The 63,843-nt window shown below is 52.9% G+C and overlaps 1 protein-coding gene and 1 pseudogene across 1 annotated transcript; one reads left to right on the top strand and one right to left on the bottom strand.

The window, feature by feature from the left end:
- The first annotated feature begins 10,973 nt into the window (after positions 1 to 10,973).
- LOC145524912 (U6 spliceosomal RNA) lies at positions 10,974 to 11,074 on the top strand (annotated as a pseudogene).
- A 46,823-nt stretch (positions 11,075 to 57,897) lies between these two features.
- On the bottom strand, positions 57,898 to 59,834 carry FGF4 (fibroblast growth factor 4). Its single transcript, XM_081531729.1, has 3 exons — positions 59,495 to 59,834; positions 58,812 to 58,915; positions 57,898 to 58,074 (listed from the first exon to the last, which is right to left on the bottom strand). Exons 1-3 carry the CDS (start codon positions 59,832 to 59,834, stop codon positions 57,898 to 57,900), a joined length of 621 nt encoding a protein of 206 aa, XP_081387855.1.
- Positions 59,835 to 63,843: the final 4,009 nt, after the last annotated feature.

Below are 63,843 nucleotides of genomic sequence, written 5' to 3'. Positions count from 1 at the left end.
AGAAAGAAAATCTTCATCAATAAAAAAATAAGAACTTAGGGGACAGAAAAACGGTGAAGTCTTGGATAGGGGTGGAGGAGGACAAGCCACACCGTGAGGTCCGGACCTCCCTGAGCCTGGAACTCTGAGTGGGGTAGGGGGCATCTGAGTCTTAGCCTGATATTTTTGCTAGAATCTACCCAGGTGGCGCTAGTGGTAAAGAATCCCCCTGCCAATGCAGGAGATGTAAGAGACTTAGGTTCAGTCCCTGGGTTGGGAAGATTCCCTGGAGGAGGGCGTGGCAACCCACTCCAGTATTCTTGCCCTAGAAAATCCCCATGGACAGAGGAGCCTGGTGGGCTACAGTTCATAGGGTTGCAGAGTCAGACACGACTGACTGAGCGACTTAGCAGGCACGCACTGGGACATACATCCTTTCCCCCGAAGTGTTGTGTTTCACTAAAGCCCATTTTTCCCGTTAGGATCATTATTCTAAAAAGAGGGCTCCCCGCTAGGCCAGAAAAGGGAGGTCTTCTGTGAGCCTCAGTTTCCTTATCTGTGAAACAGAAAAAGAAATGCTCCATATTTACAGAGCATCCGCCTAGCAAATGAAGGTGTATAACAGACGGGTTATCTTTGCCACGCTTATTATTTATTTTAAAATGTGACGATAACACTAAAAAGACCAATCTAACCTACAGCGACAAACCTGGCTGTGGTTGCCCGAGGCAGGAGAGGAGGTAGATCTGCTCGAAAGGCCTAGAGGATGCCTTCTGGAACGACGGGACAGGCAATGACGTTTGTCCAAACTAGGTGACATCTTGTTTTAAATTAAGCCTCAATATAGTTGATATTTAACATTTTCATTGCAAAAATAGGCCTTGTTCCTGGTAGAAAATTTGGAAAACACAGGAAAGCACAAAGGAAACTTTTGAAACCTGGAATATCATGACCGCGTCCTGAGTCAGCACGTCTAATTGGGCGAATTTCTTTCTCAGACTTTTGAAAGTGTATACATATCTTTTTCTTTTTCCCTTAAAGTATTTGAATTGTATCCTCCTGTTACCAACTTGTGATCCAACTGTGTGGATCACAACAAACTGTGGAAAATTCTTCAAGCAATGGGAATACCAGACCACCTTACCTGCCTCCTGAGAAATCTGTATATAGGTCAAGAAGCAACAGTTAAAACTGGACATGGAACAACAGACTGGTTCCAAATCAGAAAGGAGTACGTCAAGGCTGTTTATTGTCACCCTGCTTGTTGAACTTATATGCAGAGTACATCATGTGAAATACTGGGCTGGATGAAGCACAAGCTGGAATCAAGATTGCCGGGAGAAATATCAGTGACCTCAGATGTGCAGATGACACCACCCTTATGGCAGAAAGCTAAGAGGAACTGAAGAGTTTCTTGTTGCAAGTGAAAGAGAAAAGTGAAAAAGCTGGCTTAAAACTCAACATTCTAAAAGCTAAGATCATGGCATCTGGTCCCATCACTTCACTGCAAATAGATGGGGAAACAATGGAAAAAGTGAGTGTCTTAATTTTGTTGGCTCCAAAATCACCACAGATGGTGACTGCAGCCATGAAATTAAAAAACGCTTGCTCCTTGGAAGAAAAGTTATGACCAACCTAGACAGCATATTAAAAAGCAGAGACATTACTTTGCCAACAAAATTCCGTCTAGTCAAAGCTATGGTTTTTCCAGTAGTCATGTATAGATGTGAGAGTTGGACTATAAAGAAAGCTGAGCACTGAAGAATTGATGCTTTTGAAATGTGGTGTTGGAGAAGACTCTTGAGAGACCCTTGGACAGCAAGGAGATCCAACCAGTCCATCCTAAAGGAGATCAGTCCTGAATATTTGTTGGAAGGACTGATGCTGAAGCTGAAATTCCAATACTTTGGCTACCTGATGCGAAGAACTGACTCATTGGAAAAGACCCTGATGCTGGGAAAGATTGAAGGCAGGAGGAGAAGGGGACGACAGAGAACGAGATGGTTGGATGATATCACCAACTCGATGGACATGAGTTTGAGCAAGCTCTGGGAGTTGGTGATGGACAGGGAGGCCTGGCGTGCGGCAGTCCACGGGGTTGCAGAGTCGGACACGACTGAGCAAGTGAACTGAAACTGAACTGTTACCAACTTGGGCTTCTAGGTGGCGCTAGTGGTAAAGAATCCCCCTGCCAATGCAGGGGACCCAAGAGACTTGGGTTTGATCCCTGGATCAGGAAAGTCCGCCTGGAGGAGGGCGCAGCAACGCACTCCCTGTTCTTGCCTGGAGAATCCCATGGACAGAAGGCCTGGTGGGCTACAGTCCACAGGGTGGAAAAGAGTCGGACAGGACTGAAGCAACTTAGCGTGCACACACGCACATTACCGGCTTACTGTAAACATTTCCCATGGTGTTAGATGGCCTTCTGCATGCAGCATCTCTCGGTGCCAGTAAACCTGACTGGGATACCCTGGGGTGTGTGGTCCGTCCCTCGTTGCTGTCTATTTAGCTTGTTTCCAATTTCCCCACCCACATCACCCAGAGGAGGACGTCCGTGGAGGCATATCTCACACCCGTCCACTCTCTTAAGGGGAATTACTGGACTCTGTTCCCAGTGGGTCCCATCAGCATGAGGCCACTAGGTCAGCACAGGCTGTGGGGACTTTCTCCTGGAATTAGGGAACTACCCTGCTCTGTCCACGCTGAGGGAGGTTCACCTTCCTCCAGACATCATCAGGGCCAATCTGTTCTTTGCTTTTTTAATTTATTTATATATTTTTATTCTATTTTATATATATATATTTTGTTGTTGTTATTGTTGGGGTATAGTTGACTTACAATGTTTCAGGTACACACCAAGGTGATTCAGTTGTACATATATACATATATTATTTTAAAAATCATTTTCCATAATAGGTTATTATAAGATATTGACTATCGTTCCTTGTGCTATACAGTAAAGCATTGCTGCTCATCGCATATCTATTTTTTGCATTAGAAATCTAGCATTCTATTCATACTGAGTCAAACAAGTGGAATCAAAATGTCATAATTTTTTTAGTTAGGCAAAAATTCATCGGTTCAGTTCAGTCGCTCAGTCGTGTGTGACTCTTTGCACCCCCATGGACTGCAGCACACCAGGCCTCCCTGTCCATCACCGGCTCCCAGAGTTTACTCAAACTTATGTCCATTAAGTCGGTGATGCCATCCAACCATCTCATCCTCTGTCGTCCCCTTCTCCTCCTGCCTTCAGTCTTTCCCAGCACCAGAGTCTTTTCCAGTGAGTCAGTTCTTCACATCAAGTGGCCAAAGTATTGGAGCTTCAGCTGAAAATTTGTTAGTTTTCTATTTTTGCCCACACCACACAGCATTTGGGTTCTTAGTTCCCCAACCAGGGATCGAACCTGTGCCCGCTGTACTAGGCGCACAGAGTCTTAACCACTGAACGGCCAGGGGGTTCCCCATTGGGTGAGTCTGACGCTGTGTTTAAGTCACGGTCAGCACCAGTGGTCACCGAGGAGGCAGAGTTGCTGGGATTGGCAGCCTCTCTTGCTTTTGATTCAGATGCTCACTCTCTTATCCTCACCCCCAGGGCTTGAGACCCCCCAGCCGACCAGCTGCACTCCCCACCCCATGTCGAGTGGGGCCTGGGTGTGGTTGCGCCTTACTTTTGTCGTTTGCAATAACAGGAGGGGGCAAGTTTTTCCTGGGATGGATGAATTCCTGCCTGTTTGGCCGTAGAGGTGATTTCTGCCTGAGAATTCTATTTTCTCATTGCCTCTATCATCAAAACAGAAATGTGTTCCAATGGAAAAGATTTTGACCCATCAGCGTAGTGATGTAAAAATGCAGCAATGCCATAAATGTGATCCAGTGAAAGAAAAAGTAGCTTGATGAGAAAACTGACCATCCTAGTCCTGATGTCCTTAAGATAAAATTGAAAGACTGAAATTGGAAAGTACCAGGACCCCAGGCTGCCAACCCAGCATCCACCAACTGACTGTTCTTCAGACTTGATACACAAAATGTGGTGGGTTGTTTTTTGGTTTGGTTTTTTTTGCCTTTTCCCAAAACAGCAACAACAAATGCATTTTCCCTTCCTGCTTTCAAAGGTTGTGGGAAATCCTGAGATGCACAGCCAGCCCAGTTTGCTGATTGCCTGTCATATACCAGGCGCTCTGCTGGTTTTAGTGATGCTGGTGATGGGATGAGGACGGGATTGGGGGTGGCAGGCACTGTAAGCGCTTAGTACGTGCCAGCAAATGTGCTGGGCACTTCATGTTACCACCTTCAATTTTCACAGCGCCCATTATATTTTTATTGGAGTCTAGTAGCTTTACAATGTGTTCACTTCAAATATACAGCAAAGTGATTCAGTTGTACACAACATGTATCTATTCTCTTTCAGATTCTTCTCCCGTATAGGTTATTACAGAGTACTGGGTGCCCTGTGTTACACTGTAGGCCCTTGCTGATTATTTCATGTCAGTGGTATGAATATGTTAATCCTAAACTCCTAATGTATCCTCCTCCACCTTCCCCTTTGGTAACCATGCCTTTGTTTTCTGTGGCTGTAAATCTGTTTCTGATTTGTAAACAAGTTCATTTGTATCATTTTTTTTTAGATTCCACATATAAGAGATATCATATGATACTTGTCTTCCTCCGTCTGACTCCCTTCACTTAATGTGTTAATTTCTAGGTCCATGCATGTTGCTGCAAATGACATTGTTTCATTATTCTTTATGGCTAAGTAATATTCTTTTCTATACACACATACACGCACATATATATCACATCTTTTTTATTCATTCATTTGCCACTGGACACTTAGGTTGCTTCCACGTTTTGGCATTTGTGAATACAAAGGACCCATTTGAAAGATGTGGACAGTGGGGCTTAGAAAGTACTTTGCCCAGAGACACAAATAATAAACAGCAGAATTTGGATTTGAATCCAGTGCTGTCTGAACTCAAGTTATAAAACTTTTAATTGTTCCACTATATTTTTGAAGAACAGAAAGAAGGGAAAACCAGAAGCAGACTCTCAGAAAGTTGAGAGGCACACCCAAATTCAGAGGCTGGGCCAGGGCCAGGACCCTGCCTGGTGATTCTTCAGCCCGTCACTTGTCTGGCTATTTTCTGAGAGTGGTCATCTGAGCCCCTGGGTTGATTCCAGGCAGGAGAGCAAGAGAGACCCCCCCTCCCTTTCAGAGTGGCCCCAGCTCAGTCACACCTGGGACTTGGTGTCATTACAGCTCTGTCTCTGCCCCTCCCGGATACAGCTCCTCGGACCTTGTGCAGATTCCAACCTGAAGTCAGTGGTCAAGAAATATTGCTTGAATCATTTAAAGGAGCCATGAGGTGTTCACGTGGCTGTGAATTCATCTGATTGGACTGTTTGTCTATCCTTTCACTGTTCATTCCGTCCATCGTTCCTTCCACCCTTCCCTGCTTTCATCACCATGCTGGTTTTTCATTGATCCGCCAGCCCTGCTGAGCATTTCTGATGGGTCAGACCTCCTGAGTCAGACCCTCTTCCTGCCCTACGGTCCCTGGAGTCATAGCTTCCCCCACAACTGGGGGGTGTGCTTGGGGCATCCAGAGATGCAGGCAGGGAGGCCCTGCATAGGTGTGGTTGGGATTTCAGTCACAGGGTGGTTTGGGCCCACTGGGTAGCATAAACGAGAACTTTCTCAGAAGTCTGAAGCAGGATAGCCCCCTGTACCGTAATTACTGCTGGACTCTGAGATGTCCACTGTCATGGTCATCATGACCCGAGGAATGCTGGAATTCCTCTTGGTGACAAATTGATAAGGAGAGAAATCCACCAGTGTTGCAGGGAGGAGGAAAGGCGGCTTTACCTGCCATCATTCCTGTGCCTCGGAGACCTCATCTCTGGGGGACGGTCTGCAGTTTCCGACTTTGTTGCACAGAATTCCTGCAGCAGTGCTGACAGCTGGCTGTTGACCCATCTGACAGGTGAGAGACGGAGCCTCAAAGCCAGGCTGGCGGGAAAGACCCACTGATGGGTGAGGGAACCACGAACAGGTTCTGGGAAAGGAACTGGATGAGGTCCCCTGGGGGGGCTCAGGGTTGGTCTCCTCCTACCTGGCCCAACTGCCCCCCAGGCCTGGCTGGAGACCTTGAGTCAGGACGGATACTCCCTGACGCTAAACTTATGTGTGCTAAGTCGCTTCAGTCCTGTCCGACTCTTTGCGATACTATGGACCATAGATTGCCTGGCTCCTCTGTCCCTGGGGATTCTCCAAGCGAGAATACTGGAGTGGGTGGCCGTTTCCTCCTCCAGGGGATCCTCCCAGCACAAGGATTGAACCCAAGTCTCTTGCATCCCCTGCATTGGCAGGTGCGTTCTTTACCACTGAGCCACCTGGGAAGCACCCAGGGCATTGAATGTGCTACCCTAGCTCATTTGAAATGGATGAGCTCAGAATTCTGAGGCTGGACAGGGCCTGTAAGACGGTTTCCTAGAAACTCCTCATCCCTAAATGAACAAAATAAAAGCCAGGGAGGGGAATGGATGGGCCCAGAGATCTCCAGCCTGTGGACAGAAGAGAGGGGACAGGAACATATTCCATGCTTTTATTTTTAAATTAAAAAGTTTGTTTATTTCTTTGGCTGCATTGGGTCTTAGGTGCATCATGCGGGATCTTTAGTTTCAGCATGTGGGATCTATTTCCAGGGGTCAGATTGGAGCCCCCTGCATTGGGAGTGCAAGTCTCAGCCCCTGGACAGCCAAGGAAGTCTCCAGGAATATACTCTATTGCAGTGACATTCCTTCTGCCCTCCCCCCAAAAAAGCATACACAGTCTAATGTGACATTGGATTTGTAATCAAGTCTTTAAAAAAAGAACCCTCCCCCCACACACACACACACACTCTGAACATCCCTGCCCAGGGACCTCCCCTGGTGGTCCAACGGTTAAGATCCTGAGCGTCCAGTGCAGAGGCGTTGGGTTTGATACTTGATTGGAGAACTAAGATCCTGCATGTCATCAACAAATTAAAATTTTTTAAAAAATTAAAGAGGAAAGAGTACTGCCCAAAGAAAAGAATTAAACAAACAAAAAACACCTGCTCAGTCGTGTATCAAGAGAACACCATACTTGGAAAAGATCCCTGCACCTCAGTGTTCATAGCAGCGCTATTTACAACAGCCAGGACACAGAAGCAACCAAAATGTCTGTCGATAGAGGAATAAATACAATAATATACATATATACAATGGAATACTACTCAGCCATAAAAAAGAATGAAATAAAGCCATTTGTGGCATCCTGGATAGACATAAAGATGATTGTACTAAGTAAATCAAAAAGAAAACGGCAAACATCACATGATATTATTTATATATGGAATCTAAAAAATGGTGCAAATGAAGGAATTCCCTGGCAGTCCAAGGGTTAGGACTCAGCGTTTTCACTTCTGGGGCCTGGGTTCAGTCCTTCTTCAGGGAACTAAGTTCTTGAAAGCTGGGCAGCAAAGCCAAAAAAAAAAAAAAAAATACAAATGAACTTATTTACAAAAGAGAAACAGACTCGCAGACTTAGAAAACAAATTTATGCTTACCAAAGAGGAAAGGATAAATCACGAGTTTGGGATTAACATACACTCACCACTATACATAACATAGCTAATCATCAAGGACCCACTGTATCGCATAGGAGACTCTATTCAATGACCAGCATAGGAAAAGAATCTGTGACAGAATAGATATATGCGTGCGTGTGTGCTAAGTCACTTCAGTCGTGTCTGACTCTGCGGACCCGTGGACTGCAGCCCACAAAGCTCCTCTATCCATGGGATTCTCCAGGCAAGGATACTGGAGTGAGTTGCTGTGCCCTCCTCTAGGGGACCTTCCCGACCCAGGGATCGAACCCGCATCTCTTAGATCTCCTGCCTTGGCAGGCAGGTTCTTTACCACGAGCGCCACCTGAGAAGCCCAGATATCTGCGTCCGTGTAACTGAATCACTTTGCTGTACCAGAAACTAACCCAACATGGTGACTCAGCTGTACTTCAAAATCAAATAAATTTTTTCATTAAAAAGTCTGAAACCCAGCAAAAGAAAGTGCACTGCTGTAAAGGACATTCCTGAGACCCATGGGGAACGTGGATGTGGACCGTCGGTTGGTTAACAGTCTGTGACGGTTAAATTTCCCGAGTTTGCTCCTTGTCTGGTGGTTCTGTAGAAAATGTCTTTGCCTGCAAAGTATTTAGAAATAAAAGTGTCACATCCACAGCTAACTTTCAAACGGTTCAGAAAACCGTGTGTAGGAGAGTAAGGAGGTGCTGCCCAGGTGGCTCAGTGCTAAAGAATCGGCCTGCAAGGCAGGAGATGTGGGTTCGATCCCTGGGTGGGAAGATCCCCTGGAGAAGACATGGCAGCCCACTCCAGTCTTCTTGCCTGGGAAAGCCTATAGACAGAGGAGCCTGGCGGGCTACAGTCCCCAGGGTTGCAGGGTTGGACACGACTGAGCACGCACACGTAGAAGAGTAAGGACGTGAACACAGCAGACGTCAGTAATTGTGGAGGAAGTGGGGAGTGGGGGTTTCTGATGCTGTTCGGGAAACTTCTCTGGAGGTTTGGAATTTTTCAAAATTAAACATAGAGGGGGAAGCCCCACCCACCGGCCTGGCACCCACTCATGGCTTCTTGTCCAGCCCGCTGGGGAGGGGTTCCCAGCCCCCAACCAGGTCCCCAGACTCCCTCCCTTTGAAGTGCAGCCAGAGTGCTGTGATCCCCCCGACTGCTGTCATCACACCGTTTTCCAGAGCAGGAAGCTGAGGTCCGGGAGGCCACGTGGCCGACCTCTGTCGCCACGGCGCAGCACCAAGAGTGGCTGGAGAAGTCGGGCTATTTTGGGTCCTCCAGGGGCGTGTCTCCTGGATGAACGGGAGTCACGTTGCCTCCCTGATGTCACAGGACATATTTTCCGAGGCAGCCGTCCCCTGGGCACCGACCCCAAAGGCTCTCCAGTCCTCAGAGGCTCTTCCCCGCCCCTCCCTGCCAGCAGACAGTGGCTCAGTCTGGCTTCCATCGAGAGCTTCGGCTCGCTCATAAGCAATGTTGGTTTCTTTGTTTGCTGGTCTGTTTGGCTGCACTGGGTCTTAGCTGCTACACTCAGGATCTTGGATCTTCATTTCGGCATGTGGGATCTAGCTCCCTGACCAGAGATCGAGCCCCGGCCTCCTGCATTGGGAATGTGGAGTCTTAGCCGCTTAGACCACCAGGGAAGTCCCTGCAATGCTGTTTTTAAAAATGCCAAGCCATGTTTACAGACTTGGGGGCTGGGTCTCATTCCATAGTGAGGAGTCAGCCCCCTCTTTGAAGGGGTTACCTAAGAGGCAATCCCAAGCCTAGAAAACAGAGAACAGCCGTTTTGGGAATTGGAAGGTGGTGAGAAGTCCAGCTTCGACCCAACCTTCCAGAGCATTCTGCACCGTTTATTACTGGCGGTCATCACCGTGGAGCTGAGTCCAGGCTCTGGGCCAGACCCTGTGTGCATGTGTGTGCATGAAGGCGTGTACTCGAGTGTGCTTGCGCGTGTACCTACATATGTGTGTGTGTGCTTGTATGCACATGCCCTGGGACCTGTGGCTCTGGCCGTGGCCCTCCGAGGGTACCGTCCCCATTTCACAGCTGACGAAATGGAGCTCAGAAAGGACCCTCGCCTCCTTTGCAGAACTTTACTGTACTTCTCATCAAAGGATGGTTTTGGCCGTTGGTCCTGCAGTGCCTGGGAGCTCCTTGGTGGGGGCACGGGAGGTGTTGGCAGGTACTGAAGCCCCGGGGCCCCACCTGGCCCTGGAGTGTATCTGACATGATAAATGTCCACTGAGGGAAAGGGGAGAGGCTGATGAGAGCGGTGTCCTGAGCCGCCCAAGCCTCCGGCCCTGCCTTTCTGGAAGGTCAGTGGAGACCAGAGGTATTTCTGTTTTGAGGCGTTTAAACAGATGCTCCGACCTCAGCTCCAGCTAGGGTTTCTGGCTGCGCATACCACAGACCAAGGGGTTGGAGATTCCTTCCAGAGGCTCCCGGGGCAGGCCGGGGACCAGCCCTGGACCCAGCTTCCCCATCTAGGAAATGGGACGAGACTCGCCTGCAGAAGGTGGGCCCCTGGGTGGGACCCAGGTCCAAGGCCTGTCTAGAGGGTTGGTCCCCACCCCCAGCACTGTTGCCGGGTGGCTGCCAGGCCGGCCGGCCCGCACCTCGCCGCTCGGTCCACAGGAGGTGGTTGCAGCCTGCCCTCCCTCCCAAGAGGGCCCGTCGGCTCCCAGATGACCTGACCCCTTGTGTCTGGTCTGAGTCTCGTTTCCCCACTGTCTACAGGACGCAGCCCCTTTCTGCAGACGGGGAGACTGAGGCAGGGAGCTGCCGGCCAGCTGACCTTCACCAGTGGAGGTAGAAGGGTGCTCCCAAGCCCTTCGCCTCTTTCCCATACACTGCCCAGCCCCGAGTCCCGGTTCAGGTGTGCCTGCAGAACAGCATCGGCTCATTCTTGGTCCCTGGATCCAGACCTATGGGCCCCCGAATCTCTGTCCTGTTTTCCAGGAAGGGGTCAACAGCTTCAGCACCTTCTGCAAGCTGGTCATGATCCCAGGAGGTCAGGCCTCCCGGGGAGGCCATGTCCTCCCCGCCCGAGGCTGGCATTGGAGGAGGCCTGACCGGGGCCCGCCATGCACAGGCCACTCTTCCCTGCCAACCCCTCCCCACCCCAAGTGGTCATTTGAACTGGATTCGAAGGCCTGAGTCTGGCAGCGGCCCTGTGGTCACTCCAGAAGTCTGTGTAAGCACCCCTGAGGGCGTGTGGTTGTGGGGGGTCCCCTGCAGAGCTGCTGGCCCCCCGGCAGTGGAGGGGACCCCATCCCAGCGCGGAACACCTGGCCTGTGGTGGGTGGAGATTCCTCTTCCATCTTCAGCATCTAGTTCCCATGGTTTTTGTGTATTTTCTTGGTTCCTTCTAGAAGCTTCCTCAAGAGTGTTGGAGTGATGGGATCTGTTCAATACAAAGAAGATAAGCATGACCCCTGCACAAGGATGACGCACAAAATCATGAAGCGTTCCATGTTTTTAATAAAGCTTTGCTTAATTCGAAAAAATAAAAGAGAGAGTTGGAGTAATAGAATGTGTTCCTCTTGATCTTGGAACCAGTGACCCAGATGAGAAGCTGGGCTGAGCCCTGGTTCCTCTGCCCTTTCTGATGTGAGGTCGGCAGCCGCGTTGGCCAGAGGGGAGGCCCCTCCTGCAGCCCTGAGACCCCCCACCAGGGCATTACAGCCACCCGCCTCCCACCAGGCCGCAGGAGATACTCCTGAGGGGTGGCCCTTGGCTTCCCGTCCTCTCTGACTGCAAATTGCCTGATGGCCTTTCTAGGCACCTCCGACGGGTTAGGCTCTACCACGACCCTGGTCCTCACCCCTGCACGAGGGCATAGCTGCCCCTTTGGGAGGCCAGGGCACTTCCGGGCAGCAGTGCAGAGCACCGCATCGCTGTCCAGGGGCGACCATATACATGACCCCAACTGGGGCAGCTTGCACCCACCAGCCTGTCTCTCACCATCTGGAGCCTGGAAGCCCAAGATCTCGATGTGAGCAGGGCTGGTTCTTGCCCGAGAGTCTGAGGGAGGGTCCTTCCTGCCTCTTCCAGCTCAGGGGGCCTCCAAGTGTCCCCGAGCCTGTGGCCGCTTCTCTCCAGCCTCTGCTTTCATCATCACGTGGCTTCTCTCTCCCCTCTTCTCTGTCTCAGATGTCCCTCTGCCTCTCCCCTGTAAGGATTCAGGACTCACCTGGGTAAACCAGGACGATCTCACTTCAAGTTCCTTGATTCGATTACACCTGGGAAGAAAGAAAGTTAGTCGCTCAGTCATGTCTGACTCTTTGCAGCCCCATGGACTGTAGCCCACCAGACTCCTCTGCCCATGGCAAGAATTCTGGAGTGGGCTGCCATTTCCTTGTGAAGACCTTTTGTCTAAATAAGGTCACACTCGCAGGTTCCAGGTGGACATCCTTGGGGGACACAGTTCAGCCCCCCATCAGCAGGCCGCTCGGTCAGTGCTATTCCAAACTGTCCACTGCAGCACAGTGAACCCCACTTGAGATGGCTCCTCCTTTGCCTAGAGAGAGGGCTGGTGGGTGGCCAGTCTTAGAGCGTCCTGGAGCAGAGGCACGGCACATACTTGTGTGTGTGCACCAGGGGGCGGGCAAGGGGTCCTCTGGAGGGGACATGGAGAGAGCCAGGAGAGACGCCCCGGGAGAGGGCCGGCGGCCTCTCAACACTAGCTCGGTAAGGGGCTCCCCTCCCGGCACCCTGGGGGCCGAAGGGCTCAATGGTCTGGCTTCCCTGTGGCCTGCCAGGTTCCCAGTGCGCCCTCCCCAGACCCCCTGCACTCCGGGCCCCGGAACACGCTGGCATAGCCCCAGCAGGCCAAACCCAAAGATTGGAAGGTGGGCCCCCACGTCCCATAGCAGGCGAGGCCTGGGGAGAAAGCCTGTGAGTCTGAAACAGCGGGGAAGGCTGCTGCTCAATGCTAAACAAGCGGCCAGGTGAGCGGGGGAACAACCCAACTCTCCAGTCCCCGATTGATGAAATCGTCTCCATGGGAGGCTGAGTACAGGGCAGGACACCTGCTGGATGCACAGCGGCCTTCTGACTCTGTGAAAGCAACAGGGAAAAAAAAAAAGAACAAAAACATGCACCGAGCTACAGGAGAAAAATAACTCACTGGTTTCATTTCTATTTGCCAATGTCTGTGCTTTCTCTGTCTTTTCTACACTGAAAACGGATCATCTTTAAAATCGCAACACAGAAGTTCTAGAATCGACTATTTCCGAGACAGCAGACAAAGGATCCCTGAGGCACGGTTGAGTGACTCCAGTCGGTCAACACTGAGTGACCACATGCAGGGACGTCCGTGCGGCTTCAGTGGTCAAAGGTGTGTGGACAGCCCAGTCTTACGCGTCCCCAAGTGTCACCTTCCTCCCAAACATTCCCCGGCCTTGGGCACAATGGCCTGGCTGCTCCGGCCCCGCCAGCCGGAAACTTCCTGCCACTTCCTTGGAGGGTCAGGGGAGCTGCCCTCTTGGGTGGAATCCGTGCCTGCTCGAGGCGGTGACCTCCTCCTGGGGGCCACTTTGTGCTCAACAAAGCAGGCTTTTAACTCTGTGAAATGCTTTCGCGGTTCACGACCATGCCTCCTCCCGAGGGCTCCATGAAATTCTCGGAGACCTGTCACACCCAGCAAATCGGGAGGGCTTTGATTTAGCGGACAGATGCTTGCCAGCTGACACTCGGAGAGACTGAAGGAGGCGGGGAGAATTAAATAAGAAGTGGGGTGTCAGCTCCCAAAAGGTGGCATATCTCTGCCCTAATTCCTTGACGCCCAGTGTGGCTCAGAGGTCGGGGCTGTTAATGGGCAGGGAACAAATTGGGGGCTGCCACCTGTGGCTCTTCCAAAGGGGGAGGGGGCACCCCCTTTACAGTTCAGGGGCCAGTTTACTCTGAGCAAAGTCCAGGTGCTCCAGGGTCTGACACTCACCTGCTTTGTGGTGCTCCCCAGCCTCTCTGAGCTTCTTCCATGATGCTGATTCTTATAGGAAAGGTGGATCAGAAAGATACCCAGGCCTTAGGAGGCTTTGTTTGTCATCTTCCTGGTCTCTGTGAGTCGGGGGGCCCTGGCACAAGGCCACCATGCACAGTGGCCCAGGTTGTACACTGCACAACTCCACAGATCCTGGGGTGATGCAATATGGCAATGCTGCCCGGATAACTGTGGGGTGGGGTTGGGGAGAGAACGGACAGAGGAAAACCTTCCACCCCAACATGACACGACATAACGCGGCTCTTTTATTTGTGTGTTCATTTACTTTCATGCTTCCCCTGCTGACGGCTCTTGAGGGCTTGTCCACCTGAATGTCGCTGTTTCTCCAGCACCTAGCACCCGCCCAGCGTGACGTAGCTGCCTGGGAAATATGTCTGGCATGAACGAAGTCAGGGTTCGTGTGTGGGGTGAAGATGGGCAAAGGGAAATTTACGAGCTACAGGCTAGCCCAGAGCTCCGGGCAGCCGTGGGTGGACCACCTTCATTCTGTGTACTGCCCAGCCCGGTTTCCCCACGGGAAGGCTGAAGAAGTCGGGGTTTGGGGGTGCGGCTCAGGCAGGCTCTCAGAGACAACACAGCTGCTGACCTGTGTCTGGCGGGGAGGGAGGCAGTAAAACGATGGCCTTGCTTTCCGCCTGCAGCCGAGGGAAGACCGTGTGACCCGAAACTCAGGCCCTCAGTGCAGAGGTGTATGTACAGTGGCTTCCAGTTCAGGACAAACAGGAGCCCAACATGGCAGGAAAAATAAAAAACAGAGGAAACAGACCCGGCAACGGGGCGGCGCGGGGCGCGGCCTGCCCCCTTTTTTTTTTCTCCAATTCCCAAATTTTCTCTTAAGGCCACGAACTACATTTATAATGATTAAAAACAAAAAACTGATTAGAACTGGGGGAAAGATCACAGAAATGGGTAGGAACGTATACACAGGTAAATTTGTTCTAGTCTTACTCACTGGAGGAAGAAATGGAAGCCCACCTCAATGTCCAGCTCCTGGAGATGGTTTGATTCTCACACCATGGGTAGCTGTGCCGGTTGGGAGCAAGGTGGATTTGCCGGAGCTCAAGGTACTTAATAAACCCAGGCTTCTACACAATACCCATGTACAAGCCCGTTGTGATTATAAAGCAAATGTGCCCGTGGTGGTAAAATTACACAATCGAGAGGGCAGAAAAGGAAGCGTAAACTTAGCTCCGTACCCAGCAGCCCGCTTGCTAACAGGTTTTGGCTGGGACTTCTCCTCTCTGAGGCGTCCTCTGCACACACAAGCACTTACTGGGGAGCCTTTGGTTTTGTGTGGGCACATACTCATCCCACTGCCATTTCAAAGGGGGCTACATAGATGCAGAACAAAAAAGTTGGCTTTAAAAACAGTTGGCATCGTTCTGCAACGTAGAAGCTCCGCGTGCGCCGTGACCCGCAATCCCACTGCCCGGCAGGATCGGCCTGCCCCACCAGCCCTTCTGAGCAGCTACACTGCTATAGCTGGAGCCTGAAACAGTCCAGCCTTCCCTCTACAGGGGAATGGACAAATGAAGCATAGCATGGTCACACTGTGGGATATCACACAGCAAAGAAAGATGAATGAATTACGAGTCCATGGGACCACAGGAGCAAAACTCACAAACGTAACACAGAGGCAGAAGGCAAAGCACAGAGGTGGGTCCGGTTCAAACAAGGAAATTATTTTCACAAAAGTCAGAAGGGTGATTATGTTGGGGAAAGGAGGCTGGCCTGGGGCTGCAGCGGGGCCGGAAGGAGGGTTCTGGGTGCCGAGGGTCTCCTTCCTGTCTGGGTGTTGCTTCTGTGGGTCTTTGCCTCATAATAGTTGGTGAGTCTGTTTCACAGATAAGCTCATTTGTGTCATATTTTAGATTCCACGTATAAGTGATATCTTATGATACTTGTCTTTCTCTGACTCCACTTAGTATAATAATCTCTAGGTACATTTATGTTGCTGCAAATGACATTAGTTCATTCTCTTTTATGGCTAAGCAAAATTCCAGTGTATATATGTCTCACCTCTTCTTTATCCGTCTCTCTGTAGATGGACATTTAGGTTCTTTCCAGGTTTTGGCTATTGTAAATAGTGCTGCAGTCCATGAAGTCGCAAAGAGTCGGACACGACTTAGCGACTGAACAATAACAACAGTGAACAATAGGTTATATGGTGAGGGAGGGATGAATTAGCAGTTTCAGATTAGCAGATACAAACAACTGTACATAAAATAGATAAACAACAAGGTCCTACTGTTTAGCACTGAGAACTACATTCAATATCCTGCAATAAACCATGTTTTTCAGTTGCTAAGTTGTGTCTGAATCTTTGTGACCGCACGGGCTGAAGCATGCCAGGTTTCCTTATCCTTCACCAGCTCCCAGAGTTTGCTCAAACTCATGTCTATTGAGTCAATGATGCCATCCAACCATCTCATCCTCAGTCATCGCCTTTTCCTCCTGCCTTCAATCTTTCCCAGCATCAGGGTCTTTTCCTACGAGTCAGCTCTTCCCGTCAGGTGGCCAAAGTACTGGAGCTTCAGCTTCAGCATCAGTCCTTCTAATGAATATTCAGGATTGATTTCCTTTGGGATTGACTAGTTCGATCTCCTTGCAGTCCAGGGGACTCTCAAAAGTCTTCTCCAGAACCACAGTTTAAAAACATCAATTCTTTGGTGCTCAGCCTTCTTTATAGTCCAACTCTCATGTCATAATAAACCATAATGGAAAATAATATGAAAAAGAATATATATATATATACACACACACACATATATATATGTAGGACAGAATCACTTTGCCGTACATCAGAAACTAACACAACGTTGTAAATCAACTACACTTCAATTTTAAAAGGCTGCTAGTAAAACTGCACTATGTCTTTTATGTACTTTCTAGTATGTATGCTATTTTCCACAATAACGAGAAGAAGAAAGCAAAAGGTCCCAAGGAGAGACCCCAGATAGTAGTAGGCTGACCTCTGGAAGGTGAAATGCTGGGTAATTTCCACTTTCATGTTAATAAAATCATAACCATCCCCTGAGAGCTTGACATCTGTCATCTAATTTAATCCTCACAACAATTTTGAAACTAGCTTTTATTACCCGCCTTTCACACCTAGAGAACCCAAAGCCCAGCGAGGTGGATGGTGTTACACGGGAAGGTGGGATTCCTGCTCCCATCCTAGGGGGCCAGGCACTTGGATGGCTTGACTTCAAAAATGACCGTAGGTGACTTCTGTCAACACCACCAGAGAAGCCGGGCAGGAGGAAAGGCCGCCGCGGCCCGGCCGGGCTGGGCTCCAGGTGGCTGGACCTGGGCTGCCCTGGCTGCCTCAGCCTGGGGCCAAATGGTGGGGCCACTGAGGCTAGAGGAGTCCAGGGCTGCTGCCTTCCTCGGTGCTACAAGCAGGTTGTAAAGCACTTTGGGGACCAATTGACACCAGTATAGGGAATTGCACCCTCGAGGTGGTTTGTGACCCCATAAATTGCCCCGAGGTGGGAGGCAGCTGGGAGCAATGTAGCCAGTTCACCAGGGGCTGTGACTCTGGAGGTGTGGCATTCCACAGGGCTGTGGCCCTCGGCTGGGCGAGACCCTGGAGCAAAGGTGGACGAGTTCCAACCCCCCAGGGACAGAGCTGGGGTGCCTCTGGGCACTGTAGGCCACTGAGAGTGGGCTTGTGTACCTACCAGGAGCCTCATGGGGGTCCTCCTGGATACCCATGTCAAGGTGCCTTAGGTCCAGAGGTCAGAAGGGCCACACCAAGCACTCATGCCTTCCAGGTGTGGACAAGCCCGCCAGGAGCATTGGCTATGTTACCAAAGAGGAACCTGGCCTGCCTGCTTGCGTGCTCAGAAACACCAGTGCCACCCGATTTGGTGTCTGAGCACTTGCAGTATGCTGCGTCCTGGCCGTCCTGACATTTAAGGAATGGAGGGAGCCTCACAAGCTCCTGTTTCCAAGGGGGAAACTGAGGCCTGGAGAGCAAACCTGGCTCACCAAGTCCAGCGGGCTTTGTGATCCAAGACTTCCTGATCCAACTACAGCCAGTGCCCCCACTAGGCTATAAGATGTTCTTGCAACTGAGAAAAAGGTGCCCTCACTCTCTACAGACGCAGCCCCACACTGGGCATCCAGCTTGGTGGGCTGGCCAGAGTTCAGGCTGGGAGAGCCTTTGTGCAGTGTGCAACCTGCACAACTGTACAAGGCAGACCTGTCTGGGACTTGTGTGCAAGGTTGTGCACTCGTGTGTGTGTGTGTGTGTGTGTATAATGTATGTGTGCACTTCTCTGGACATCCTGCGGGTCACTCTCATCAGGTTCTCAAAGGGGTTTGTGGCCTTATAAAATGACAATGGTCTCTGGAACACTGGGGACTCCAGCAGCTCCTTGAGTCACCTAAGTTCAACAGGGCTCCCCCAGCCCGCAGTGCCAGGCCCACCTGGGGTTTGGGAGACAGAGTGGCTGCAGATTGCCTGGGAGCTGGGATTTTGTTCCCCATCTGTCAAAAGAACAATGCACTATCGTGTTGTATAACCCTCAGAGCAACACCACAAGACCACGGGTGCTGGGGTTACCTTCATTTTGGAGACCAGAGACCAAGGCTTGGAGGGGTGTGTGAACTCGCCCAGGTCCAAGTGGCAGGTGAGAGGTGGCGACTGCCTCATGTCGACGGCAGAGTCCAGGGTGGCCCAGGCCAGGGTGCATGTCCATCTGGGCCTCCGGACCCTGGAACCAGCACCCACAGACACGCAAGAGGACGTGGTGCCCCGCAGAATGCTGGCCACAGTGGAAAGGCCAGAAGGCTCCAGCATGGGAGGTTCCCCAGCACGCTGCCTCCTCGAGCGCTTCCCGCTCTGCTGTTTGTACTCAGGCCCTTGGGTCTGAATCGCCAGGGTCAGGTTTAAGAGCTGAAGGTCAGAGGTTGCCCAGGCACCCATGCCAGGCCAGAGGGCTGACCTTTGTGTGACCAAATCGAAGGACCCTGGGACCCAAAGAGGGGCTTCAGACCCCTGGCCGCCATCTGAAATGCTGCTTGGGGGTTGATCCTAATCACCCCTAATTTAGGGGCCAAATGGCCAATTAAGGGACCGTTTGAGAGTCAGAGAAGCAGAAGATGAATGGAGGAGACAGATGAAGCACAGCTGAAGCCCCGCGTCGGAGCTGGTCACGGGGTTCAGCCCGGGAGGGAGGGGGCCTCCTCTCTTGGCATCAGGGGACCGTGGGGTCTGTTATCCTCCCCCCCCCGTGTTGCCGAGGGCCCCCAAAGCCACCAGAGTCTCAATGGCAACATTTCCATGAGGTTCACTGCAAAGTGAGCCCCTGCAGCCGCTGGACGCCGGGGTCCCTGCCCCTGCCTGCTCACTATCGTCTAAACGCCCACCGGGCGCTTCTACCGAAGCCAGGACTCCTCCATCTAGACGAAGCAGAGTCCCCACCCTAGTGGAGCATCAGGTCTCCTGTGTCTGTGTGTCTGTGTGTGTCTGTGTGTGTGTGTGTGTGTGTGAGTGTCTCTATAAGAGAATCTGTGAGTGTGGGTGTGTGCAATTGTGTAGTGCATGTATGTGTCGGTGTGCATGGGTGTGCAAGAGTGAATGTGACATTGTGAATGTGTGTGCCTGTGTGTGACCAAGAAACACACAAGAAGTACACAAGCAGTGGAAACGTCAGACGATACCACCCCTGAACTGAGTGGCTTCACACAACCGACTCAGCTGGAAATCCCGTGTCCGGGAACTGGGGATTCTGTGACGTCTGCTCACGTGGCCCACTGGGCTCCCCAGAGTGGCTTTCACGCACAGAAGGCTAAGAAGTGCCTGTGGCTACTATCACGACCGGGCCTGAGTGCCTCAGCCCCCGCCCCCACTAGGCCCCCGTCCAGGGCCTCGGCCTGTCTGGCTTCCCTCCCGAGCAAGGCCACCTTGCGCCTCGGCCCCACGACCCAGGTGCTCAGGGCAGAGGAGTGGGCCTCACCTCTGGAGGTCCTCGTGGGCATCTAGAAAAGATCCACCCAAGAAGGGTGCTCTACCCAGGTGAGGGGCCAGGCGCAGAAGGCTGGAGAAGAGGGGGGATGGGCCCTGAGCAGCCGGGTTGCCCCGTCCAGGGAAGCCCGAAAGCCCAGGAGGGAAAGGGGCTGGGGAGTGGGGGTGAGGCGGGTGGGATGGGGCTCTCAGAAGAGCCTTAGCTTTGCTCTAAAGGACTGAGCGTCTTCACTTTCACTTTTCACTTCCATGCATTGGAGAAGGAAATGGCAACCCACTCCAGTGTTCTTGCCTGGAGAATCCCAGGGACAGGGGAGCCTGGTGGGCTGCCGTCTCTGGGGTCACACAGAGTCGGACACGACTGAAGCGACTTAGCAGCGGCAGCAAAGGGGGGTCCCAGGGGTCCAAGTTCAGGAGGGAATCCAGGGAGGCAGCACAGGCGGATGGGGTGGGGGGCGGGGGTCAGAGGTGTTGGTCAGCAAGCTGAGGGCTAAGAACGGGCCGCTGTGTGTTCTGTCAGTGTGAGAAGCAGGAGCAGCTGGAAGAGGGGGTCCAGGGGCTGGTTTATGCTTAACACGGGGTGTCTGCTGCTCAGGACGGAGGAGAAACTGAGGGTGTAGGAGAAGGAGGCAGGGATGGGCGAGGGAAGGGTCCAGGCCTGGGAACGGGAGGCAGGAGGGGAGCAGCCGTACACGGGTGGTCTTCCAACTGCTCCGTGTTCTGCATGCACTAGCACTCACGGTTCCCAGGTGAGACTGAGGAGAGGAGGCCTGGTGGGACAGGCTCTTCTCCAAGGTTCTACAGACCGGACACTTGGGCTCAGAGAGGTTGGGTCACTTGCCCAAGGTCACACAGCAAGCACACATATGTGGATTGGACATCACTCTCCCAGCTCCTGTGCCTGGAGAGCTTGGGAGTGGGGCCTGGAGGGATGAAGGCAGCTCCTGTGCCCCCCGGCCCCCCAGCCCCTCCTCATTGTGTCCCTGCTCCTGGCGGGACCTCCTCACCATTCACTGTGGCAGGGATGGGGATGACCAGTCCTGGCTGTGGACCCCCTGCCCAGCATCAGACAAGCGTGGAGGCAAGGGCAGATCCCAGCACGGGAGTGGAAGAGTCCAGAGGTGAGGGAGATGTCCTGTGCCAGCTGCACCCACAGATGCCCGCTGGCACGTCCCCCCTGCCCGCAGTGTTCGCCCCACCTGGCCTAGCCTGGCGCTGGGCTGCGCACATAGTGGGTGAGCACCAGGTGCTCCCTAAGTGAATGGACCGATGGGTGGGTGGACACGAAGAGGGAGGGCTTGGGGTTGAGGGGGAGGGGCGGGTCCCAGCCCTGTACTCTGCACCACCTGTCCAGGGGGACCGGGGGGTCCCCAAGACTCGGGGCTTCCACTGCTAAGACCGGGATGCAGTGGTCACCCTATTTGTGACTCAGCCAGCGAGTGTCTGTCTTCTCCTGCTCTGAACCAGGGGTCAGAGCAGCTGCCCCCCAGGGGTGCGCCTGTGAGCCTCCCGCGTCCACAGAGAGGGGGAGACCCCGAGTCCATCATGATCCAAATAGAAAGGACCCCTCAGTCAATGATCAAACCCCATCTCGGCCGGGAAACGCCACCCCTGCCCCCCAAACACACACACTCCTGAGCCCCAGGTTAAGGCATTCCTGTGCCAGGAGTCCTCCAACCCACCTTGCTGACAGAGGTCTCAAGGCAAAGGCCCAAGCGTGGCCTTCAGTCCTGGCTACTGTATGGGATGGGGCCCAGGGCCCATCCCCACAGGACTTGGGGACCAGTGTGGTTCCCCCATCCCCACCTGTGGCTTTGCGGCCTCGGGGGTCTTATCAGTTGCTCCGTAATTGAAAGTGATTTGTTTGGGCTGAAAATAATCTGTTTTGGAGGCTAATTTAATTATCTACCGGAGGGAGGGGGGGCTTGCTACCTGCCCCCCCAGGCTGCTCACCATTACCATCCATTACCATAAAGATCTTCTTCAAAGGGCAGCCCCTCCCCCAGGCCAGCCCGTTAAGGGCAGGGCTGAGGCACCAAGGGCGGCAATAAACTTTCTGCTGTTAAATGACAGCCGAAGTGTCAGACACATGTGAGGCAAGCGGGGCCCAGGCCTCCGTGTTTATCAGGGTGAGATGCCTGCTAATTGGAAACCCAGGTCTCTGTAGGGTTTTCCACAGTCCTGCCCATTCTCCACCACCAGACCCTACAGGAAGCACCCAGGTGACTGACCACCATCCCCTATGTTAGGCTCCCAAAGTCCTTAGCAGGTCCTTAGCAGGCTCCCAAAGTCCTTGGCCGATCCTCAGAAACAGTCTCCTGAATCTTCTCAACAACACATAAGGTAGGGTAATTTGTGCCCATTTCACAGATAAGGAAACTGAGGCTCAGAGAGATGAAAAGACCTGTCCAGGTCACCCAAGGAGGAAGTAAATGATAACAGGATTGAAAGCTGGGCCTGAGCACCCACCACTCCATCACGAGACCATGAAAACGTGAATACACCCAGGTGTGGGCCCAGTGGTTTCAGCCTTGGGGTGTTTATGGGACACCTACTGAGGTCACTCAGGCCCATGGCTCACTTAGGCCAGATCTGATGGTCCCAGCGCCTCGCACAAACCTCTGGGTTCCAAAAGGAATCAGGCAGCAGAGGACGAGAAGGTGGGCAGGTGGGCCTCCATTAACCAGACATCTTGGGAGCGGCCAGGATCCGGAGGACGGTGGTGTCGGGCACAGCAGGCAGGCATCCGGGTGCTGCGAAGAGCTATATCTGTGTTGGGAGACAGTGGTGTCCAGGCCCTGCCAGTCAGTCCCCACCCCCTTCATGGCTGGGGGCAGGGTGGGCATTGGGCAATCGTGTCCTGTGGCTTCTCCCAGCTTTTCCGGGGGAGACAGCCCAGCTCCTGAGATATCCTGCAGAAGCTGGAAGCCCCAAGCTGTAGTCCCTGCGCAAACATCAAAACTCAATCAGGAAAAGGGAAGTCAGGAAAGCGGGCCACTTTCTCACCCGGCCCTCCAGGACCGCCCTCCACTATAGCAGCGGCTGGGTGGTGCCAGGAAGAAAAGAATAAGAATCTTTCATAGACGCCCTGGCGGGCTGTGAGCAGAGTGAAGGAATGTAGAAGATGGTGACCTTTTGCAGAAATTCTCCTTTCCCAGCCGCCCAAGTCTCTGCTGGCTTTTCCTGGGGCTTTTCCAAAGGGTTTCCTTGGAACCACTTCCTTCCCTCCAGTTGGAACACCCTGGAAGGTGAGGCCTCTGTCTGGGGACTCCCGGGTGGGCGCGCAGGTCGGGGACCCTCCCAGGTCTCCCCTCTTGAAGATGAATTGAGCCAGCATCCGGCGCCAGCTTCTGCAGGGTGCAGCGGTCCTCCTGGCCGATGGCCGATCAAGACTTGGTTGTGCTGCCCACCTACCTCTTCCCACCAAAAGGAGAGTTCATGAGCGGGGGAGTTAGTTGGCGGTGCCTGCCAATGCTGGCAACATAAGAGACGTGGTTTCAACCCCTGGGTCGGGAAGATCCCCTGGAGGAGGGCATGGCAACACACTCCAGTATTCTTGCCTGGAGAATCCCATGGACAGAGGAGCCTGGCGGGCAGCAGTCCATAGGATTGCAGAGTCAGACGCGACTGAAGCTACTTAGCACGTGCACACGCATGGGATGAAGAGGAGCCAAATATACTTAGAGGTGATGCCCGAGGCAAGATGAAAGCACAGTTTCTCAGATTTCTTGAGCAAACTCTTGGGGTATTTACCGGACAGTGACATTCTGGTGATCTCTTACTATTAATATATGACAGCCACCCCAAAGCTTAGGAGCGTAAAACACCCGCCGTTTATTTGTTCACCATCCTGAAACCTGGGCAGGGCTGGGATGCTCATGTTCACTCTGTGAGGTGGCCTGTGCCACTCCGGTGGATGTCTCCATCTGGGAGCTTCGTTGGGTCTGGAACTTCCAAGATGGCTGGACCCAGCGGGCTGGTACCCCCAAGGGCTGCACCAGCTGGGGGCTGCCAGGGCCCTGTCCTCTCACTGCATGGTCTTTCCAGGAGGGTGGGTGATCCTCTTACCACTGGCTCTTTCAACTGGAAGAAAGGAAAAGAGGATGGGGACCTGCTTCTTAGTCACTGTGGCTGTTCTGCTCGCCTTCTATTGGCAAGAAGTGGTCCCAGGGTTCCGTCTAGATCTAGGAGAGACCAGGAAGTGTACTTGTTGGGGGATGGAAACGCATTAGCTACAACTCTACCCTGAATGAAGTAGCAGTCAGGAAAGCCTAGGTTATGCTGCAGTAACAAACATCCCCCCAAATTTAAACAACAAATTTGATCTTTCAAGGCCTATGTCCTTCCAGGGTCAGCAGGGGATTATGTATTTGGTGCTCAGAGAACCAGGCTGACTGAGGGTCCCCCTCCCCAGGGGCCTTCACGGTTACAGAGGCAGGGGCACTGTGGATCACTGGTTCTTAAAGCTTCTGCCCAGAGTGGCCATTTTATTGGTCAGAGCAAGTCACCTGGTAATGGCTGGGTTCAAATGTTACCAGGTTCCCAGAATGAGAGAAGTGAGCTGCTCAGACATGACCACAGCAGGAGTCTGCATCTCCTGGGTAGCGGGCTACTGTAACACTGAGCCTAAGAGCCACCAGGCTCTGAGAAGAACAGCTCAGTCTTCCGTGTCCTGGTCATCAGAGATCCAGCCCTGACTGAGTCTCCAGTGTGGGAAGAGCCACCAGAAGGTAGGCTGTCAGGAGGCGAAGACCCCAAATGTGGACGGCTGGAAGTCCCACCCAATGCACCTTTGGCTTCATCCTGAAAAGAAGGCCACCCCCAAGGAATGGAAGCTGGGGAGATCATGGCTGGTTTTAAGAGGACACACTGGCAGCCAATGTCAAGGGTGAATAAGCTATGAGTAAAGGAAAACTCAACCCAATTATTTAGGGGAAGAAAAAAGTGGAGAAAATTATTGATCTGCACAACTAAGAGGTAGGTGGGGATTTCGGCCTTCCGGTCCAGTCTGGTTTGTTCTAGGAGTTCAAGGGGTATCATGAAGACCTTCTTTCTTTTTCTCAATCTCTTGGTTCTGCCTCCTCTAGGCTGGATCCAGGCCTGGATAATCACTTCTAGATGGCACAGCCCCCAGTCCCAGAGGATATGAGAGTACCTCACCAGGTCCTAGGGTTTCCCTGCTTGGACGAGCCTGGGCCATGGGCCATCTCTGAACCAAAGATTGCTGTCGGAGGACTGATGTGCATTGGTCAGCCAGGCCTGGGTCACATGATTTGCCATGTAGGGAAAGAGAGTGGGGAGGGCGAGTTTCCTTATCATGCATGCGTCCTCAGTCATGTCCGACTCTTTGCGACTCCATGGACTGTGGCCCACCAGGCTCCTCTGTCTATGGGATTTCCCAGGCAAGAACACTGGAGTGGTTTGCTGTTCTCTCCTCCAGGGGATCTTCTCGACCCAGGGATCGAACCTGTGTCTCCTGCATTGGCAGGCGGATTCCTTACCACTGAGCCACCTGGGAAGACTTTCCTTATCATGTGAAACCTTAAAACAAAATTCCACATTTGAAATTGCAGCTGTGCCCCTTCAACTCACACAGTGTCCCAAGTTCTTTGGCATTAGTTTACCTCTGGCATGTAGTACCATCTGATACACTACATGGGTTTTGTTTGTTTGTTATTTGTCTTCCCCACTGAAATGTCAGCACCAGGAGGAGCAGAGGCCATCGATCTTGTCTGTTCACCCCTGTGGCCCCGCATAGTAGGCGCTCAGGAAGGGACTGTCGAGTGAGTGGATGAATGAAGAGGCTCCTGGAGGCTGTAGGAAGGTAACAGCAGCCTTTCTGAGCACAGCCCGGAGGCCTGGCGCGGTGCTATATGCCCCCACCAGCTGTCTCAGTGAAGCCCCCAGCAGCTCTCCCCACTTTCCGATGAGGCTCAGAGAAGCTCCATCACCTGCTGGAGGACCCAGAGCTCGTGGGGCCAGAGCCACCCAGTTCCAAGCCCACATTCTCACTCCTCACTCGCTGCCTCCACGGGAGCTCAACCGCTAAGAGCAGGAGAGGGGCGGGATTGACCCACCGGAGGATTAACCCCCAAGAGGACCTTAAAAATGCCTGTCCTTCGGGACGCTTAGAGACAGCTGATGGAAGTTTAAACCGGAACCGCTGGTTTGGAAAAACGATCTGGTGTTATCTGACCCGGGTGAAGGTGAACACATCTTCCCATGCGATGACTCAGTCCCGAGGTGCCGGAAAGATCCGTGCACCGCAGACAGCGTTGCTGGAAAGAGAACAGGACCTGAGAGTTACCCCTCCCGCCACCAGGAGGGCCGTTTGAATCCATGGGGACGGAACCTGCGATCCAGAGAGCCGACTGTATGTGGCAAAGTTCATGACTGAGCAGATTCCAGCGGCATTTGTGGTCAGGTTTGTGTGTAAATCGCAAGTGCGTGCACGGGGCACATGCCTTCTTGTGCACGAACACATGCGTGCTGGCATTCACACGTGTGCAGTCCAGCAGGGCTGCGGTCTGGCCCCGGGGAGTGTCCCACACATTGCTGCTCAGACCTCCAGGCTGCCCACTGCCCTCCAAGAATGTTTCTGTTGTCCCCTGCCCAGAGCTGACACTCCTCAAATCTTCAGGAGGCAAGATCCCCCAAGAGGGGTGAGGCCCCTAGTCGGGGCTGCTGACTTGGGCTCTGGGCCAGCCATCTGCATTCAGGGGCTTTGTGACCCTATGAAATGGGGCGGAAAATGCTGGCCCTGTGTGTCCGCGTGGGGGAGACACGGCGGGGATTCAGACGTCAGATGACAGTCCAGCTGCCGGGCGCGTGGCCAGCTTAGCCTGCCGGTTCCTAGGGAGCTGGACTCCGGGGCAAATCTGGGGGAGTGAAGCCACCTGTCAGTGTGGGATCCTGCCCGCCAGCGTCCCCAGGAACACCTGGTCTTCTTGCTCTGCAGTAGCCAGCCTCCAAGACCACCTCTGGTGATCCGCCTCCTGGGGCTCTGTGCCCTTGCATAGACCGCTCCATGCTGCATCAGCATGGCTCTGTGCGACCAGCAGGATGCAGCAGAAATGGCAGTGTATGACCTCCCGGGCATCACTGCTGCTGCCTCGCTCTTGGGTCACTTGCTCCCCGGGGCGGCTGGCTGCTCTGTTGCAAAGTGACCCAAGCAGCTGCCTGGAAAGGTCCATGTGGGAGGAACTGAGACCCTGTGCCAACAGCCACGGGAGTGAACCACCCCGGAGACTCACCTTCCTGCCCCGGTTAAGCCTTCCGATGAGACTGTAGCCCCAGTCAACTGCTTGACTCCGACAGCTACGGTTCCCCCATGTTCCCGATGCTGAGCTACCCTCTGAGATTATAACTGTCCCTTGCTCTTTTCAGCCTCTACCTTTCCAGATAGTCTGCTGGCAGCAATAGATGATGACTATGCTTCCCCGGTGACTCATTGGTAAAGAATCTGCCTGCAATACTGGAGCCCAAGGAGACGAGGGTTCGATTCCTGGGTTGGGAAGATCCCCTGGAGAAGGGCATGGCCACCCACTCGTGGACAGAGGAGGCTGTCGTGCTGCAGTCCATGAGGTTGCAAAGAGTTGGACACAACCGAAGCGACTTAGTTTGCACAGACCCCCTTTTCCGTTTATTGAACACTCAGCACAAGAATGTTTTACGTCCTGCAATAGTTTCATCATCACAGAAATCCTGAAGGTGGATGTAATCGTCCCCATTGCATAGATGAAGACACTGAGGTTCAGAGAGGAGCAGTGACTTGTCAAAGTTTGTGCCCGGGGCAGGGGCAGAGAGCCACCCTTCTAAACCCAGCTGGTGTGTGCGTGTCTGCTCAGTCACCCAGTTGTGTTAGACTCTTTGCAACCCAAGGACTGCAGCCTACCAGGCTCCACTGTCCATGGGATTTCTCAGGGAAGAGTACCAGGGTGGGTTGCCATTTTCTACTCCAGGGGATCTTCCCGAACCAGGGATTGAACCTGCGTCTCTTGCATCTCATGCACCAGCGGGCGGGTTCTTTACCACTGAGCCACTTGGGAAGCTCTATACTGTCACTCTAAAACCTCTTTCCCTTAAGCTCTGGGCCTTCCTTCCCTACTTGCTTTGGAAGCAGAGGTCACTGCCGGAAGTCAGGCCCAGGTTTCTGTTAGGACATTTCAGTTGCACAGAGAATTTTTTTTAATTTTATTTATTTATTTTGGCCCTGCCAGGTCTTTGTTGCTGCACGTGGGCTCTCTCTAGCTTCAGTGAGCAGGACCTACTCTTGTTGCAATGTGCAGGCCTCTCACTGGGGCGGCTTCTCTTGCTGCAGAGAACAGGCTCTAGGGTGCTTGGGCTCAGTAGTTGTGGCGCATGGGCTTAGTTGCCCCGTGGCTTGTGGGATCTTCTCAGATCAGGGATCAAACCCATGTCCCCTTGGCAGGCGGATTCTTAACCACTGGACCCCCAGGGAAACCCCCAGAGAATTCTCCAGAGTAACAGCTACAAGAACAACTAGAATTTGTTCTTTTTTCCCAGGGCTGCTATAACAAACTGTTGCAAACTTAGAGGCTTCAAAGCACAGAAATGTACTTTCTCAGTTTGGGAGGGCAGAGTCTGGAATCAAGGTGTCTGCAGAGCCGTCCTCCCACTGAAGGCTCTGGTGGGGAACGCTTCCTGCCTCTTCCAGCTTCTGGGGCTCCAGGTGTTCCTGGGCTGGTGGCCACGTCCCTCCAGCCACTGTCTCCTCCTCACACGGCCTCCTCGTCTGTGAGTCTGTCTTCTCCTCCTCTGTCTCTTGGTCGTTGCATTCGGGGCTCCTCCTAAACCAGCATGAGCTCATCTTGGTCCTGAGTTACGTCTACAGAGACCCTCTTCCAAATAAGGTCATGTTTGGAACCCAGAAAAATGATGCAAATAAACTTCTTTACAAAACAGAAGTAGACTCCCAGACATAGAAAACAAGCTTACAGTTACTAAAGGGGAAAGAGGGAGAGGGATAAATTGGGATTAACAGACACTATATATACAAAACAGATAAGCAACAAAGACCTGCTGTACAGCACAGGGGACAATATTCACTATCTTATAATAACCTGTAATAGGAAAGAGTATGAAAAAGAATATATGTATATGTATAATACACCTATGAGTCACTTTGCTGTATACCTGAATCATTATAAATCAACTATACTTTTTTTTTTTTTTGGCTGCACTGCCCTGCACATGGGATCTGGTTCTCCAACCAGGGATCAAAGTTGCACCCCCAGCGCTGGAAGTGCAGAGTCTTAACCACTGGACCAGCAGGGAAGCCTGTATACTTCAATTACAAAAAGAAAACGTCCCAGGTGGGCAGAAATTTCGGCAGAGGGGACATTATTCAACCCACTTCACACTTGCTTGGTATTTTGTTATTTATAAGATCTCACCACTGCTCACTGATCCTGAAAGGTAGGTTTCAGAATTATTTGACACTGATAGTTGTACGGGGCTTCCCCGGTGGCTCAGTGGTAAAGAATCCGCCTGCAATGCAGGAGATCCGGGTTCGATCCCTGGGTTGGGAAGACCCCCTGGAGAAGGGAACGGCTGCCCACTAAAGTATTCTTGCCTGTAAGATGGGCTCAGCTCAGGGATGGGCCCCAGGTCTCGCAGCCAGCAGGTGGTGGAGTCGAGCTTCTCGCCCCAAGTATGCGACCTGGCATCCATCCACACAGGTGAGTCCAGCCGCCTGTGGGCTCCGGGTCCACGCTGCAGCCGGACAGGGTCCTGGCCTTCCCTGGCCTTGCAGGAGCTGGGGCTGCAGGTGGCTGCCGGGGCACCGCTCCAGGTGGGCTCGGAGGCCATCAGAACCTGGTAATGATCGGGGAGCTCTCCTCGCAGAGTTCCCTAATGGTCCATTAAAGGCAAGTTGGGACCTCATGATTACAGGGAAAGTTCAGCGGGCTTCCTCTTTGAAATACACAAAGGCTGCTCAGGTGATGGCTTGAGCTGCAGCGTTTGAAGTGGCCGTCCTCCTAAGGAACATCTGGTAGGCTGGGCCGCCCACACTACAAACACGCCGGGCACAGCTGGCCCTCAAAGGCTGCCCGGGCCAAACACGGGGGCCAGGCTCTGCTTTTTTCTTTGGTTTTGACTCGCCCCAAACTTTTGGCTGCTCACTTGTGCCTTGCTTTGGTGGGTGGGTGGGTGGATAAGGAGGGGGAATCTTTCTTTTTATTTTTCCCTGAGCTGAACTTCAGAGAATATTAACACCAAAGAACCCAGGGTTGCCTCATAAATTCAGGATTAGTGCCGAGCCCAGAGATTATTGTGGATTCTCAGCAACAGCCAAAAGAGATCACACAATCAAGACCAGAGGACTGCCCTGATCAGAGCCCCATCGCAGGAGTCTAGGCAGTATTTTAGGGATCAGCAAAGTCCCCTTTTTTCTAATCATCCATGCATTCAACAAATAGTTATTAAGTGCTTACTATGTGCCAGGTTATGGGAACAGCAAGTGCAAAGGCCCTGGGGCAGAGACAGCTTGGAGCATTGGAGAGCCAGCCGGAAAGGGCAGTGTGGCTGGAGGGTGGTGAGCAAAGGGGTGCAGGCAGAATGAGGGTTCCATGGCAGGAGGTCCACGGCAGATCCCAATCCCCCAGAGCACATGGATCTTCGTTGGGCACCACTGGAGTATGGGGCACCAGAGGCGTGACTTAGGTTTTACATACATTTCCTGTGTCTACTTTCTGATATCTTTCCCAGAAAGCGCCGTTGAATAGGGAGCTCCAAGCAGGGCCCACATCTGACTCTTGTCCCAACCCAGCCTGCAGCCTTGGGCCTGGCACACAGTGGCGACTCGGCACTTGTCAGCTTATCAGCTCAGTCAAGTCCAATGCCAGGGAGCAAGGTGCCAGTGATGGACCCAGGAGCCTTCTCCAAGATTGTTACGGGAAGGGGATGTGGCTGGTTTGGAGATCAATCCCCTTCCGAGGGGAGTGGACCCCTCCGCAGCAACGCAGAGAGCATCCCCTCTCAGCCCTGGCTGGTACGAACCAGCACTCTGCTGCCACCGAGGAGCTCAGAGTGCTGCAGGGTGCTCGGAGGGGATGGAGCCTGGTACAGAGGGGCAGAAGCACCCCTGGCATCCTCTTGTCTCTCCCTTCAGCCTCCCTGCCTCATCCAGTCTCCGGGGCTTCCCAGACCCTCACGATGAACCTGAGAAGACACGTAGTGAGTATTGGATCCAGTGGCGGCTTCAAAGAAAGAGTGGCCGAATGAGTGAACGCTGGTCCACAGCGGAACACCGCCTGTCTTCCCTGGCCCTGGAATACCTCCCCCGGCCCCTCCAAATCCTTCCTTGGCTTCTGGCCCTCCTGGGCAGGAAGGGCCGGTGGCTAGGCGATGTGTAGCCCACTTGGACCGGGGAAGGGGCCCGTGATGAGTCTGGACATCTGTATCCTGCAATGGGCTGAAAGGATTTCCAAGAAATCTTTTTTCTTTTTTTTTAAAAAAGGTCTGTTTGCTTATTTATTTTTGACCGTCCTGGATTTTGTGCTGCGTGGGATTTTTCTCTAGTTGCAGAGAGCGAGGGCTACTCCCTAGCTGTGGAGTGCGAGCTTCTTATTGCTGTGATTTTTCTTGTTGCCAAGCCCAGGCTGTAGGGCCCTCAGGCTTCAGGAGCCACGGCACGTGGGCTCAATGGTTGCAGCTCCCAGGCTCCAGAGCACAGGCTCAGTAGTCACGGAGCACACACGGGCTTAGTTGCTCTGCGGCCTGTGGGATCTTCCCGGATCAGATCAAACCTGTGTCTCCTGCATTGGCAGGTGAATTCTTCACCACGGAGCCACCAGGGAAGCCCTCCGAGAAATCTTGATGCTTTCTTCTTTTTCCATCTCTGCAATGTTTTCTGGTTCCAAGAGTTTGCCATGGACATTTTAGAAATAATTGAGAACGAGGTGCCCACACAGACACCCATGCTTTTATGATTCCCCCACCCAGAGACGAGCAGCTTGAGTCTTTGGGCCTCTATCCTTCCAGAATTTCTATGCATAATCACATCTATTTATATTTTCCAAACACCTCTCTGTTCAAACTGTTGCTGACCTGTTCTTTTCACTTAAGGTCTGGGGAGCAAATTTCTGCCGCTTTTTTTTTTTTTGGCCACACCACGCAGTGTTCAGGATCTTGTTCCCTGACCAGGGATGGAACCGCGCCCCCTGCATTGGCAGTGTGGAGTCTTAACCAGTGGACCTCCAGGGAAGTCCCTGTTTCTGCATCCTTTAAATGTCACAGAATGTCAGTTCAGCGTGATTCTCTGCGCTCTTCTGGTAGGCACTGTGCTTGCCTCCTTCTCTGAGTGTAAGTTTTTCTGATTGTGGAGCATACAGGTAACATGAGATGGATCATCATTGTTTTGAAGTGTATGATCCCGAGGCATTGAGTCTATTCACAATCTGTGCGACCACCATCCCCATCTAGTTCCAGAACACCCTCATCCCCCAAAGAGTCAACAACCCTGCACCGTTAGCAGTTAGCCCCGTCTGCCCCTTGCTTAGCCCCCACAGCCACCCGTCTGCTCTCTGCCTCTGGGGACTGACCTGTTCTGAAAGTGTCATAGACAGGGAATCCTGTACCGTGTGGCCTTTTGGGTCTGGCTTCTCCACGTAGCAGAATGTCTTCAAGGTCCATCCATGCTGTTGCCTGTGTCAGTGTTTTGCTCCTTTTGATGGCTGAGTAATATTCCACCGTGTGGACGGACCAGATTTTGTTTTTCTGTCCATCATTTGGGCTTGTGGGCTCTTTCTAGCTTTTGATCACCGTGAACAGTGCTGGCTGAGCATCTGTGTGCAGGTTTTTGTGTGGACATGGATTTTCATTTCTTATTTTTCATTTTGTATCCCTGGGAGTGGAATTGCTAGGTCATGGGGTATTGCTACTTTTAACTAATTGGGGAACCACCAGAATGTTCTCCACAGAGGTTGCCCGTTGCACAATCCCTCCAGCCAAAGTGCAGCAGCTTCAGTGCTCCTAGTGATCCCCAAGATCCCAGGCCTCGGAGGCTGAGTCACAGGTGGGTGCCTGGGGGCACCTGCTTTCACTGCCATGTTGCTCTCCAGAAAGGCTCAGTCCCCGTAGGCCCTCTGGGAGGTAGGTACCTTGAGGGGATGGATAGCCCTGGGCGACCTTGGGCACATCCAGCCCCTCTCAGGGATCTCATTTCACCCTCTGGGCTGGCACTGTGCGTAAAGAGGCTGCCCCAAGAATCAGTGCTTCTAGGGGGAGAACTTGGGAGGTCAGGGGTCCAGCAGGCAGCCCAGGCCCTCGGGCTGGAGGCAGGAGGCTGGTCTCATCAGGGACCCCGAGATGGGGTGAGGGGAGTGCCCCCTGAACCCAGATTTGTCCTGGGCAAGCCCTGGTCATGCCCAGAACTCCGCTTTCTATAAAGCGCTGGTGTGGAGGCTGGGAGGGGTCCACACCCCTTTGGGTGGGTTGAGGGAGGAGACTGGAGCTGCTGGCGGCCAGGAGGTGACGTGTGAGTCTTCAGCCAGAGTTTCCTCAGCGCCGTCCTAGGAGCCTAAGCTGGGATCTTGGGGAAATAGAGAAAGAAGGGGAGCCTGGTGTCTTCCAGCCAGCGAGTAAGGTTCTTACAGGTGGGAAGATGCTCCCAGAACATTACACGTACCCTTGTGATGGGGTGTGAGCAGACCAGGAGCCGGGAAGCTCGCCTGTATCTGGGGTTGGGATGCGACCCCCAAGGACCGCTGGGATGAGGAAATACATGTGATGACACGCCCAGGCGGGGCGGTCCTGAGCTCCCAGGAGCCAGGTCTGGAGCTCTCAGGTCAGCACCGATTATGGAGGGGCGACGACAGTTCCCCTGGCGGCCCTGAAGGAGAGCAGAGACTAGGAGGGAGGCGAGAAGGGGGGCCTCTGGGCGGGCGAGGGGCAGGGCGGAGGCCTGGAGGCGGCCCGGACCAGGACAGAAGAGCGAGCTGGCTGGGCCGCGTGCGGCGCCTGGAACACCGGTCCAAGGCAGGCGTCCCCAGCACCTCAGCAGGACATCATACCCCTCGGTCTGCCCTGAGAACAACCTGCCCCGGGAGCTGTGGTGCCCGAGGTGGTGCCCAGGGAGGGGACAGGGGCAGGCTGGCCTTACCTCAGTGCAGACGGGTCGGTGCTGGGGCCCGGATGACCTTAGCCACCTCCTCCCTTCTCCTTTCGTGATGTCACTCCCACCTGGGCCCGAGAGGGCGACTGGAGGCTTTGTACTTCAATAGACCCTTTCATCTGCAGCCCTTGGAGGCCTCTGCAAGCCTGCCTTAATTAAGGCTCCCAGCACCCCGGCCTCCTAAATGCTGTTTTGCAGTTGGATGGCGTACAGAACAGAGGGATTAAGTGATTTGTCCAAGATTGCACAGCAGAGCTGGGCAGACTCCCCTCCCCAGGGTTGGGGGATGGGTTGGGGCCCAGGGGCCCTCCCAGTCTCGGCCTCCGCCTGCCTCCTCTCTCCTCTTGTTGGGTCTCGTCCTGCTGGGCCCCAAGGGCTCAGCTGATGGCCCCTGGAAATCCACGTTGTCCCCTGCTTGCCAGCAACCAGCCCACGGGCGAGCCAGGCAGGGGACATTTCCCGGATGGGGTGGCCGAAGGCGAGGGTGGCTCTCTGGGCCTGGAATCTGCTCCCACGGGGCCTGCTGGTCCCACAGGGCTGCTGCTGGCTGGGGACCTCTGGGCGCTGGACACAGCAGGGGTGAGGGGGCCGGGTGGAGAGGCAGGGCTGCGGGGAGGGGAAATTCCTGACGTTCTTTCTTTGGGTCTGTGAGCTCATGAGCAAGTGTGGTGGGTGCATTTCATAGACCGGAAAATAAATCATTCATTGAAAAGGAGAAAAACAAATGCATTTCCAATCTGAAGGGTCAGCGGCCATTAAAGTCAAGGACAGGGAGGCGGCCTGGCTGTCTGCACGGGCTGGGCCAGCACGGTATTTGCAAAGAACAAGCTCCCTGCACCTCCCACCTCCCAGCTCTCCTCTGGTGCCGGCCGCGGACCTGCTGCCTCGGTGACTTCAAGGGGCTCCAGGCTGGTCTCCGCTTCCCTTTCTACCACGGTCTGTTCCCAGCCCAACGGCCAGAGCGACCCACTTACAGAACAAGTCACACCGGGCTCCTGCTCTGCTCCAAATGACCAGCAGCTCCCACTTCACTCCAAGTGGACGCTCTCGTCTGCCTCTGCCCTCTGCTCCCTCACCCCCTCCTGCAGCCACTGGGCATTTTCGTCCCCACTGCGCCCTCGGCCTGGCACACTCCCACCCTAGGTCCATCTGCTGCTCAAAGGCCTTTTTCCCCCCAACAAGTTCTTTCCCACCACTTGAATTTAAATCGCAGCTCCCACTCCCGTCCCGTATATGCACCAGCATTCCCAACACCCCTTTCTTCTAGGATGCTCTGTAATTTTATAATTTTCTTTACTTTATTAATCACCACCATGAAAAATGCCCCTCTCTACTAGCCTCTCCTCACTTCAAGGCAAAGTTCTGAAATTACAGAAGAAAAACCCAGCGTAGTAGTGGGGGACCCCAAGAGGGTGTCCTCAGCTGAGAGGTTTATGGGGAGGTGAGACTCAATCGGGAGAGCTTGTGAGAGCCTTTCATTCTCCAAGCGGAGAGAGAGATCCTGTGAGGCTGACTCCTTGGGGAGGTTTCTGTCTTTTTCAGGAGAAGCACAATCAAGTCTTGGGAAAATGAAAAAGGAATAAATTTGGAGTTCTCGTCAACAGTTTTCATCATGCCCACTCAGTCATATCCAACTCTTTGAGACCGCATGGACTGTAACCCACCAGACTCCTCTGTCCATGGGATTTCCCGGGCAGAAATACTGGAGTGGGTTGCCCTTTCCTCCTCCAGGGATCTTCCCGGTCCAGGGATCTAACCTGGGTCTCCTGCATTGCAGGCAGACTCTTCACCATCTGAGCCATCAGGGAAGTTCACTAGAATAGTACCTGGCATACCATGGGCAGCAGGAAATGCTTGCTTGATCCTGAGTGCCCTGTGTTTCCTCGAAGGAGGGGGCAGCCAGCCTGAAGCCAGGATCTTTAGTGTGTTTCGTTCAGAGTCAGCTGTGGGGCATTTTGCTCAGAATCACAAATCTGGGAGGTCCCCAGGGATGGGAGAGAGTGTCAGGGCTGGAGTCAGACTCAGACACCCCAGGGCAGGCAGGACCACACAGAGCCTCATTCTCTGGGCAAGGCAGGGTTGACTGTGGACCTGCCTCCCTCCTTACCAGATTCAAAAGACAGTGGTTCTGCCAAAGAGCAGACTGCAGAAGACAAGAGGCCAGAGGGGTGGGAGTTAGCAGGGGTTTTGAGCAAAGGTCCCCTACGACTGTACCTAGGTTATCCTGGGGAAAGGGGGCAGAGAGGTCCTAGCCTTCAGGACACCTCCCTGGGCAGACATCTGTGATCCTGGGTGCCCGCAGCATGACCCTTGAGAAACACGAATTTCTCCCAAGCTACAGTGATCCATAAAGTGACTTAAGGCAGAGCCCCTCGATCAGGACCACCTAGAAGTGGGACCCCAACAGTTCAGGCGAACCGAAAGCTTAGTTTGGGCCCTGCCCTCCTGTCCTGATCTTGCAAGTCAGTCTCCCTGTAAGATCTGCCCTGGAGAGAGGGGTACAGAAGTATCCCCAAGGACCCAGAAAAAAGAACTGGGAATTAGAATGGCCAGACTTCACAAGTAAAAATAAGACACCCAGTTCAATGTGAATTTCAGGTACATGTCAAATACTTTGCTAATATAAGTATCTCCCAAATTCAGTATGAGTATGGCCCTAACCCTTGGAAACAGTGAGAGACTTTATTTGGGGGGGGCGGCGCTCCCAAATCACTGCAGATGGTGACTGCAGCCATGAAATTAAAAGACATTTGCTCCTTGGAAGAAAAGCTATGACCAATCTAGACAGCATATTATAAAGCACAGACATCACTTTGCCAACAAAGGTCCGTCTAGTCAAAGCTATGGTTTTTCCTGTGGTCATGTACGGATGTGAGAGTTGGACTATAAAGAAAGTTGAGCGCCGAAGAATTGATGTTTTTGAACTGTGGTGTTGGAGAGGACTCCTGAGAGTCCCTTGGACTGCAAGGAGATCCAGCCAGTCCATCCTAAAGGAAATCAGTCCTGAATATTCACTGGAAGGACTGATGCTGAAGCTGAAACTCCAATACTATGGCTACGTGATGCCAAGAACTGGCTCATTGGAAAAGACCCTGAAGCTGGGAAATATTGAAGGCCGGAGGAGAAGGGGACGGCAGAAGATGAGATGGTTGTGTGGCGTTACTGACTCGATGGACATGAGTTTGAGCAAGCTCTGGGAGTTGGTGATGGACAGGGAAGCCTAGCGTGCTGCAGTCCATGGGATCACAAAGAGTCAGACACGACTGAGTGACTGAACTGAACTGATGGCCCATGAACCAAAATGTTAATTGCTTACTTGAAACTCAAATTTAACTGGGCACCCTGGGTTGTATCTAACAATCCAGAGGCCCCCACCTCAGAGGGGGCAGTACCTGAGAGTCCTGGGGCAAGAGACAGAGGCCCTGGAATTCCAAGATTTTCAAGGTCAGAAGCAGAAGGAGAAACAAGCAAGATTCGTTCTACAGATGAGGAAACTGAGGCCTTGGGAGATGGGCTGACTGGCTGGCGCTGAACCCAGGTGCCAAGCCTCCCTGCTCTCTGCACACACCCACTGCCTGGAGTGAGTGTGGACCAAGGTCTAGTGTGAATGGGGCCAGAGTTGGGGGCCACAGCGCCCCTGAGAGCCTGTGGCCTCATCTCCCCCACCACCAGGGCGAGAGCTCTCCAGGAGAGGGACCGCCTGGCCCAGCCACCCCTCTGCCTGGCCCTGTGTGTCTGCCCAGCCTTGGCTCCTGGCCCCTGAGCCAACCTTCAGGGTCTGGGGCCCCTCACTCCTGCTGCCCCCAGCTTGTCAAAGCCCCAGCCTCTGGGGACCCCAAGAGGCCTGGTGTTTGCACATGAATAGGTGGAGATTTCCTGAGGTCATCTTTCCCCCAGAAATGCACATTTCTCACCAAAAGGCTCCAAGTCTGCACTGCAGCAAGTGGCCGCTGATCCTGTCCCCAGGGGTCTGCCTGGCTCAACGTGGCAGTCTGCGGGCGCCAGGACCAAGGTCCCTCAGCGTTCCCCAGGGCCCTGCCTGGGAGCTGATTTTCAGGGCTGGGGGTGAACCACAGACTACAAAGTGATGCTTCTCTATTGGTGCTCATTCCTTCACTCAGCAAACAGTGGGTCCTGTCCCTGCCCAGTGCTGGGCGCTCTTCCAGATGCTGGGGGTGCAGGGACCTGCTCTCATGACACAAAACACAGGTGAACGTCATGGTTTGGGTTGTTAATATGGGCTGGGGGCTGCTGGGGAGCATCCAGAAGGCTGCTCCAGCTGGGGTCAGAGGAGATGGTGTTCAGATGTAGACGAACCCATCTGTGAAGTCCAGGGACGAGAAGACCGCAGGCTAAGGGAGCAAGTGTAAAGGCCCTGGGGCTGGATGGTATGGCGTGCTGCAGGAGGCTGCGGCTGGGAGGTGGCAGGGACCTTGAGGGCTGGGTGATGCTAGCTGGCCGGTGCTGTCTTCCTCCGCATTATGTCTCTGTCCTGAGGGCACACACTGTCCACGATGGACTTGCTCCTCTGTCTGGGCCGGGGGGTTGGATGGGGCCAGCCAGGCAGCCATCAATCTCCCTCTTCATCCAGAGTCCAGGAGAGTGGCTCCTGGTCCAGCCAGGCTGGCTGAAGTGGGTTGAGCTTTTGCCTCCCCATCTGCGTAGGAGTGAATGGTGACCCCCAAGGAGACATGTCCAAGTCCTCACGCCCAGGGCCTCTGTGTCAGTCACTCGGTCGAGTCCGACTCTTCGCAACCCCATGGACTGTAGCCAACCAGGCTCCTCTGTCCGTGGGATTCTCCTGGCAAGAATGCTGGAGTGGGTTGCTACTCCCTTCTTCAGGGGATCTTCCCGACCCAGGGATCAAACCCAGGTCTCCCACATTATAGGCAGTTTCTTTACCATCTGAGTCACCAGGGAAGCCCTGTAAATGGGACCTTAACTGGAAATAGGTTCTTCGCAGATGTAACTAAGGTAAGGATCTCAAGATGAGATTGTCTTGGATTTAGAGTGGACCCTAAACCCAATGACAGGTGTCCTTACAAGAGGAGAGAAGAGGAAATCAGAGGCAAGACAGAGGGGAGAAGCCTAGGTAACACTGAAGACAGAGGCTGGGGGAACAGAGCCGCGCACACCCAGGAGCACGGGGAGCCCCCAGAAGCTAACGGAGGCAGGAAGGACCCTAATTTCGGGGAGAGGAAATAAGCTGACATCGTCTGAAGCTATCTGGTGTGTCACCACTTGTTACAGCCGGCCGGGGACACCCGGATGCCTGCCTTTGACCTGATCACTGGACAGGAGGCTCAAACACCTGTGAGCCTTCTTATCTTTTCTGCCTGGACAGTCTCTTGAGTCCCTCACTGGGGAGAAGGGGTTACAGGAAGTTTAAGGGTTAAAGAGATTTGAGGGTCGAAGGGACCCCCTACCACCAGCCTGGCAGGTAACCTAGGCTGTCTTGCCTACCCATGAAGTAGGGTACCACAGCACCCTCTCACAGGGTCTGCAGGGTCTGCCTCTCCAGAAGACCCCAAAGCAAGGAGTTCAGCAAAGCTTCAGAGCCCTGGAGATGGTGCGACTGGCCTTTGGTCCTCCTGGGCAGCACCCCTGGGAAGGTGACTGGGGCTGTTTGGGTTCATTAACATTTTCTGGCGACAAACGCGACCTTAATCACATTAGCTCTGAAGTACAAATCAGGCCCGGCCCTTGAGCTGGTTTCAAAGGCTCTGGGGGCTTGGCCGGTTCTGGGTTTTTCTCCAGGCACTGATTGCTCCTGTCTTGAAATCCACAGCCTCCTGGGTTGGTGTCAAGGAGCCGGGAAGAGGTCAGGGGGCTCCCCTAGGAAGTGTGAGTGTGCCTGGGGGGCACGGGCCAGACCGTCGGGGAGAGAGACCATCCACCCAGCCGGGGTGCGGCTGGGAGCCCGTGGCCTGGCCCCGGAGCCTGGGGTCCCGCACCTGGATCTGGGCTTCCGCCCTTGGTGGGGACTCACGTGCCTTCCTCTCAACCTGGGACTTGCAGGTGTATCCGTGATGATGATGGAAGATGGCTCACCTGTGTGTCTGGCAGCCGGCAAGCCGTTGGAGGGGAGGCGGCATAACTGGGCCGCCTGTTTGATTTTTCCAGCAGACAGCCTGGTGGGCCTCTTCGTGGTGAGAGCCCAAGATTCCCACAGGGAGTAAGAAAAAGCAATCTCCAGAGCCCAGGCAGCGTTCAAGCTTCGACTTACATCACGCTGACCGACCATCCCACTGACCAAAGCCGGTCACGTGGCCAAGCCCGGGTTAAAGCAGAGATAGAGTCCGCCGTTTGATGAGGAAACGGCAAAGGCATAGTCCAGGGGCAGGTGCTACAGGACTGGGAAGAATCTGGGGCCGTTCCACCTACCAGACTTGCTTTGTTGCTTTTCTTCTTTTTTAATTTCCAGGGTGTGGAAACCCTAAAATTCATCTTAGATTCATTCAGTTAGCATCTTATAACACTATACTTTTCTTGGGGTTGTTGTTGTTGTTCAGTCACACTTGTCCAGTTCTTTCTGACGCCTTGGACTGCAGCACGCCAGGCTTCCCTGTCCTTCATCATCTCCCAGAGTTTGCGCAGACTCATGTCCTTTGAGTCAATGATGCCATCCAACCATTTATTAAGCTTTCTTTATGGCCGGATATGTGAACCACCGATGAGAATATTCCATAGAATACATTCCATACGTGTAAGCTCTTCCTTTAGAACAATGGGGTTTCTCTTGTTGATAAATTGCACATCCTTTATTACCTTTGCTGACTGTTTATTTAGGTATTTTGGCTGCGCTGGCTCTTTGTCGGCCTTTCTCTCGCTGCGATGCTGGGGCTTCTCACTGCAGTGGCTTCTTTTGTCGTAGAACACGGGCTCTAGGGCCTGTGGGCTCCAGCAGGTGTGCAGCACGGGTTTAGTTGCTCCATGACGTGTGAGATCTTCCTGGGCCAGGGCTTGAATTGTGTCCCTTGCATTGCAAGGTGGATTCTTAACTAGTGGACCACCAGAGCTAAAAAGCCTCTTGATGAAGGTGAAAGAAGAGAGTGAAAAAGCTGGCTTAAAATTCAACATTCAAAAAATGAAAGTCATGGCATCCGGTCCCATCACTTCATGGCAAATAGATAGGGAAACAGTGGAAACAGTGGCTGACTTTATTTTGAGGGGCTCCAAAATCACTGCAGATGGTGACTGCAGCCATGAAATTAAAAGACGCTTACTCTTTGGAAGGAAAGTTATGACCAACGTAGACAGCATATTAAAAAGCAGAGACATTACTTTGTCAACAAAGGTCCATCTAGTCAAGGCTATGGCTTTTCCAGTAGTCATGTATGGATGTGAGAGCTGGACTATAAAGAAAGCTGAGCACCGAAGAATTGATGCTTTTGACCTGTGGTGTTGGAGAAGAGTCTTGAGAGTCCCTTGACTGCAAGGAGATCCAACCAGTTCATCCTAAAGGAGATCGGTCCTGGGTGTTGATTGGAAGGACTGATGTTGAAGCTGAAACTCCAATACTTTGTCCACCTGATGCGAAGAGCTGACTCATTGGAAAAGACCCTGATGCTGGGAAAGATTGAAGGCAGGAGGAGAAGGAGATGACAAAGGATGAGATGGTTGGATGGCATCACTGACTCAATGGACATGGGTTTGGGTGGACTCCGGGAGTTGGTGATGGACAGGGAGGCCTGGCGTGTTACGGTTCATGAGGTCACAAAGAGTCGGACATGACTGAGCGACTGAGCTGAAGCCACAGAGAACCTCCCTGAGCTGGAGCTGAGAGTTGGTTGCTGAAAAGAGATGTCGTCAGCAAAGGGCCGGGAGGAGCAGTGTGCAGGGGCCCAGGAGCAGGACAGAACTGGGGCCGTGGACGCTGGACGGTGGAAGGCAGGGCAGAGCAGGGGGAGGGCTGTGAGCTGTCTCTTCCAGGTGAGCCTTCAGATCTCGGATTAAGTTATCACTCCTTTTTTTTTTAATCTCTTTATTTCCAAAATCCATCTATTGAACACTTAAAAAACGCATCTTAAAAAGCAATTGTTCTGTGTGCTTTCATTGCATCCCTTCAAGAGATGTCCTTTTTATTTTGGGTCAGTTTCCAGTTGCATCTCCATCACACATTGGCTAGACCTTCCTACCCAGGCAGCCAAGGCCCCTGGGGCACATTGTCACTTTTCTGAGCCTGCGCTCATGAATCCATCTTCCCGCAGCTCTTGCCTGCTCAGGCTGAACAGTGGAGGGTGATGGGGGCCATGGAGGGCCCAGAGGCACCTTCCCGAGGGCAGGAGAGGCAGTAGGGCAGAAGAGAAGGGGGCCAACCATCCTCTCTCTGCTGACTCTGTGGAAAGTCAGCTCCTGGGCCCCTGGTACAAGTGGCAGCCCTCTGCCAGCTCCTGGGGTCAGAAACAATTCACCCTGTAAAGTGGCCCCATCCTGGGGCCCAGGGCTCAGTAGAGACTGCATGCCATCCAGGAGACCCATCAAGAAACATTGGCCCTTGACCCTGGAGCTCCCCCAGGGCACAGGGAAATCCTGGATTCTTCCAGAAGCCTTCAAGGGCAAGCAAGCAGTGTTCTCTACCCCGGGTCCCCGCTCCCTTCCCAGCACCAAGGAAGCAAAATGTCCAGCCAGCCTGCCTGCCTGCCCTGGGCGTCCTTTGATCCTTTGCAGCGAGTGGGCTGCAAAGAGTGCTGAGTGTAGGCATCAGTCCGTCTTCCCTTCCTCTCTGTCTAGGCCTGCTCCTCTTATCTCCTGGTGTATAATCAACTCCCCCCAAACTTCGTGGTATAAGACAGCAACCATTTTACTGAGCTCACTGAGTCTGTCATAAGGAACCAGCACAGGTCACAACAGGATGGCTCGTCCCCATGACATGGTACCTGGAGCCTCAGCTTCGAGGAAAAGCCCCTAAGAGTTAGCATCATCCAGGGGCCTCTTTACGAGCCTGGTGCCTGGGCTGGTGTGATTTAGACTCCAGACACAGCCAGGCCTGTTGCCAGGCAGCAAGGACACCCGGCCTCCTCATGCAGCTCGGGCTTCCCCCGAGTGTGGCAGCCGCAGGTGGCAGGGCGCAGGGCTGCAAGCACGAGGGGACCGGGGGATGGAAGCTGAGTCGCTTTTCATGACCCAGCCAGGAAGGCACAGAGGCACTTCCGCAGGTGGGAGCGCTCAGAAGCTCAACCAGTCACAGGAGAATGGCCGTCTTCAAGCTGCACCAAAGCTCGCAGAGCAGCGGTCCCCAGTCTTTCTGGCTCCAGGGGACAATTTTGGGGAAGACAGCTTTCCCACGAACAGGGTAGGAGGACGGTTTCAGGATGATTTGAGCGCATGACATTTATTGTGCACTTTATTTCTACTATTATTACATCAGCTCTGCCTCAGTAGATCTCAGAGGTCAGGGACCCCCGTCATATGCCATTTTATCCAAGAGTCTGGGTTCCTGCAGAGAGAGGGATAGGGCTGACAGGTCCTTGTGGAGAGGGGGCTCTGGGCTTTGGCTCCAGGTCTGCCCAGCATCTTTGCTGTTTTGGCCCCATTTGTGTATTAACAGGGTTTTATCCAAGCGCAGAGTGTCACACTTGCCTCCATCAAGGGAGGGGGGTTTAGGTGAGACAGGGAGGCATTAAATCCCATGGAATCCCACAGAGAGAAAGATACTCCCTTTCAGCCATTTTCACTGAGAGGAGAAAGTTTCTGTTTGGTGATAGTAAGCCCTTAACACACCTCTAACACTTGCAAATCTCCCTTTGGAAAAAAAAAAAAAAGAGGGCATGCCCTGGCTCAGAGCTTTCCGCAGACTCTTAGAAGAATTTCTCAGCATCATTTTATGTTTGTTTTCCTGGGTTACCTTCTGGGTATGGCAAGCAACAATGTTTCTCCATTTCAGCTGGAGTTATGAGGTTTTATTTAAGGTTTTATTTATTTGTTTATTTTTGACATGTACCCACTGCTATATTTTTATTTACTTATTTTTGGCTGTGCTGGGTCTTGTTGCTGCACACAGGCTTTCTCTAGCTGTGGAGAGAGGGGCTCCTCTTGAGTTGTGGTGCGCAGGCTTCTCACTGTGGGGGCTTCTCTTGCTGCGGAGCACAGGCTCTAGGCTCCCAGGCTTCCGCTGCTGCCACTTGCTGGCTCTAGGGCATGGGGGCTTCAATAGCTGTGGTGCATGGGCTTGGTCACTCTGCGGCATGTGGAATCCTCCCGGACCAGGGATCGAACCTGTGTCCCCTGCACTGGCAGGCGGATTCTTATCCACTGTGCCACCAGGGAAGTCTTGGAGTTGTAAAGTTGTAAAATACAATTATTTAAGTAACAAAAGAATTGATGGAAACAAATATCAGGTAAACGTAAGTTTAGATCGTATGGTTAAAATCATGCAGGTGGCATTCCCCAGAGGTGTGCAGCAGCGGCCCTGGAGTGCCTGAGTGTCTAAGGTTCTGGCAGCGCTGCCTCAGCTCTCTTAAGCCTCCTCCAAGGCATGAGAAGGGAGGACTTATGATCATAATTTCCACCCTGGTGTTGAAGGAACGGGATTCAGGGAGTTCAATCTCTCTGCTCAAAACTCACAGCAAGTGTGGGGCAGCACCAGGAGTCCTTCCCGCCTCCCAAACCCAGGCTCTCCTAGAAGCCCTGGGTCTGGAGAGTCCAAGACTGACAACCCAGAGGGGAGGTTTCAGGACCAGCATGGGAACGCTCTAGAGATGGCAACTGCCTGGGGCCAGGCCAGAGGCAAAGGTGTGGGCCCTGGGGCTCAGGGTCCAGAGAGATCACCCCTGAGTGGTGACCTGATCACTGGGCCCCAAGATAATCCCATGGGAGCAAGTCTTGAGGCTCTTTGGGTTCATCTGGTCAACCCCATGTGGGGTGCATGCGTGTGTGTGTAGGGGAAGCAGAGGTCCCAGCACACCCCCTAAGGGAAGCAATGGGGATTGAGATTGACACGGGGCTCAGTCTGGGTTCGGTGCACCCCATAAGGATGGCACCACTGGGCCCAGCCAGCCCTCAGCACCAGAAATATGGAAGGCAGTCTAAAGCGTGAGACCCTCTCACTTGTAGGGCCCGGGGTCTAAGGGTACCACAGCCAAAGACCCTCTGTCTCTAGACGTGCATGCCACAGGCCTCCTGGGCAAGGCTGGGCAGGCTGGAGTACAAGTTGGCTCAGGAGGGGAGATATGTCTCATTACTTTGGATGTGACCTCCTGGAAAGGAGGCCCCCCTGCCCAGGAGCATCAAGGTGTGACCCACGTGGTGGTCAAGACCAGAGAGAGGCAGCCATGCCCTGTCCCCACCTCATCCCAGCGGACACCCTCCGTTCTGTCCCCATCAGCCCAGTTTACTTTTAAATGCAAGAGCGTGGGACTTCGCTGGTGGCCCAGTGGTTAAGAAGCCACCATGCGATGTGGGGGCGTGGATTCAATCCCTGGTCAGAAAAGGAAGATCCCAAGTGCTGTGGAGCATCTAAGCCCGTTTGCCTCAACTACTGAGCCTACGCCTGCTCTGGAGCCTGTGTGCCGCAGCTAGAATCCTTGTACCAAAATGGGAGCTCCTGCGTGCTGCAACTACAATCCAATGCAGCCAAATAAATAAATATTTTTTAAAAATTACAGATACAAGAGATTGGGAGGAAAGAAAGACTTGGAAGTAAGTGAGCTATCTGCTTTATTAAATAAATAAATAAGTCCCTTCCCCCCCAAAAATAAAGTCCCCCTTATCTAACACCATATACAAAAAGGAATGCAAAATGGATCAAAGAGTTAAATGTAACACCTAAAACTATAAAACTCTTGGTAGAAAACATAGAGCAAAATCTTCAAGACATTGGATTTGGCAATGACTTCTTGGTTATAACACCAAAGGCATAGACAACAAAAGAAAACAGAGAGAAAAAAAAGAAGGGTTATTATGGGATTATATAAAATCATTGATGTGAAACTCTTGAAAATTGGAAAGCACTAGAGAATGTAAAGAATCTTTCATTCAATAAAAAAAAAATAGACAAATTGGACTTCAAGAAAATTTTACAATTTTGTGCAGCAAAAGACCCTGTCAACAGAATAGAAAGGCAATCCACAGAATAAGACAAGATACTTGCAAATCTTGAATCTGAACAGATATTAACAGCCAGAATATATACAGAACTCATAAACTAAATAGCAAACAGCATGATGAAAAAAATGAGCAAGGGACTTGATAGACATTTCCCCAAAAAAGACATGCAAATGGCCAGTGAGGACATGAAAAGATGCTCAACATCATTAACCAGCAGGGTAATGCAAATCAAAACGACAATGAGATGCTACCTAGCACCCATTAGATAGCTACTATCAAAGGAAAAAAAACACAGAAATCAAATGTTGTCAAGGATGTGGAGAAAGTGGAACTCTTGTATGTTGCTGGTAAGAGTGTAAAATGGGGCAGCCACTACGGAAAACAGTATGAAGGTTCTTCAAAAACTTAAAACTACCACAGGATCTAGCAATTCTACTTCTGGGCATGTTCTCAAGTGAAAGGAAGTAAAAGCAGGGTCTTGAAAAGATATCATAGCAGCATTATTCACAACAGCCCAAAAAGTGGAAGCAATCCAAGTGGCCATGGGTGCTTGAGTGGACAAGCAAAAGGAGAATATTATTCAGCCTTCTAAAGCAAGGGGACTCTGACGCAGGCTGCAACATGGATGAACCCTGAGGACACGATGCTCCCGAAATAAGCCAGACACTAAGGGACGAAGACTTTGTGATTCTGCTTATAGGAGGTAATGGCAACCCACCACAGTGCTCTTGTCTGGGAAATCCCACGGACAGAGGAGTCTGATGGACTACAATCCACGGCGTCGTAAAGAGTCAGACACGACCTAGGACCAAACAAGAGGAGTTAAGTCCATAGAGACAGATAAGAGAGAGGTGGGCTAGGGGAGGGGGATGGGGGTTAGTGTTTAACTGGGACAGAGTCGGGCTTCCCTGGTAGCTCAGACGGTAAAGAGTTTGCCTGCAATGCGGTAGACTCGGTTCAATCCCTGGGTCAGGAAGATCCCTTGGGGAAGGGAATGGCAACCCACCCTAGTATTCTTGTCTGGAAAATCACATGGTCAGAAAAGCCTGGCGGGCTACACCCTACTGAGTCGCAAAGAGTCCGACATGACTGAACAGCTAACACACACACAGGGGACAGTCTCAGCTGGGCAGGATGAGAGTTATAGGGGATGGATGGGTGCTATGGCTGCACAATATTATAAAGGTATTTAATGCCATTCAATGCCTGAATGGCATTTAAGTTGGCTTAAAACTCAATATTCAGAAAACTAAGATCATGACATCTGGTCCCATCACTTTATGGCAAAACAATGGAAACAGAGGCAGACTTTATTTTGAGGGGCTCCCAAATCACTGCAGGTGGTGACTGCAGCCATGAAATTAAAAGACACTTGCTCCTTGGAATAAAAGCTATGACCAACCTAGACAGCATATTAAAAAGCAGAGACATTACTTTGCCAGCAAAAGTCCGTTTAGTCAAAGCTATGGTTTTTCCAGTGGTCAGGTATGGATGTGAGAGTTGGACTATAAAGAAAGCTGAGCACCGAAGAATTGATGCTTTTGAACTGCGGTGTTGGAGAAGAGTCTTGAGAGTCCCTTGGTCTGCAATGAGATCCAACCAGTCCATCCTAAAGGAAATCAGTCCTGAATATTCACTGGAAGGACTGATGCTGATGCTGAAACTCCAATACTTTGGCCACCTGATGTGAAGAGCTGACTCATTGGAAAAGACCCTGATGCTGGGAAAGATTGAAGGCAGGAGAAGAAGGGGACGGCAGAGGATGAGATGGTTGGATGGCATCACCGACTCAATGGACATGAGTTTGGGTGGACTCCGGGAGTTGGTGATGGACAGGGAGGCCTGGTGTGCTGCAGGCCATGGAGTCACATGAGTTGGACTCGACTGAGCGACTGAACTGAACTGAATGCTGTTCAAGCTGGTACACTTAAAATGGCTGAGATGACAGGTTTCTGCTTTGGGGGGAGTTGTGGATTTTTTTTGCTAATGCAGCCTGGAGTCTTTTTCTTTTTTTTAATTTATTCTTAATTGGAGGATAACCACTTTACAGTGTTGTGTTAATTTCTGCTGCACAATAAAGTAAATACAGGTTTACATATCTCCCCTTCATACATATATCCCCTTCATACATATCTCCCCTTCATACGTATCTCCCCTTCATACATACATCCCCTTCATACGTACCTCCCCTTCATACGTACCTCCCCTTCATACATATCTCCCCCTCATAAATACATCCCCTTCATACATATCTCCCCTTCATACATATCTCCCCTTCATACATACATCCCCTTCATACGTACCTCCCCTTCATACGTACCTCCCCTTCATACATATCTCCCCCTCATAAATACATCCCCTTCATACATATCTCCCCTTCATACATATCTCCCCTTCATACATATCTCCCCTTCATACATATCTCCCCTTCATACTTACATCCCCTTCATACGTATCTCCCCTTCATACATACATCCCCTTCATACATATCTCCCCTTCATACATATCTCCCCCTCATACATATCTCCCCCTCATACATGCATCCCCTTCATACATATCTCCCCTTTATACGTATCTCCCCTCATACGTATCTCCCCTTCATACATATCTCCCCTTCATACATAGCTCCCATTCATACATGCATCCCCTTCATACATGCATCCCCTTCATACATATCTCCCCCTCATACATATCTCCCCTTCATACGTACATCCCCTTCATACATGCATCCCCTTCATACATATCTCCCCCTCATACATATCTCCCCTTCATACGTACATCCCCTTCATACATGCATCCCTTTCATACATATCTCCCCCTCATACATATCTCCCCTTCATACATATCTCCCCTTCATACATAGCTCCCCTACATACATATCTCCCCTTCATACATGCATCCCCTTCATACGTATCTCCCCTTCATACATATCTCCCCTTCATACATGCATCCCCTTCAAACTTATCTTCCCTTCGTACATATCTCCCCTTCATACGTATCTCCCCTTCATACATACATCCCATTCATACATGCATCCCCTTCATACATATCTCCCCCTCATACATATCTCCCCTTCATACATATCTCCCCTTCATACATGCATCCCCTTCATACATATCTCCCCTTCATACATATCTCCACTTCATACATGCATCCCCTTCATACGTATCTTCCCTTCACACATATCTCCCCTTCATACGTATCTCCCCTTCATACGTATCTCCCCTTCATACATACATCCCATTCATACATGCATCCCCTTCATACATATCTCCCCCTCATACATATCTCCCCCTCATACATATCTCCCCTTCATACATATCTCCCCTTCATACATATCTCCCCTTCATACATGCATCCCCTTCATACGTATCTCCCCTTCATACATATCTCCACTTCATACATGCATCCCCTTCATACGTATCTCCCCTTCATACATATCTCCCCTTCATACATACATCCCCTTCATACATACATCCCCTTCATACATGCATCCCCTTCATACATATCTCCCCCTCATACATATCTCCCCTTCATACATGCATCCCCTTCATACATATCTCCCCCTCATACGTATCTCCCCCTCATACGTATCTCCCCCTCATACGTATCTCCCCGTCATACGTACATCCCCTTCATACGTACATCCCCTTCATACGTACATCCCCCTCATACGTATCTCCCCCTCATACGTATCTCCCCCTCATACGTATCTCCCCCCATACATATCTCCCCCGCATACGTACCTCCCCTTCATACATACATCCCCTTCATACATGCATCCCCCTCATACATATCTCCCCCTCATACATATCTCCCCTTCATACATGCATCCCCTTCATACGTATCTCCCCTTCATACGTATCTCCCCTTCATACATACATCCCCTTCATACATACATCCCCTTCATACATGCATCCCCCTCATACATATCTCCCCTTCATACATATCTCCCCTTCATACATGCATCCCCTCCATACGTATCTCCCCTTCATACATACATCCCCTTCATACATGCGTCCCCTTCATACATATCTCCCCCTCATACATATCTCCCCTTCATACATGCATCCCCTTCATACATATCTCCCCCTCGTACGTATCTCCCCCTCGTACGTACCTCCCCCTCACACGTATCTCCCCCTCACACGTATCTCCCCCTCACACGTATCTCCCCCTCACACGTATCTCCCCCTCACACGTATCTCCCCCTCATACGTACCTCCCCCTCATACGTATCTCCCCTTCATACGTACCTCCCCTTCATACGTATCTCCCCCTCATATGTACCTCCCCTTCATACGTACCTCCCCTTCATACGTATCTCCCCCTCATATGTACCTCCCCCTCACACGTATCTCCCCCTCACACGTATCTCCCCCTCACACGTATCTCCCCCTCACACGTACCTCCCCCTCACACGTATCTCCCCCTCATACGTACCTCCCCCTCATACGTATCTCCCCTTCATACGTACCTCCCCTTCTTACGTATCTCCCCTTCATACATATCTCATACGTATCTCCCCCTCATACGTACCTCCCCCTCATACATACCTCCCCCTCATACGTATCTCCCCGTCATACGTATCTCCCCCTCTTACGTATCTCCCCGTCATACGTATCTCCCCCTCATACGTACCTCCCCCTCATACGTACCTCCCCCTCATACGTATCTCCCCGTCATACGTATCTCCCCCTCTTACGTATCTCCCCGTCATACGTATCTCCCCCTCATACGTATCTCCCCCTCATACGTATCTCCCCGTCATACGTATCTCCCCGTCATACGTATCTCCCCGTCATACGTACCTCCCCCTCATACGTACCTCCCCCTCATACGTATCTCCCCGTCATACGTATCTCCCCGTCATACGTACCTCCCCCTCATACGTATCTCCCCCTCATACGTACCTCCCCCTCATACGTATCTCCCCGTCATACGTATCTCCCCCTCATACGTATCTCCCCGTCATACGTATCTCCCCCTCATACGTATCTCCCCGTCATACGTATCTCCCCGTCATACGTATCTCCCCGTCATACGTACCTCCCCCTCATACGTACCTCCCCCTCATACGTACCTCCCCCTCATACGTACCTCCCCCTCATACGTATCTCCCCGTCATACGTATCTCCCCTTCATACGTATCTCATACGTATCTCCCCCTCATACGTACCTCCCCCTCATACGTACCTCCCCCTCATACGTACCTCCCCCTCATACGTACCTCCCCCTCATACGTATCTCCCCGTCATACGTATCTCGTACCTCCCCCTCATACGTATCTCCCCGTCATACGTATCTCGTACCTCCCCCTCATACGTATCTCCCCGTCATACGTATCTCCCCCTCATACGTATCTCCCCCTCATACGTACCTCCCCCTCATACGTATCTCCCCGTCATACGTATCTCGTACCTCCCCCTCATACGTACCTCCCCCTCATACGTATCTCCCCGTCATACGTATCTCGTACCTCCCCCTCATACGTACCTCCCCCTCATACGTACCTCCCCCTCATACGTATCTCCCCCTCATACGTACCTCCCCCTCATACGTATCTCCCCCTCATACGTATCTCCCCCTCATACGTACCTCCCCCTCATACGTACCTCCCCCTCATACGTATCTCGTACCTCCCCCTCATACGTACCTCCCCCTCATACGTACCTCCCCCTCATACGTACCTCCCCCTCATACGTATCTCCCCGTCATACGTATCTCCCCTTCATACGTATCTCATACGTATCTCCCCGTCATACGTATCTCCCCCTCATACGTATCTCCCCCTCATACGTATCTCCCCGTCATACGTATCTCCCCTTCATACGTATCTCCCCTTCCTCTTGAACCTCCCTCCCACCAGCCCCATCCCACCCACTCGGTCATCACAGAGCACCCAGCTGAGCTCCCTGTGATACACAGCAGGTTCCCACCAGCTGTTGTCTGTCCCACACGCAGTAGTGTATATACACCAATGCTCCTGTCTTAATTCACCCTAACCTCTCCTTCCCCTGCTGTATCCACAAGTCTGTTCTCTATTCTTGCCCTACATGAGGTCAGAAAGAGAAAAACAAGTATTCTATATGAACACATATGTATGAAATCCAGATTTATGTTCTGTTTTGCACAATTAAAAAGAAAGAAGAGGAGTGTGTACATGTCCATCCCAGACTCCCTAACCATCCCTTTCCCCCATCCTTCCTCCCTGGCCACCATCAGTTCGTTACCTAAGTCTGTGAGTCTGTTTTGAAAATAAATTCGTTTGTATCATTTCTTTTTAGATTCTGAATACAAGGGATGTCATACGATATATGAATCCTGGTCTCCTGTCCAGCAGGAAACTGGCTCCTGGTCTCCTGTCTACGGGGCAGAGTGTGGACTTGACTTGGGGGAGGGCAAGCAAATAATTACATGATTCATTAATCAGTTGATAACTGTGGAAGAGTTACAAAGAACTGCCAGTGTGGTAAATGCTCATGGTCCCCACCCAGACCCCTTCCCAGGATGATGCCTTTGTCCCCAAAGCTGCTGATGGCTCCTGAGTCCCCCTGCTCCTTGACTTTCCTGGAAAAGGAGCCACCTCACCTGTCTATGCCTGTGAGGGTCTGCTACTGGCTACCAGGGAATTCCTCCACTTATTATTTTTTTAAAGAAACATTTAGGATTCAAATGCTAAATCAAGAACAATTACAATTCATTCTCATTGAAGAACGACCCGGAGACCCCAGGACCCCTTGACCCGGAGACCCCAGGACCCCTTGACCCGGAGACCCCAGGACCCCTTGACCTGGAGACCCCAGGACCCCTTGCCCCGTTGCGTTCTAGAACAGAGAACAGTGCATCAGCGCAGGCTCCTGGGTGGGAGGTGGGTTTCCCGAGTTCCCTCCAGGAACCGGGGGAGCCAGCCCTCCTCCAAGAAGACCCCGCCACGCCCAGATGCGGGCCTTTGTTCTGCCTGACAGCGACTCCTAACACCTAGCCAGGAAAACTCATCCCATCAGCTTGAAGATAAAAAGGATTGAGACCTTAAGACTGTAATTAAGTCTCTTAGGAGAATAACAATGAATAGGGAAGCGTGACTGTTTGCTGTACCCAGCACTTCACAGGCACTGTGTCCTCAGTCCTGACTCCGGGCCCCTGAGGCACAGGGAAGTCACCTGGCTGGGCCAAGGTCACACAGATGGAGGCACTGAGGCTCGCCCACCCTCCGCCTGGGCTGTTTGGTCACCAAGGATGAAAAGAACCGAGAAGGAGGTGCCCTAGAAGTCTCCCCACCCCTGCCCGCTTCGTGGCCATCTATTCTCAGCCCGGCCAGCCATGTCCTTTCTCTGCTGTCCCCACCCTGACTGTTGAGATGGGGCCCCAGACCCAGCCTCTCTGCTTTACCTCCTCCCCGGCTCCAGGATGAGGGCCCCACCCAGGCAGGGATCTTTGTTTTCCTCACTCGGGTATCCCGAGCTCTTAGGACTGCGTCTCGCACACAGTAGGCACACAACAGATAAGTTGGCAGAAGTGAATGAACTGCTTTTCAGCCCCCCCTTTGGAGAGAGCCAATGTAGCCAATATCAGCCTAGGTTAGAAGCTGGAAGGCCAAAGGGGAGCTCAGTTCAACTGCAAGATTCTGCCAACCGTGGGCAGGTTCTCACCCAGAAGCTGGATGAAGCTTTCCGTGTTTGGCCGGGACAGACCTGGACCTGGGGATCGCAGGGGACAGCTGGAGAAAAGGCCAAGGCTGGGCAGAGGTCAGGGGTTTGCTCCTTCTCCACCCCCACCCCAAAGAGGAGAAAGAATTACCCCTCTTACTTCCCCTAGGGCTGCAGCAACCAAGGACTGCAGACCGGGCAGCATCACTTAACGAGAATGTGTTGTCCTTCAGTCCTGGAGGCTGGAAGCCTGAGGTCGAGGTGCAGGCGGCTGAGCCCCTTCTGAGGCTGATGGAGCCTGGGCCAGGCCTCTGCACGCCCACCGGGGGTCTCGGTGTCTTGGCATTTCCTTGCTTGGAGACACATGACCTCAGCCCTCCATCCATGGCTGTCTCTTTCCACTACCTTCCTTTTATAAGCATGCCAGTCGTATAGAAGATTACAGCTCATACTAAGGACCTCATTTTAACTCAATTCCCTCTGCAAACACCCTGTTTCCAAACAAAGTGCATTCTGTGTATGGAGGTTAAGACTCCAATGTGTCTTCTTGCAGGGCACACAATTTAACCCATAACACTGTCCATGTATTTTTGTCCTCCCTAGATCACGGGCATCAAAAATAATAATGTGATGTCTTAGAAACATAGGTACCATTAAGGAACCCCACAGCTGTTTTTTTCAGTAGTTATGTGCAGATGTAAGAGTTGGACCATAAAGAAGGCTGAGTGCTGAAGAATTGATGCTTTCAAACTGTGGTGCTGGGGAAGACTTTTGAGAATCCCTTGGACAGCAAACAGGTCAAACCAGTCAATCCTAAAGGAAATCAACCCTGAATATTCATTGGAAGGACTGATGTTGAAGCTGAAGCTTCAATACTTTGACCACCTGATGAGAAGAGGTGAAAAGACCCTGATGCTGGGAAAGATTGAAGGCAGGAGAAGGAGGCAACAGAGGACAAGATGATTGGATGGCATCACCGACTCAATGGAAGTGAATCTGAGCAAACTGCAGGAGATAGTGAAGAACAGGGACGCCTGCAGTCCACAGGTTGTAAAGAGTGGAACATCACTTAGCAACTGAACAAGAACAGCCCTGATGGCTTTTTGTGGGTCTTTTTGCCAACCAATTGGATATATTTTATGGAGGGAGGGGAACCCAGATTCTTGGCCCATTAGGTCAGTACTCAGTTTTTTTTTTAATTGCTGTCAACACTACTGAGACCTCCTATACCACATCCTAGTAGAGACCGGTTGGATATATGTATAGTTGACACAGAGCTCACGAAACAATCTGTTCCTTTACAGCGATTGACACACTCTGGATGGTTCTAGTCTGTATGGTTTTATTCTAGTTCCTTTTATTAATATGAATTGATTTTTTTGATTGTGCAGGTCTTAGCTGCAGTATGCAGGGTCTTTAGTTGCAGCATGCAAACTCTTGGGGTTTCCCAGGTGGCTCAGTGGTAAAGACCCCGCCTGCCAAGCAGGAGATGCAGATTCAATCCCTGGGTCAGGAGGATCCCCTGGAAAAGGAAACAGCAACCCACTCCAGTATTCTTGCCTGGGAAATCCCATGGACAGAGGAGCCCGGCGGGCTACAGGGCATGGGGTCACAGAGTCAGACACGACCTAGTGACGCGGCACACACGCGCAGGGGAACTCTTAGTTGCTGCCTGTGGGATCTAGTTCCCCAACCAGGGATTGAACCCTGGCCCCCAGCACTGGGAGCTTGGAGTCTTAATTACTGGACCACCAGGAAAGTCCCCCCAGTTCCTTTTAAGGCTAGCTGGGGTTCATTATGTTGATGTCAAGACCCCTTGGTGAGAGGCTAAAAAATCTGCTTGGGACAGTCTTAGGACCAGCTCTGGTAGCTACACTCTCCACCCGCAGGAAAGTACACAGAGCGGTTAGCCAGGACCAGGCCAAGGTGAGGGGCACGGCTCTGGTTAGTCCCCGGGTGGGCAGAGTGCGAATTGGCCCCATCAGGAGAATCAGTTGCAAGAATCAGAGTCATCACGAAACTCTGACACTCACACCCCCCCACCCCACCCCAGGCTCCTGTCTTCAAGGCCACATTTGTGTGGACACAGCTGGCTAAAATTCGTCTCCCCAACCCCCAGCCCCAGGCCCAGCGAGGCAGGGCTCAGGGCCTCAAATATTCACTGGGAGACAGGGAGGGGGAGTCACATATTGGTGTTTCAAGGCAGGTTTTAATCGTTTGCAACACCTTCCCCAGTTACGTTTATCAAGGCCAGTGGGACTCTTTTTATACGTGGTGAACGTTTTCCATTTATTCTGTATTTCGATGTGCACAGCACATACATCACAGTATGGGTCAGCACCTGTATAAAACTACAGACAGATTCTGAAAACAGCAGTAGGTACAGAAACCGCAAATCCCCATCACAGCAACAGAAATGCCTTACAATATTTCAAAGATTCAACGACACCTCTAAACGCTTCACATCTGATACACATAGTCAAGGATGGCCGAGTTCTCCCCTTAAGACATCTGAGTTCCTGACAATCTGATCGGGCTCTGAGACAAGGCGTCGTGCAATATGCAAGGCATCTGAAACAATCTGGTTTGTTACTATGTGAATATAGTAAATACAGAACAGCCATAAATTCCAGCCCCTGCTCCCCCCCGCAAAGCTTCCCCCCTCCCCCCCGCCCCCCGCAATCAGCACCCAGATCTCTGAGCATCGCTCAATACTCCTGGAGTCTAGGGCGTGGTTTAAATTTTTAAAAAAATTTTGACTGCCCGGTCTGAACAGCAGTGTGAGATGTAAGGTCCCGTCTTAAGTGGCTTCTTTCTTCTAGGCTTCAGTTTAAGAACAGTATTTTAAGTAGATGATTTGCATTTGAACAAAGAGTTTTAAAAAGGAATGTGAAAGACAAAAACGCCAATCAGATTTTCCAGTCTTGCTGTCTGTAGACTCCCATAAAGTTAATTCGGGAGACAGTTCAGAAACATCTTAGGAGAGTATTAAAGTCTTGAGGAAACATTCGGAGCATTTCTGGTAGCAAGCTAAGGTCATTTTGTATAAACTCAAAAAAGTCATTCATTAAAATTAAATGTTTGCCATCACCTCGGAACTTTTTTTAAACCTCACCGACCCTTGCCTCTTCCATCTTTGCTTCCAGGACAGGGGTTACATTTGTAAAATATATAAAGAAAAATATAAGGTTACTTGGTGACCATATAGTGTACTCTAACAGCTGTCTGCAAATATTTTCACGATGATTATCCTTACTAAAAGTAAATCGTGGGGTAAAGATAGCTCAAACGTGACAAGGTTCGAATGGGGCGCACCAACGCTATCTGCAATCCTTTTTGGCTACATATGGAAAAAAAAAAGCCACTTGGGATGGCAAAACTCTACACTCAGTCTGAGCTTTCTGCAGATTTTGCCAGATGAGCAGTTGAAGGGCTTTTGAGGTAGATGTGAAATCCACTTAATCAGGAATGCAACAGACAGAAGCAGCACCTTCCTGCATGCAAACTGCCTTAAGTGTTTTTGGACAATTACAAGAACATTTCATCTAAATGAATAGCTAGTTCCAGCCCAAAGCTTCCCAAACACAGGGAAGTGCGTTTTTAAAAAGAAGATATATATATATGTATATGCTATTACTTATCAGAAGTCTCCGCTACCACAGACTGTCTCTCACCTCTCAGGTTTTGGTGGTGGTTATAAATCCAATCTTGTCCATTCCCAGCCTCCTAGTGGAATATCAATTCCTCTCCATCAGATTTTACAAAATCACTTTGTTTTTGCCTTTGCTCCAAGACCACAGAGCAACAGTGGCTGTGGCCAGTCCAAAAAAGGAAAACAAGAGTTTATCAAGTTGCCCACGGGTCTCCCCCATCTGGTAGACTGAGGAAGATTGACTGCAGCAAAGTTCAAAGGTCATACATGGCAGATCTAAAAACGGAGTGGCAGTGGTGGCCTCGACAGTGCTTTCTGTACCCGAAGTAAACCGATATGTCCCGGTGAATATCTTCAGGGCAGAAAGGGAGCAGGGCACTGCAGGATGCTAGGAAGGCAGCCAAGCCTGGGAGCTTCCTTCACTGGCTTCCAAAACCCCAGGAAACCTTTCCAGGCACAAGGATGCTCACTGCCGAACCACAGGGGACAGTGCAAAGTGGGGGTTGATATCGGAGGCTGACATCGCCGGTTTTAATACATGGAATAGCAGCAGCCACTTGTGACAACTTTTCAACAAGTTGAATAAACCCAGTGGAAGGGTCTCTACTGTTTCACCAGAAAAAGTCAGGCTTTGGCGGGGGGCGGGGGAGGGGGTTGCTTTTGTTCTTCCAGAAAAATACAAAACACATCCACAGAACCATAAATAATTTGGTGGCAATATATACACATTTAAATAATTAATTTAAATATCTTACACCTACTCTTGCATTCAACTGTCCATTCGAAGAAAGTGCACCAAGGGGACCCTCGGTACTCCCCTCCCGGGGGGCGCTAAGGGTCACAGCCTGGGGAGGAAGTGGGTGACCTTCATGGTGGGGGACACCCGGTTCCCCTTCTTGGTCTTCCCGTTCTTACTCAGGGCGATGAACATGCCGGGGTACCGGTAGCACTCGTAGGCGTTATAGTTGTTGGGGAGGAGGATCTCTTTGAACTTGCACTCGTCCGTGAAAAAAGGCTGGGAGGGAAGGAGAAGCCATGTCAGGGGAGCCTTCGTGGGCCAGGGGACCCTGGGGGCAGTGGTCAGGGGCTCCCCTCTCTCCCAGCCCCTCCTTGGCTGGGAGGTCCCTCCTGGGAAGTCAGGGTATCCAGACTTTCACAGGATGAGAAGGATCCCACCAGTCCCCAGCAGCTGCTACTCCAGGCACCTGCCCGGCACCTGGAAGCCAGAACAGTGCATCCTCACTGTGTCCACCTAGAGACTGCAGTCTTGCCCACTGGGACCTGCCCCGAGGGCTCCAGGCAACGGCTCCCGATGGCACCCTTGACGCCCTGGCAAGTGACCATTCAGAGATGGCGGGAGCACTGTCCCTGCCTTGGGGCTGGGCCTCTGCTTTGGGCTGGTGGGCGTCCCAGGTGGCTCAGTGGTCAAGAATCCCCCTGCCAATGCAGGAGACCCAGTTTGGATCCCCGCGTTCAGGAAGATCCCCTGCGGAAGGAAACTGGCACCCCACTCCCTCCAGGATTCTGGCCTGGGAAATCCCACGGACAGGGGAGCCTGGCAGGCGAAGGTCTATGGGATCGCAAAAGAAATCGAACAGGACTGAGCGACTGAACCACAAGGGTGACCGGCACTGCCTCAGGAGGGGAGTTACTTTCAATCCCGCGACCCCCACCGCAGCTCCACGATCCTGGCGTCGGGCGGCCTGGAAGCGTCACGATGCTGCCCGGCTTGGCGGGGCCCACGGTACTCACCGAGCCGTAGAGCCTGCCCCGGCTGCTCATGGCCACGAAGAACCGGCTGGCCACCCCGAAAATGCTCACCACCCCGCGCTCCACCGGCGACAGCTCCAGCAGGCCTGGGGGCGGGGCGCGGGTCATTCCCGGGCACCGGACCCTCGGCCCCAGCGTCCCACCTGGCCCCCTCCTCCGCCTCCGCCTCTCCAGGACCCCCCACTTCTGGGGGTGGAGATGAATCTAAATGACCCTGCTCCCTCCCCGGCGCAGGCCGGCCCCCAAGGGCCCCCGGAGCCCGGCGGGCTCGGCCCCTGTCCCGGCCCCGCGCCGGCCGCGCCCAGTCCGGGACTGCAGGAGCGGGGTGGCCCCCTGCGGCCCCCGACTCCGGCCCCGACGTGGGCGCGCGTACCCAGCCCCCGCAGGTTGCCGGTATCTGCGCCGCGCTCCCGGTGCCCACGGGCGAAGGCGCTGGAATCCGGCACCCAGATCCCAGACTTCTGAAGGCGGGAGGCGGGCTCGGCCGCCGGGCTGCGCAAAGCCAAGAGTGCTGGCGTCCCCGGCGTCCCTACACCGGAGGGGACCGGACCCCGAGTCCGCTCCGGTTCCCAGAGCCCAAGAGCAGGTGCCAGCGAGACCTCATATGCGAAGGGGCGGCCGCTGACCCAGGCCCCGACCCTTCCCGTCCGGCCCGCCGCACTCACTGTCACTCGTGTCCGCGTGCACCCCGCCGATGCGGCCGTCGGGGAGCACCTGGAGGTGGAAGCCGATGCCCACGTTGCAGTACAGCCTCCGCAGCCGCTTGATGCCCAGCAAGTAGTCTCCGGCGCCGCTCTGGACGGCAGCTTCCTTGGGCTGCGCGGCCACCGGCAGGCGTGCCAGCGAGCGCGCCACCAGGCTCTCCCAGCGGCGCTCCAACTCGGCCTCCAGCGTGCCGTTGGGGGCGGTGGGTGCGGCGGCGCCCCCTCGGCCGGCCCAGGGCGCCAGCACGGCCAGCAGCACCGCCGGGAGCAGCGCTGCCGCGGCCGCCCCGGGCCCCGCCATCCCCGCCCTCGGGCCCGTGCGTCCGCGGGTGGGTCAGTGCGCCCGGGAAGCCTGCAGGCGAGCTTGTCTGGGGGAGCTTGCGGGAGCGCACTGCCTGGGCCGGGGCAGGTAGTGCCCGGCCGTGGGGGAAGCGGGAGGCGAGCGACGGGGCCCCCGGACGCCGGGAGCTACCTGGGCTGCATGGAGAGGCGGGCAGCGGTGGCAGGACGCACGGCCGGGGCTGGGACCCTGCGGAGCGGTGCGCGCCTCCCTGCGCGCTGGGCCAGCGGCCGCCGAGCCGCTATATATAGCCGATAGCCACCACCCCCCACCCCCTTCTACTCCCGCAGGGGGCCGTTCGCGTTCTCCTGGGCGCCCGGGGCGCTGTGGCGCTCGCGGCGGCTGGTCGCAGGCCGCCTGCCAATCAGGGCTGGGGGAGGGAAAGCGGCCGGGGCCCAGCGCCGCCGGGGCCACCTGGGGGGTCCCCGGCACCCGCCCCTGGCCTCGCCCAGCCCACGAACCTGTGAGTCCTGACCCTGGCGTCTCCTCCGCTCTTGTCTTTCCGCCAAAGTTTGGCCTCTTGCACTTTGTCCCTGCCTGTCGGGTCTCCGTGGGTGCCCCTCTCCGCCGCAGCCCTCACCCAGCACCCTCAGCTCGGAGAAGTCACTCCTGGCGCTTTGCCTTTCAGGGGCTTCCCAGAACCTGTGCTCTGCTGGGACCCTGGGGACCCACCTGGGAATGAGGGGCAGGTAAGGGCAGTACACACCGGGAGGAAGAATCCAGCGCTACAGGCTGGAGGGAGACAAGGGCTGGGGGTTGGCCACCTGAGCGCTGGTGGTCAGGGATGGAGCCGTGGACACCAGGAGGAGGCATGCCCTGAGCAGGGGGCCTGGACAGGTGGTGCTGAGAGAAGACGGGGTGCGCTGGTGCACCCCCGAGGCCACTAGCCCTGCACCCCCATACACACCCACTGCCACGCAAGGACAGGGGGCAGCGCCAGAGAGGACATTGCCGCCCCCCCCCTTTAATTCTGCAGTAGGAATATTGAGGAGCCAGAGACAGAACCCCCATCCCCAGGCCAGGCTTTGGACAGGCTCCCTTCCCCCGCCTGCTGTCCCCACCCCCCACCCCCACTGTGCCCATTATGGCCTGATGGGGCGGGGTCCAGCAAGATGCTGGCTCACCCAGGTGTGAAAACCCCTGTTCTCAGTAGTACCTGAAGAGGCTGCTGTCACCTCCCAGCAGTCCCGCCCAGCCACCACCGCAGGGGGCCTGGAGCCACCCTACCCCCTGCTGCCACCAGCACCTGTGACCAGATGCGTCTTCCCGAGGCCATTTCAGCCTCCCTGCCTCCACCCCATTCCTGCCGGAGGAGCTCGGGACCGACCTCCGCGGCCTGCTGGGGCTCATTCGCACCACAGAGGGGACCTGGGGGGCTTGAGGTCTCTGGCTTGAGGCCAGAGAGGGCTCCGGGGCTCAGTGAGCAGCCCTGGCAGGACGGACCCCGGTCCTCGGTTTCCTAAGGGAGACTCCTTGCTCTTCTCTGGGCCTGTGGCCTGACTAGTGGCCACCTGGGCCGGGTCTTCCTGGGAGGCCAGGTGACGGCTCTAAGGCCATATGTGCTGCTGCGTGGACCCTCGGTCCCCCTCCCAACAGGACGCAGGAGACCAAGACCTGCCCCAGCCCTGTGCCTCCCCCTCTAGGTGACCTGGGCAAGTCCTGCCACCCCTGGGCCCCGGAAGCCCTGTTTACAGAAGCGCTTGGAAGGTGGGCTCGTCTCTGGGTCCACGTGGGTACCTGCTCTGGGGAGGTGGGACCCAAGCCCTGCAAGGTCCCCCCCCAGCCCCTGGCAGGGTGTGCCCCCTTTTCCTCAACCCCCATGGGGAGCTCCTTCCCTGGCTCCCCTCTTTGCTGGCGAGTTCAGCTCAGTTCCAACCTGGGTTTGATCCCCGGGTCAGGAAGATCCCCAGGAGGAGGAAACAGCAACCCACCCCAGTATTCTTGCCTAGAGAATCCCATGGACAGAGGAACCTGGCGAGCCACTGTCCATGGGGCCGCAAAGAGTCGGACACGAGTGAGTGACTAACACAGGTTACAGGAGGAGGATGTAATAGGGTGGTCTTTCCACCTGGCCCCGCCCCAGGCCCCCCTCCTCGCCCCTCATCTCCCAGAGACTCCCCTCCAACCACTGTCCTCAGGATCTTCCTCTGTCTTTCCAGGCTCTGGACTGCTCCCCAATCAGGAATCCCCTCAGATACCAGCCACTCCGGAGACCTGCCAGGACGCCCCCCTCGGAGGCGGCCTCCTCCGCCCAGCCCATCTGGTTGTGGTTTCTTCTCAACACTTAAGGGGCCTTCCTTTCCTTGCTGACCCCTCCTCTCCACTAGAAATAGGCCCTGATGCACCTGAAGAGGCTGGTCTACCAAGAGTCCTGTGGTCCCCGCTTCGGGGTCCCACGGAGGGTCTGTCTCTCTTGGTCACGTGATGTTAGCCTTTCACTTCTGATCCTGCTCAGTTTCTCCATCTGTATAATGGGTATAGTGGGCAGGAGGGGAAGGGGACAACAGAGGATGAGATGGTTGGATGTCATCACCGACTCAAGGGACATAAGTTTGAGTAAGCTCCTGGAGTTGGTGAAGGACAGGGAAGCCTAGCGTGCTGCAGTCCATGGGGTCGCAAAGAGTCAGACACAACTGAGCGACCGAACAACAACAACGTATTAGTCATAACACTAACTCATCTCAGGGGTCATCAACCTCTACAAGAGAAGGTGGGCTGTAGGGAAAGGATGAAAGCAGTCAGTCCTTCAAACCGCCAGCTCTTAGGGCCCAGCTCACCGTACACGTTCAGAATGTGTGAAATAATCACTCATATTTTTATCCTATGGGAGGCCCCACCGCAAGTCACCAACCATGCCTGGAGGGAGAAAGTGTCAGACGGAACGAAAACTCAGAACTGAAACCAGCCAGTCCCCACCTACCATCCTCTGGTGACCTTTTCTAACCTACAGAAAAATTGCCATGTCATGTCTTCTTGGTTTCTTCTCCTTTGTAAGAGTGACAGGCTTCTTAGAATCACCAGCCCCAGCTGTTAAGGACTTACTTGGCTTCATAGTAATAATAATAATAAAAAAGTGCTGCATAAAGATTCAGTTCCAGTCCTTAGGGCGGAGTGTCAGGGCCCAGCCTGAGGCAGGGCTCCCAGGCGGCAGACTTTGCAGACTTGCTCAACTGTTTTCTTGTTCAACTTCCTTTTCTTGACCTTAGTGAGCAGACCCTCACAATGGCCTCAAGGAGAAGGTTAAGGCTGTCTACACAGGCTGTAATTGCTGGGAGAAATATCAACAACCTCAGATATGCAGATGACACCACCCTAAAGGTAGAAAGTGAAGAGGAACGAAAGAACCTCTTGATGAGGGGGAGAAGAGGAGAGTGAAAGAGCTGGCTTGAAACTCAACACTCAAAAAGTGAAGATCATGGCATCTGGTCCCATCACTTCATGGCAAATAGAAGGGGGAAAAGTGGAAACAGTGACAGTTTTCATTTTCTTGGGCTCCAAAATCACTGCAGATGGTGACTGCAGCCATGAAATTAAAAGACGCTTGCTCCTTGGAAGGAAAGCTATGACAAACCTAGACAGTATGTTAAAACGCAGAGACATGATTTTGCCCACAAAGTCCATCTAGTCAAAGCTATGGTTTTTCCAGTAGTCATGTACCAATGTGAGAGTTGGACCATAAAGAAGACTAAGTGCCAAAAAATTGATGCTTTTGAACTGTGGTGCTGGAGAAGACTCTTGAGAGTCCCTTGGACTGCAAGGAGATCCAAGCAGTCCATCCTAAATGAGATCAATTCTGAATATTCATTGAAAGGACTGCTGCTGAAGCTGAAACTCCAATAATTTGGCCTCCTAATGCGAAGAACCGATTCACTGGAAAAGACTCTGATGCTGGGAAAGATTGATGGCAGGAGGAAAAGGGGGCAACGGAGGATGAGGTGGTTGGATGGCAACGCTGAGTCAATGGGAGTGA

Source organism: Giraffa tippelskirchi, chromosome 10 (assembly GCF_054371585.1).
Source record: "Giraffa tippelskirchi isolate mGirTip1 chromosome 10, T2T-mGirTip1v1.2.pri, whole genome shotgun sequence".
Lineage (NCBI taxonomy): Eukaryota > Metazoa > Chordata > Mammalia > Artiodactyla > Giraffidae > Giraffa > Giraffa tippelskirchi.
The sequence above is the reverse complement of the archived record's forward strand: the minus strand, read 5'-3'. Positions and strand labels throughout refer to the sequence as shown.

Bases quoted from the DNA above. Each gene is read 5' to 3' on its own strand.
- FGF4 (XM_081531729.1), bottom strand. From the start codon at position 59,834: ATGGCGGGGCCCGGGGCGGCCGCGGCAGCGCTGCTCCCGGCGGTGCTG. The intron at 58,916-59,494 runs GTGAGTGCGGCG...CCCCGCCCCCAG, and splicing joins GCACGCGGACACGAGTGACA to GCCTGCTGGAGCTGTCGCCG. The intron at 58,075-58,811 runs GTGAGTACCGTG...CTTCCCTCCCAG, and splicing joins GGGGCAGGCTCTACGGCTCG to CCTTTTTTCACGGACGAGTG.